At 41.4% G+C, this 60,948-nt stretch overlaps 2 protein-coding genes across 2 annotated transcripts; both read right to left on the bottom strand.

Moving 5' to 3' along the window:
- Positions 1-489: 489 nt before the first annotated feature.
- On the bottom strand, positions 490-997 carry LOC132820252 (mid1-interacting protein 1-B-like). The gene has a single exon (XM_060832259.1). The coding sequence runs from the start codon at positions 995-997 to the stop codon at positions 572-574; it is 426 nt and encodes a 141-aa protein (XP_060688242.1). The 3' UTR covers positions 490-571.
- A 24,987-nt stretch (positions 998-25,984) lies between these two features.
- Positions 25,985-39,646, bottom strand: LOC132820250 (tetraspanin-7-like). The gene is made up of 8 exons (XM_060832258.1): positions 39,512-39,646; positions 33,427-33,615; positions 32,569-32,643; positions 30,737-30,823; positions 29,337-29,492; positions 28,664-28,747; positions 27,708-27,788; positions 25,985-27,008 (listed from the first exon to the last, which is right to left on the bottom strand). Exons 1-7 carry the CDS (start codon positions 39,599-39,601, stop codon positions 27,720-27,722), a joined length of 750 nt encoding a protein of 249 aa, XP_060688241.1. The 5' UTR covers positions 39,602-39,646; the 3' UTR covers positions 25,985-27,008; positions 27,708-27,719.
- Positions 39,647-60,948: the final 21,302 nt, after the last annotated feature.

Raw genomic sequence — 60,948 nt, 5'->3', positions numbered from 1 at the left:
TGTTCAAATCAGCTTTTATAAGTTTACAAATCCAATCAAAGCTGAACAGAAATTTTCCAAGTGATAATGGGTGATCAATACAGGGAAGAGACGTGACCTTATTTAAGCTTGCTTGAACTAATCAATGGAAAAGTACCTGTACAATTGCCAGTGCAAACAGAAGTTGCAATGTGGAATGCAACTGGAGGATAATGGCTTATTAGTTTGCCAGACATTATTGCATCATATGTTGATAATACACAGAAGTTGCTTTATTGGCAATGAGTCCTACTATTACAGGATATTTAATAAATCCTTAAGCTTATCACTTAAAACAAAAATAACATCCTGTTCTATCACAGGAAACACACCTTATAGTCCAAGTTGTGCCTTTAAATCCAAGTTCAGAAAAAGTATAGTTTTGGTCTTAAATCATTTTGTAGGAAAGGTAGGTCAGAGGGTTTCTAAACTGTAAACACTGAGAGTTAATTGATTTAAATAATGAGCAGGAATCACAAAGTCAGATTAAAGACACTAAGACAGCAATTTCAATTTTCATTCCATGTTATCTATAATCAGTAAAGTATACCTTTTATCTCCCCAAGTCATAAGTTTCCAGTTCCTTTGTATACCTGTTGGTTACACGATTAGCTTGCTGTGTAAGCTTGGATAGGACATTGTAAAGTCCATCTAAATGGTGATGAAATTGTCTTTGAAGTTCTCCACAATCATCACCTTCTTCTCTGGCTTTTATGGACTCTAGATCAGATTTTACTTGTTCATCCTGAATACCCCACTCAATGTGATTTCTGATAGACTTCAGGAGCAGGTAGTTATCATACATGTCTTTCTGTTCAGAAACACTGCTTTTCATGTGATTATCTCCATCTTCCACTGGGAGATCCCGGAGTAAACTTGGGAGCATGATAGTTCCACTCATGACGGTGACAGATGTGAGAAATCTGTTTATAGCACTGACCAAAGGAAGGCGTTTGTTCTTGAAGTCTGGAACCTGCATCATTTGACACAGCTTGGAATAAATAAACTAAAAAAGAAAGAAACAAACAGGGGTCATTGAAGAAATGTGGGAAACGAATGGAAGTGGGAAATATAATTCTGAGAGAACAATACTTTAGTAGAGGATAATAAAAATAATTAGTCAGAATTTCAGGAAAAGCAGGCAGATAATGTCTAAACTTAAAAAGCAGGTATTCAATCATAAGCAATCAAACATTCTGCGATCAGAGTTTTAAGTATAAATCAAAAATATACAAACCTAATCTCCTTTAAAATGTTAAACTGATCAACAACATGTCATAAAATCCCACTCCAGCTAAACCAGGAAGAAAATATATTTAGTAACAAAGTTAGTCAACCTCAGCTCCAGACGACTGTTTCTCTCTGCAAGCTTTGCTCAGTGTGCAGTACTTTTCCAGAGCAATGGGTTCAACACACTGTGTCCTTGGTCGCTCTCTAGATTGATAAAGTATGTTTAGTCATCTCACCGATGAGTGACACCTTCACTAGTTAAGAATAGGCCAACAAGAACTGAGAATGCAGAAATGTATATTTACTTACATCAATGTATCATTTCTGATAGGAGAAGTGGGACAGTGGGCTGCTAGAAAATGACACTGGAGAGATAGTAGTGAGGAACAAGGAAATGGCTGAGGAACTGAATAATTACTTCACATCAGTCTTCACAGTGGAAGACATGAGTAATAGCCCAAAACTTCAAGAGAGTGAGGGGGCAAAGCTGAGTATGGTGGCCATTACCAATGAGAAAGTGCTTGAAAAACTGAATGGCCTGAAAGTGGGTAAATCTGGACAAAATGGACTACATGCGAGAGTTCTAAGGGATCTTAGCGGTGATCTTTCAGGAATCGCTACAATCAGGGAGGGTGCTGGCGACTGGAAAATTGCTAACATGACACCGCTGTTTAAAAAGGGAGTAAGGCAAAAGACTGAAAATTACAGAATGATTAGCCTAACTTCAGTTGTGAGTAAGATCCTGGAATCCATTGTGAGGGATGAGGTTTCTGAATGCTTGAAAGTGTATGGTAAAATAGGTCAAAGTCAGCATAGTTTCATCAAGGGAAGGTCAGGCCTAAGAAATCTTCTCTAAGCCTTTGAGATAACTTGATTGAGTGCTTTGAAGAAGTAATAAAGACGATTGATGAGGGCAGAGTATGGACTTCAGTAGGGCGTTCGTCAAAGTTCCTCATGGGAGACTGATTAGCAAGGTTAGATCTCACGGAATACACGGAGAACTATCCATTTGGATACAGAACTGGCTCAAAGGTAGAAGACAGAGGGTGGTGGTGGAGGGTTGCTTTTCATACTGGAGGTCTGTGACCAGTGGAGTGCCATAAGGATCGGTGCTGGGTTCACTACTTTTTGCTATTTATATAAATGATTTGGATCCTCCAACCCTGGCAACATCCTTGTAAATCTTTTCTGAACCCTTTCAAGTTTCACAACATCTTTCTAATAGGAAGGAGACCAGAATTGCATGCAATATTCCAACAGTGGCCTAACCAATGTCCTGTACAGCTGCAACATGACATCCCAACTCCTGTACTCAATACTCTGACCAGTAAAGGAAAGCATACCAAATGCCTTCTTCACTATCCTATCTACCTGCGACTCCACTTTCAGGGAGCTATGAACTTGTATGCCGAGGTCTCTTTGTTCAGCAACACTCCCTAGGACCTTACCATTAAGTAAAATCGATGTTTCGGGCAAAAGCCCTTCATCAGGAATACAAGCCGAGAGCCTGAAGCGTGGAGAGATAAATGAGAGGAGGGTGGGGGTGGGGAGAAAGTAGCATAGAGTACAATAGGTGAGTGGATGAGGGGATGAAGGTGATAGGTCAGGGCGGAGGGGGTAGGGTGAAGTGGATAGGTGGAAAAGAAGATAGGCAGGTAGGATAATCATGGGGACAGTGCTGAGCTGGAAGTTGGGAACTGCGGTGAGGAAGTGAGGACTGCAGATGCCTGCTTCGCTTTTCCAGCAACACATTTTTAAACTGCGGTGATGTGGGGGAAGGGGAAATGAGGAAACTGTTGAAATCCACATTGATGCCCTGGGGTTGAAGTGTTCCGGGGCGGAAGGTGAGGCGTTCTTCCTCCAGGTGTTTGGTGGTGAGGGGGTGGCGGTGAAGGAGGCCTAGGACATCCATGTCCTCGGCAGAGTGGGAGGGGGAGTTGAAATGTTGGGCCACAGGGCGGTGTGGTTGATTGGTGCGGGTGTCCCGGAGATGTTCCCTAAAGCACTCTGCTAGGAGGCGTCCAGTCTCCCCAATGTAGAGGAGACCGCATCGGGAGCAACAGATACAATAAATTATATTGATGGATGTGCAGATAAAACTTTGATGGATGTGGAAGGCTCCTTTAGAGCCTTGGATAGAGGTGAGGGAGGAGGTGTGGGCGCAGGTTTTGCAGTTCCTGCAGTGGTAGTGGAAGCTGCCAAGATGGGAGAGTGGGTTGAAGGGGGGGGGGGCGTGGACCTGACCAGGTAGTCACGGAGGGAACGGTCTTTGCAGAAGGCGGAAAGGGGTGGGGAGTGAAATATATCCCTGGTGGTGGGGTCTGTTTGGAGGTGGCGGAAATGTCGGCAGATGATTCAGTTTATGCGAAGGTTTGTAGGGTGGAAGGTGAGCACCAGGGGCGTTCTGTCCTTGTTATGGTTGGAGGGGTGGGGTCTGAGGGCAGAGGTCCGGGTTGTGGACGAGATGCATTGGAGGGCATCTTTAACCACGTGGGAAGGGAAATTGCGGTCTCTAAAGAAGGAGGCCATCTGGTGTGTTCTGTGGTGGAACTGGTCCTCCTGGGAGCAGATACGGCGGAGGCGGAGGAATTGGGAATATGGGATGGCATTTTTGCAGGAAGTGGGGTGGGAAGAGGTGTAATCCAGGTCGCTGTGGGAGTCGGTGGGTTTGTAAAAAATGTCGGTATCAAGTCGGTCGTCATTAATGGAGATGGAGAGGTCTAGGAAGGGGAGAGAGGTGTCAGAGATGGTCCAGGTAAATTTAAGGTCAGGGTGGAATGTGTTGGTGAAGTTGATGAATTGCTCAACCTCCTCGCGGGAGCACGAGGTGGCGCCAATGCAGTCATCAGTGTAGCGGAGGAAGAGGTGGGGAGTGGTGCCAGTGTAATTATGGAAGATCGACTGTTCTATGTAGCCAACAAAGAGACAGACACAGCTGGGGCCCATATGGGTGCCCATGGCTACCCCTTTGGTCTGGAGGAAAAGGAGGATTTGAAGGAGAAATTGTTAAGGGTGAGGACCAGTTCGGCCAAACGAATGAGAGTGTCAGTGGAAGGGTACAGTTGGGGACGTCGGGAGAGGAAGAAACGGAGGGCTTGGAGGCCCTGGTCATAGTGGATGGAGGTGTAGAGGGATTGGATATTCATGGTGAAGATGAGGCATTAGGGTCCAGGGAAAAGGAAATCTTTGAGGAGGTGGAGGGCGTGGGTGGTGTCTGGAATGTATGTGGGGAGTTCCTGGACTAGGGGGGGTAGGACAATGTCGAGGTAGGTAGAGATGAGTTCAGTGGGGCAGGAGCATGCTGAGACAATGGGTCAGCCAGGGTGGTCAGGCTTGTGGATCTTGGGAAGGAGGTAGAACTGGGCAGTGCGGGGTTCCCGGACTATGAGGTTGGAAGCTGTGGGTGGGAGATCTCCTGAGGTGATGAGGTTCTGTATGGTCTGGGAGATGATGATTTGGTGATGGGAGGGTGGGGTCATGGTCGAGGGGGCGGTAGGAAGAGGTGTCCACGAGTTGGCGTTTGGCTTCAGCGGTGTAGAGGTCAGTGCGCCAGACGACCACTGCGCCCCCTTTATCTGCTGGCTTGATGGTGAGGTTGGGATTGGAGCAGAGGGATTGGAGGGCTGCGTGTTGTGAGGGTGAGAGGTTAGAGTGGGGGAGGGGGGTAGACAGGTTGAGGCGGTTAATGTCCCAGCGGCAGTTGGAAATGAAGAAGTCAAGAGCAGGTAATAGACCTGCGTGGGGTGTCCAGGTGGATGCAGTGTGTTGGAGGTGGGTGAAGAGGTCCTTGGAAGGTGGACGGGAGTCCTGATTGTGAAAGTAAGCTCAGAGGCGGAGGCGACGGAAGAAGTGTTCGATGTCACGGCGTGTATTAAATTCATTGATGCGTGGACGGAGGGGGATGAAGGTGAGTCCTTTGCTGAGGACTGATCGTTCGTCCTCAGTGAGGGGGAGGTCTGGAGGGATGGTGAAAACTCGGCAGGGCTGGGAGCTGGGATCTGGTGTGGGTGTGGAGCTGGGAGTGGGGGCAGAGCCTTTAACTGGAGTGGGTGTGGTGGTGGGGGGAATGGGGGTGGAGTTATGAGCAGGGGTGGTGTTCCCCTCAGGGTTCTAGGGGGCGGGGATGGTGACAGTGGGATCTCTGGGGGTTGTGTCAGCAGAATGCAGGTGAGTGGCGTTGCAATGTGGACTTCAACAGTTTCCTCATTTCCCCTTCCCCCACCTCACCGCAGTTCCCAACTTCCAGCTCAGCACTGTCCCCATGATTATCCTACCTGCCTATCTTCTTTTTCACCTATCCAATCCACCCTCCCCCCCCCACCGACCTATCACCTTCATCCCCTCCCCCTCTCACCTATTGTACTCTATGCTACTTTCTCCCCACCCTCACCCTCCTCTCACTTATCTCTCCACGCTTCAGGCTCCCTGTCTGTATTCCTGATGAAGGGCTTTTGCCCAAATCGTCGATTTTACTGCTCCTTCGATACTGCCTGAACTGCTGTGCTCTTCCAGCACTACTAATCCAGAATCTGGTTTCCAGCATCTGCAGTCATTATTTTTACCTTACCATTAAGTGTATAAATCCTGCTAAGATTTGCTTTCCCAAACTGCAGCACCTCACATTTATCTGAATTAAACTCCATCTGCCACTTCTCAGCCCACTGGCCCATCTGGTCCAGATCCTGTTGTAATCTGAGGTAACCCTCTTCGCTGTCGACTACACCTCCAATTTTGGTGACATCTGCAAACTTACTAACTATACTTCTTATGCTCGTATCCAAATCATTTATGTAAATGACAAAAAGTAGAGGACCCAACACCGATCCTTGTGGCACTCCACTGGTCACAAACCTCCAGTCTGAAAAACAACCCTCCACCACCACCCTTTGTCTTCTAGCATTGAGCCAGTTCTATATCCAAATGGCTAGTTCTCCCTGTATTCCATGAGATCTAACTTTGCTAATCAGTCTCCTATGGGGAACCTTGTCGAACGCCTAACTGAAGTCCATTTGGATTACATCTACTGCTCTGCCCTGATCAATCCTATTTGTTACTTCCTCTAAAATCTTAATCAAGTTTATGAGACATGATTTCACACACTATCCCTAATCAGTCCTTGCCTTTCCAAATACATGAATATCCTGTCCCTTAGTATTCCCTCCAACAACTTGCCCACCACCGATGTCAGGCTCACTGGTTTATAGTTCCCTGGCTTGTCCTTACCTTCTTAAACAGTGGCACCACGTTAGCCAACCTCCAGTTTTCCAGGACTTCACCTGTGACTATCGATGATACAAGTATCTCAGCAAGAGGCCCAGCAAACACTTCTCCAGCTTCCCACAGAGTTCTAGGGTACAACTGAGGATGAGGGATCAAATGGAAACATATAGAATATTAAATGCCCTGGACAGAGTGAATGTTGGCAAGACGTTTCCATCGGTAGGAGAGACTGGTAGGATATCGTTAGGACCCAAGGGGACAGTCTGAGAGTAAAGGGAAGACCTTTTAGAATGGAGATAAGGAGAAACCTCTTCAGCCAGAGAGTGGTGAATCTATAGAATCCACCACCACAGAAGGATGTGGAGGCTAGGTCATTGAGATAGATAAGTTCTTGAGTATCAAAGGAATCAAGGATTACATGGAGTAAGCGGGAGAATGGGGTTGAGAAACATTTATCAGCAAGATTGAATGGTGGAGCAGACTTGATGGGCTGAAGAGCCTAATTTCTATTCCTATATCTTATGGTCTTATGTCTGTCTTATTAATAAAACCCATGCATTTTCAAATCTGTGCCAACTTACATTTACTGCAGTTTGACTGGCACCGAAGACCCTGTACCCTGATACATTTTGTGATGTTCTATATGTCAATCAATTTTACATATACAATAGAGCTGGGTTCTGGATGAGTCAGAAATCTTGATGTTTATGAACAACACTAGTTATATGGCTACAATAGTGCACACTTACACATGTGGTTTGGATTCTGTGCTTATTGATGTTACTGTACGATACCACAAGACTGTTACAAAGTACCTATTCCCGTCCTCTGACATTTCCATTACTATTTCTCCAGCTTCATTTTCCAGCAGTCCAATGTCCCCTCTTGCCTGTCTCTTATCTTTTGCAATCTTATTAATAAGGTGACACAATATTACTAGCTAGATAGTTAGTAGACAGCTAGAACACACACCGGATCATCAACGCCACACTCACAGGAATCCGGTTCACGAGAGAGGAAGAAAAGGACAACCAGCTCCCATTCCTGGACGTGATGGTACAAAGAACACCGAACGGAGAATTCACCACGAAGGTATACAGAAAAGCCACACACACAGACCAAGTCCTGAACTATGAAAGCAACCACCTCAACACACACAAACGAAGTTGCATCAGGACATTATTCAAAAGGGCCACAACACACTGCAGCACACCTGAACTACAAAAAGAGGAAGAAGAACACCTATACAATGTATTCACCAAAAACGGATACCCGCGCAATTTCATTACCAGATGCCTCAGGGAAAGACAACGAAATGAGGACATGCCACAATCCAAAGGATTGGCCACACTCCCATACATCAGGAGCATTTCTGAACTGACAGCCAGACTGCTGCGACCATTAGGACTCATAACAGCACACAAACCAACAGCCACTCTCAGACAACAACTCACCAGGACAAAGGACCCGATACCTAGCAGGAGCAAAACCAACGTAGTGTACAAAATCCCATGCAAGGACTGCACAAAACACTACATAGGACAAACAGGAAGACAGCTACAACCCGCATCCATGAACACCAACTAGCCACGAAACGACACGACCAACTATCCCTAGTAGCCATACAGATGACAAACAACACGAATTCAATTGGGACAACACCACTATTATAGGGCAGGCCAAACAGAGAACTGCCAGGGAATTCCTAGAGGCATGGCACTCATCCACGAATTCTATCAACAGACACATTGAACTAGACCCTATATACCGACCACTGCAGCGGACAGCAACTGACAACCGGAAGCGGCAGATTCAAACCAGTATAAATGCCGGAGGAATCAACACAGAAGCGCTTCACAGGAGGCTCTCAAGCACTGAAGATGTCACCTAGAAAGGGGACGAAACGTTTGCAACAAAAACTCCCAGCTCGGCGAACAGAACCACAACGACTATACTATCATCGATTATAACTACATTTCCATTTTCTACACTTTTTTGAATGGCTCTCTGTACCATGGTACAATTTGCTCTGGTCAATTTGCTCATCCTCCCTACAGCCTGTACTCTCATCCACACAAGGAGCACGAATCTCAAACCAGTTGGACAAGCTCAAGGGCTTGTGGATCTCTCAACTTGTTTTGCTCATAGTTACACCCTCCTGTCCCTGACTTCTGACCAAATTCAAGGTAGTTAATCTAAGGGGTGCAACTGCTTCGTAAACACAGCGTCCACTCAACTCTCCTTCTCCCTGATGTGTCACAAAGTTCAAACCTCACACTCCACAACTCTAGGCTAGTTCCTCAAACAACCAACACTTGTTACAGATGTGGTCACCAAGAACCACAATGAGGTCCACCAGCTCCCTCATTATGCATTTCCTGGCCCTGCATCTCTATTTTATTTACTTAGTTCTTAATTTTCTTTCTTAATTTTTAATTGTGTTGAGAATGCCTTCACATTTATAGTCCAGAGTATCAAAGTGGAACTCCAGAGGAATACCTTGTTCTTTGCAGGGGTTGGGTAATTTGCTCAGCATTAGAGTGGTGCTGGAAAAGCACAGCAGGTCAGGCAGCATCCGAGGAGCAGGAAAATCGATGTTTCGGGCCAAAGCCCTTCATCAGGAATTTGCTCAGCATGTCAGATATAATCACCTTGGTCTCAGGCTTATTATTTTAGTTTAATGTCATACCCTAGTATATCATTGAGTGATGTGATTGCATCAATTGTGGTCTGGTCTGCCACAGTGAATGTGGTTTAAATCACATGAATTGTTACTGTATCTAGATTTACATATATTGGCAGATCTGCCACTGTTTGACCATTGCTATCTCTCAGGTAGAAGATTTCAGGAAGCCAAAATCAACTTATGTATTGGCCCTGCAGTGAGACTGTCTCTTCAAGGTAGTAACATAGAGCATCACTTGCTGAGGTGTATATCCTTCACAATATGCGTGATTTGAGCACTTGTCCATCTGCATTAGCTCCTGTGTCAAGTTTAGTTTTTAATTGTAATGTTCTGCCTTTACTGGCCATATGATGTTAATGATTGTTAAAGATTCTGGCTGTCTCGGACCATTGATGCGTTGTGTGAGGATCACAACCTGTAAAGCTGGGTCATCTTCTGAGATTTGTCTTTGACTTGGTTACCTCCAAATCTCACTGATGTATTTGCATTTGTGCATCTTCTTGACACGTTTCTTGTTATCAGTATTGTAGTGCTGTACCATCTTATTGGTCACCCGTGCTTTGTTCTGAGGTCTGGGTTAGCTTTTGCATCCACATTTCCTGCACATGCCCAATTTCACTTGGCATCAGATATAAAGGAAACCTGGACACCTTTAGGGATAGTCTGACAAACTGCAGCTTTTACAGATTTTTGTTAGTTTGGTGCACATTGCGGCACCTACAACATGTAATTGTTGTTGCTATGGCTTCATACTTTTGTCCATCCTTAAATTTCTTGTCCAAAGGATCCTTCCTAAACATTTAATCAGTGTAGAGATGATCAACAAGCCTGTCTGTAAGTTCCTTTTCAAGCAAGTCACACTCATGCCTTTTGCTGCAGCATCCTCCAACTTAACTGGTCAATAGACTTATGGTGGTGTTGCCTATATGTCTTAAGTTGAAGACTTTAAAGCTTGAAGTTATTTCTTAGCTTCAACTAGTTTTTAAGTACATTCCAAAGTTTTCCAGAATCTTTCTGATCATCAGTGGGCGGCACGGTGGCACAGTGGTTAGCACTGCTGCCTCACAGCGCCTGTAGACCCGGGTTCAATTCCCGACTCAGGCGACTGACTGTGTGGAGTTTGCACGTTCTCCCAGTGTCTGCGTGGGTTTCCTCCGGGTGCTCCGGTTTCCTCCCACAGTCACAAAGATGTGCGGGTCAGGTGAATTGGCCATGCTAAATTGCCCGTAGTGTTAGGTAAGGTGTAAATGTAGGGGTATGGGTGGGTTGCGCTTCGGCGGGTCGGTGTGGACTTGTTGGGCCGAAGGGCCTGTTTCCACACTGTAAGTCTAATCTAATCCGTGGACAGACCAGATGTCTTACTTTCTGCTGATGACAAGCAAGATTTGCAAAGTTCTTTGCTCAGGCAATGTAGGTTTTAATCTGTATAGTTGCATACATTCTCTGAATTGTTGTAAGTCAATAATGGTGTCATTGAATGTTGGTCAATCCATAATGAGCTCTCTGCAAGCCAGATCTGTACCTTGAAACTTTTACAATGTCCATCAGAATATATATCCCTTACTTGTGTCAGAGTAAATTGAAACTGCTGTTTCCCTGGTCTTAGCCCCTTTAAAAGTGTTGTTTCCTTGGTAACACAAGCTTTGCAAATATTGTAATGATGCTGTTACTTTGTAGCAAGTGTGTTCTTGCAGTTTTCTGTAGTGTACCTATATGTATACATATAAATCAAGCTGACCAGTAGTATGCACAGGATTTCAAATGTGGTCTCACCAGTGCTCTGTATATCTGAAGCATAAGCTTCTGACTTTAGTATTCAGTTCCCCTTGTGATTAAAGGATAACATTCAATTAGTTTTCCTAGTTCCTTTCTGTGCTTGTTACTAAATTTTTGTGATTCATGCATGAGACACAGATTCCATTGCTTTTCAGAGCTTTACAATCTCTCATCACTTAGATCATCTGCTTTTTTATTCTTGCCAAAATAGACATCTTCAAATTTCCCACATTAAGCTCCATTTGCCACATCTTTGTCCACAGACATAATCCATCAAGATTTATTTCTAACTTGCTTGTGTCCTCTTCACAAGTTACTTTCCGACTTATCTTTGTGTATACAGCAAACTGCACCTGTCATCCCTTCATTTATATAAATTGTAAATGTTTGTGCTTCCACTAACAATCCCCATTGCACACCACATTACATCTTTCCAATCTAAAGACACACTTGCACCTACTTCTTGCTTCCTGTGAGCCAATCTTCTATCCAAGCCAATATACCACAACCCTCTACACCATAAGCTTTTACCTTCCACCATAATTTTAATACAATAGTCTACCAATTCCCCTTTATTCACAGCACATGTTACCTTCTCAAATAAATCCAATAGACTGGTCATACATAATTTCATTTGACAAAATCATGTTTGCTCTACCTGATTACTTTAAACTTATCAAAGTGCCCTGCTCTAACTTCTTTAATAAAGCTTCTAATATTTTGCATTCTGTAGTTTTTGTCTTCTGTCTGCCTCCTTTTTTGAATAAATGAATTGCTTTCACTATCTTCCAATCTAATAAGTCTTTCCCTGAGTCAAGAGAGTTTTGAAAAATTAAATCCGATGCATCGTTTACCTCATTAGCCACCTCTTTTAATATCCTAGAATGTAGTTCATCAGGATTTGAGCACTTGTCCATCTGCAAATCCAAGTTCCACTTTCTCCTGAATTTCTACTTCCCTTCCATTTACAGATTTATTGCTATTTCTGGGACGTTACTTGTATCCTATGAATTGAAGACTGCTGAAAAATACCTGTTCAATTCATGTGCCATTTCCTTATTTTCCATTCCTAATTATCCTGTCTGATTTTCTATAGGTCCAACAATCACTTTGTTAACTCTTCTCCTTTAGGTTTGAAATGTTAATTTTTAAAACAATTCTAGCTTGCTTTCTCCCATACCCTAACTATTAGCACTTTATTAATATGTTGGATATTCTGTGTTGATTTTATATTCCATCCATCCTTTTGACTTGCCATCTGCCCTTGTATAATTATATGCTTTTTCTTTAAGTTTGATGCTATCTTTAACATTTCTGGTTAGCCACAAGTGGGGAGTTTTTGCTTGGATTTTTTTTTTCTTACTCAATAGAATGCTTCTATTCTATATATTCTGAAATATCCTGTTATATACCTGCTACTGCATTTCTATTAACCTAATCTGCCAATTCACTTTAGCCAGCTCTGTTTTCATTTTCTTGAAATTTCAGTTATTTAAATTTTTGAATATTTTCAGACTCCCTCCTCTCTCCCTCAAACTAAATGTAAAATCCATCATAATATAATTACTGCTACCTAGGGATATCTAGGCCATCATTGCGAATTATCAATTGATCCCATCTCATTGTACAATTCTTGGTCTGGTATAGCTGACTGTGTAGCTAGTTACAACATACGGCATTCTAAGAAACTATCCTGAAAATATTCTTTGAACTCCTCATCTGGGCTACAGTTGCAGATCTGATCTTTCCTGTTGACGTGTAGATTAAAATTTCCCATGATTAATGCTGTGTCTTTCAAACAGGCTCTCATTATTTAGAGTCATAGAGAAGTACAGCATGGAAACAGACCCGTTAGTTCAACTCGTCCATGCCGACCAGATATTCAAACAACTGTAACTAGTTTGGAAATGTCTGCTAAAGGTTAATGACAGAAGCTGACAGCAAGATCTCTGTATCCACATCCAATTCTCAATGGATTGGAGTACTAGGAGTAACGAATTAAGCACTAAAGAACTAAGACAAAATTACTAAACATCAGGCCAAAAGATGTGGTTCAATAGTTTTTAAATAGGGATTGCTTGGATGGTTTTTCGACTTCAAGAGGCTAACTTGGTTGCAAAAAAAATGATAAAGCTCCTTTCATGTTTAACTTAGATAATTCTGCACATTTCCAATATTCAAGTCCTCAGTTTCATCAGCTTTAATTGCAAATAAACAAAAAGACTTGCTTTCATTTGCGAACTCAAGAGAAAATTAACCTTTGCAGGAAACACTTATTATGCCTCTATCTGAAAACACAAAGTCATACAGCAAGGAAATAGATCTTTCAGTCCCTCCAATCCATGCCAACCATGTTTCCAGTCCTACCTGTCTGTGCATGGCCCATATCCCTCCAAACCTTTCCCATTCATGAGTTTATCCAAATGTCTATTAAACATTGAAACTGCACCTGCATCCACCACTTTGTCTGGCAGTTCACAAATGTGTAAACTGAAATTGCCCCTAGTTCTCCTTAAATCTTTCTTCATTCACCTTAAAAATGTGCCCCTTAGTGTTGAACTTCCCCACCCTAGGAAAAGACCTTTGTAATTCACCTTATCTATGCCCTCAATTTTATAAACCTCTAATCCCTACACTCCAGTGAAAAGGTCCCAGTCTTTAATCTATTTTTATCCCTCAAACCCCCATTGCCTGCAACATCCTGGTAATTTTTTACTGAACCCTCTCCAGTTTAATAATATCCTTCCTACAAAGGGGGTGATTGGAACTGCATACAGTACTCTGGGAGGGGCCTCACCAACAACATCCTGTACAACCTCAACATAATAAGAAATAAAATAGAAATTTCAACTCAAATTACAGGCTAGCTACAGTGCAAGAGATCAGTTGACCAATCAAATCTGCCGGTTCCCTGAAGGAACAACTCACCTAGTGCTACTTCCTGTCCGATGGAAAGTCGTACTGAACTCAGAAATGCAGACCTTATCTTTGTTTCTCATCCCTAGATGCTGCCAGGTATGCTGAGATTTCTCTTTTTAAATTTCAAATCTATAGTATTTTGCTGAGTCCTTCCATCAATTTATCACAGACCCTTCTGAAATTCATTGTTGTGCACACAACCTTCCCAGTACAGAGCTTTTCTCTTCTAAGTCACAGATATTTAAACATCTTATTACCTTAGAGAAGCGCGGCCAAAGCTGAATTCTCCCATTCTCACCTGTGCTTCTAAGTGTAAACTACCCGAATTGCAGGGAAATGAATGTCCCAGAAAACCACCTGGGTCCCAGGCAGTTCAGGGTGAAGTTGCTTAAAAATGGTTAGTAGTTTCCTGAAATTAACATCGATTCTGCATGGATTGCATGGACTTTTCAGAAACCGAGGAATATTGTGTGTTGTGAAGGATGGTGTTAGATTGTTGGCAGTTTCAGCTGCTGTCTCACTTCCCAACGTGGCCATTGGAAAAGAGGGTGAGAAAACAATTCCAGGACTGAATATGACAGATATTGCGAATAATACAGCTTTCTTGGCTAAATTGCTGTGTTTTAAATTTGCAAAATAATGCATTTTTCTCTTTCTCGATAACTGCACACTGGCTTAGATAATTTTGTGTGAGATACCTGGTCATTCTGCAAAATGGTCTATACTGAACTTGTCTTTGGGCAAAAAGAGTCAGAGATGTACAGCATGGAAACAGACCCTTCGGTCCAACCTGTCCATGCCGACCAGATATCCCAACCCAATCTAGTCCCACCTGTCAGCAACCGGCCCATATCCCTCCAAGCCCTTCCTATTCATATGCCCATCTAAATGCCTCTTAAATGTTGCAATTGTACCAGCCTCCACAGCATCCTCTGGCAACTCATTCCATACACGTACCACCCTCTGCGTGAAAAGGTTGCCTCTTAGGTCCCCTTAATTAGATTAGATTACTTACAGTGTGGAAACAGGCCCTTCGGCCCAACAAGTCCACACCGACCCGCCAAAGCGCAACCCACCCATACCCCTAACCTAACACTACGGGCAATTTAGCATGGCCAATTCACCTGACCCACACATCTTTGGACTGTGGGAGGAAACCGGAGCACCCGGAGGAAACCCACGCAGACACGGGGAGAATGTGCAAACTCCACACAGTCAGTCGCCTGAGGCGGGAATTGAACCCAGGTCCCTGGCGCTGTGAGGCAGCAGTGCTAACCACTGTGCCACCGTGCTGCCCGTATTTTTAAAGTACATTTTCCCTCTTGAATGGCAGATGGCTCCCGTTTATATCTTTCCCTTCTCACCCTAAACCTATGCCCTCTAGTTCTGAACTCCATGACCCCAGGGAAAAGACTTTGTCTATTTATCCTATCCATGTCCCTCTTAAGTTTGTAAATCTCTATACGGTCACCCTCAGCCTTCGACGCTCCAGGGAAAATAGCCCCAGCCTGTTCAGCCTCTCCTTATAGCTCAAATCCTCCAACATCCTTGTAAATCTTTTCTGAACCCTTTCAAGTTTCACAACGTCTTTCTGATAGGAAGGAGGCCAGAATTGCACACAATATTCCAATAGTGGTCTAACCAATGTCCTGTACAGCCGAAACATGATCTCCCAACTCCTGTGCTCAATACTCTGACCAATAAAAGAAAGCATACCAAATGCCTTCTTCACTATCCTATCTACCTGCGACTCCACTTTCAAAGAACTATGAACCTGCACTCCGAGGTCTTTTTATTCAGCAACACTCCCTAGACCTTACCATTAAGTGTATATCCTGCTAAGATTTGCTTTCCCAAAATGCAGCACCTCACTTTATCTGAATTAAACTCCATCTACCACTTCTTGGCCCATTGGCGCATCTGGTCCAGATCCTGTTGTAATCTGAGGTAACCTTCTTCGTTATCCACCACACCTCTAATTTTGGTGTCATCTGCAAACTTACTAACTGTACCTCTTATGCTCACATCCAAATCATTTATATAAATGACAAAACATAGAGGACCCAGCACCGATCCTTGTGGCACACCACTGGTCACAGGCCTCCAGTCTGAAAACCATCCCTCCACCATTACCCTCTGTCTTCTACCTTTGAGCCAGTTCTGTATCCAAATGGCTAGTTCTCCCTGTATTCCATGAGATCTAACCTCACTAACCAGTCTCCCATTGGGAAACTTGTTGAACGCCTTACTGAGGTCCATATAGATCACATCTACTGCTCTGCCCTCATCAATCCTCTTTGTTACTTCTTCAAAAAACTCAGTCAAGTTTGTGAGACATGATTTCCCACACACAAAGCCATGTTGACTGTCCCTAATCAGTCCTTGCCTTTTCAAATACATATACATTCTGTCCCTCCAACAACTTGCCCACCACTGATGTCAGGCTCACTGGTCTATAACCAAAAGAGAAAATGGTGTAAAATCCCAGCAGGTCTGGCAGCATCTGTAAGGAGAGAAAAGAGCTGACGTTTCAAGTCTAACTGACCCTTTGATAGCTCTTTTCTCTCCTTACAGATGCTACCAGACCGGTAGAGATTTTCCAACATTTTCTCTTTTGGTTTCAGATTCCAGCATCCGCAGTAATTTGCTTTTATCACTGGTCCCTGGCTTGTTCTTACCACCTTTCTTAGATAGTGATACCATGTTAGCCAACCTTCAATCTTCTGGCACCTCACCTGTGACTATCAATGATGCAAATATCTCAGCAAAAGGCCCAGCAAACACTTCTCTAGCTTCCCACAAAGTCTAGGGTACACCTGATCAGGTCCTGAAGATTTATCCACCTTTATGCATTTCAAGATATACAGCACTTCCTCCTCTGTAATACGGACATTTTGCAATGCGTCACCATCTATTTTGCTACTTTTACTGTTGTTTAATCCTAAAGTTTTAAACATTTTAAATTCTTCTTGAGGTCTTCTAATTAAAAAAAAAGGTGGGCCTCACTGTTGAGATCTCCCTTAACTTTTATGGACATGATACAGTATATATTTTTAAAAAGAACCAATGTTCAATTCGTTGTCCTGAAGATTGTTTAAAGTTAAAGTAAAATTATTTATGTATATAAAATCAGAGTTTGTAGATACTTGGAAATAGACAGTTCTTTCATTTAATCTTTGATAAATTAGTCAAGTATAATGGTTACAAGTGGTTTGGTAATGACTTGTTGATGACTGGAGTTACGTAGACCACAATGGTTCAGGATAGTTGCTTTTATTCCCTAGAGGACAATAGTGAATCAATTGGGCTTCAATTGCTTTATGGTCACTGTTGATACCAACTTGCAAATTACTGTAGTCACGTAGTAAATTATGTCTTTGTACATTATCAAGGCTTCTGGATTCCTTGTGCAGTCATGTACTGAACAATTACATAAGTACAATTCTAACAAACAAATTTCCCATGTGCTGGGAAAACTCAGAAATGGAAATATTTGGAACCCAGTGTGCATTTTGATTGCAATGAAAGGTGTTTTGATTATGACCTAAAATTTCTTCTTTTTTGTTACTGTCTGCCATGTTGTCATTGTTCAGGGGCCTGTCCACCACTTCCACTAATGTCTTATTGCCATTATAATTTCTACCAAAACTGTTTCCACGTCTTGGTTCCCTGAACTAGATCATCCCTTTTGATTGTGCTAATACCATCATTAACTAAACCCTGCACCTTTGTCTCACTTTCTATTCATCTTAAAGCTTGTCAGCTTCAAGATTCATGTCCCAATCCATGTTATGCTGCAGCCATGAATCAGTAATGGCTATGAGATCGTACTTATTCACTTCTATCTACAATCTCTGTTCATCTGTTTTGTTTTGAATGCGACCTTTAGTTTTGCCTTTTTGTAATGTGCATAAAATCTAGTCTTATCGCTTGGTTGACTCTTGGATCTGCACTTTCTATCCCATCTGCTCACGTTCTCTTCATAATTTTCAATATTAATACCTTTCTCCTTGCTCTTGACTCTTCAGCTTGATTTGCCACATATTCCCAAATTTGATCCTATGCCAGTTTAAAGCGCTGTCTGCTGGCAAAAAACATTGTCTCCATCTGAAACATGCTGAGGCCAATCATCAGAACAAATCCCTCTTACTGCACTACTCGTCCTAGTGTCACACTAACTGGAGGCCACTTTTCCCCTTTAGTCTTTGATCCACATGTTCCTCTTTCTACCACTACATTACTTCATCCTCCACCCTGATCTGTGCCATGGTCGGTTGGCTCATTCCCTTGCAGCCCTCATTCTCATCCAAAAAGCTGAAAGAATCTTAACCTGCTGGTCAATTGCAAAGTTTGAGGTGCTTGTCATTTGAGCCCCTTTACCTCTCAGACTCACTGACTAAATCAGATGAACCACTACTAAAAGGTGTGACTGCCTCTTGGTGCAAAGGACCTAGATAACTTTGCTGCTCCATATGTGTCGCAGTGTTTGTAATCCAATTCAAGGTCTAAGCCAAAGCTGCTTGAAGTTCAAACACTTTCCACAGATGTTTCCCCTCTGGACCAAACTGGTGTCCATGAACTCCCCCCATGCTTCAACAGTAACACATTACATGTCCTGACATCCTTAATGTGTTCTAAGGAACAACTTTATTGTATTAAAATGAATAAAATAAATGAAATCAATTAGAATGAATGGAAGTATAATCACTTACCATTTACTAACTAATTTCCACTCTGTCGAAGAGTAAGGATCAATGTCTGGAAGCTGAAAAATTCAGGCAAAAGCAAAAGCCAACTTCTTTACCCTCCTCCCCAAATTACTTACCTTTGGCACTCACTAGGTTGCTATGTTATATATGCTCCTAACACCAAAGGGCTACCTGACTCAAAACAGAGGATCCAATTTCAGCTGGGCCCAAATTAAACTGCTCTTTCACTGAAATCCTTGAAAAGAAACAAGCTACAGAATTTAAACTATAGATTTCAGTTAAATACCACCTAAGTTAAATTTGCACAAAATAAAAATTTAAAACTTTACCATTAACACGCACTCAGTCCTGGCTCAAACTAAAGTTTGTAGCTGAATTAATACACTCCTATTACAAAAGCTTAGTTGGCCCATTTAGTGAGGATCCAGTTCCAGCTTTGCACCATTACACTGTTTTCTACCGGAACTGTCAAAGAAACTCTGACCAGGGCGGACAATTATAGAAGTTAACTGTAGACTTCAGTTTAACGCCAACTACAATTACAAAGTAAACATAGGTTTTCTTTCCAAAACTGCGCACACTGTACAGTACTGTGACAGGGCGAGATACATAACCTTGTTAGCATCTCAGCTCTTAATGAGTTGACCATTGCAGATCTGGTGGGATATCTCGCTGATAGGAGAGGGTGTTTAGTAATCACCTAACACGGGTCCCTACACATTAAGAAAAATGCCAGAGTGTGTCTGCAGAGCGTAAGATTCCACATAGTTAACAGGTCATTACAAGAGGATGAGTATGGAGTAGCGAAGCCTTGCTTTAATTGTAGAGCAGCTTGGGTTAGTCCATATCTGTCAAGGCAGACATGTATTCTTAGGAACTACAAAATACTTATGGATTGAGGGGGTAGGTGCAGAGAAAAGGGGTTTTTCACTGGGGAAATCTAGAACTGGGGGGCGCAATTAAAAACAGGGGATATCACTTAGAGAAAACGTTTTTAAGAGGGGCATGAACCTTTGAATGTCTTGACCACAAGGCTGTGGAAGCTTAATATTTGAGCATGCTTAAAAAAAAGGCAGAAATGGATAGTTCTGATTACCATCGATACACAAGGTCACGGTGTTAAAGTGGGTAAAAAGGGCAATGTTCAGTCCTAGTGAAGTATCGATACATAACATACTTGGTCCAACAGAAGATCTGAACATTTTATTTGAATAAGTCTCAAACTTCCCCAAGGTACTAAGTACATACCCCAGCTTTGAATACGTCATGAATTGTTGAGGCTGAACCTTTTCTAGGATCTTCATCTTGATATCAAGAACTGGACAAGGCATTCAAAATGAAGAATTTGTACATTATCATATTGTGAATGCCTGTGCGCACTTATCATTTGCATTTTCACTTCCAAAGAAATTACATAAACTCACCTCATTGTTCCACTGCCGTAGGTAGTGTGTATTTGTATGTTTTGTGTATTTCTTTCAACAGATTACTTCACTTATCCTGCATTGAATGATGCATGACACCTATTACAAAATTTCTTGCAGTCTTTTAAAGCTCACGGTCATTGTTCAGAATCAGTGGACTGAACCATATATTGGACAGATATGGACACTACCACCATGGAATTCACTAGTAAGAGTGTGGAGGATCGTATGCCAAAGAATTCAATCTGAAACCTGTCACAAAGCTGACCCTTTTCCCCAAAATCTGTTGCTTTTCCCAAGGATACTGTACCCTTGATTTGTTTTCAGGGTGGTCGTAAAACAGTCTGGGCTCCGAATTGGCTGTGTTGGTACAGAGATGAAAAGGGTATCGGGATGTCTTTTTGTTTATGTGCAAACAGATAAGACTTCGGCCACAGCTTTCATATTTTAGAAGTAACCTGTAAAATGAAAGGGGGAGTGGTCAGTCCTGGAAGCCAAATGCTTGAGAGAGTGGGTGCTGCAGGAGGTGCGAGAGAAAGAGGCTGCTGAACTCTCACCTTCTGCCCTTCTCATTTTGACCTGCCAACTTTTGTTTTATTTTCACTCCCCGTTTAAGGGGTTTGTTTATTGGGACTTTTCCACAAATTTTGTGAAACAACATAATTAAGTCTAGTTTGGATAGTGAGTTCTGTGGGTATCTTTTATTGCTCTTTGTGTCCCATTCTGTAATTTTGTGAATAAATTAGTCTTAAAATGTGAAGTCAACCTAGCTAACTTACACTGGGTAATTATTACTGTACACTTACTGAAACTAATAGCATAACTTTGCTCTTGGCTGCCAACTAAAGAATGTTGGGTGTGATTTGTCTTGTCCATAACAGATTAGGGGTTCTTTGTGGGATTTAAAGAGCCAAGTGCTTGTGTCTTTATTTCAGGTGTTGGTTTGGTAGACCAAGCGCAGGCTAGCAATGGCTCTTACATTCACCAAGAGTTTTCTGGAGATGGTCAGGGTAAATTTAGTAATTTTACAAAAATGACAGGTTGCTGGAATTAGCAGACCTGCTGGGGATGGAGCTGCCTCCTTCTGTGAGGCAAGGAGAGGTAATCACAGCAGCTCAGCATTTACATTTGCTGGAAACACCATCAAAATCTGCAGAGATGACAACAATTCAATTGCCAATGAAGCAGCTTGTATTAGAGGTGAGAGAGAAGGGCAGAGTTGAAACAGCTGGAGTTATGATTAAAAGCAGAGGAAAAAGAAAAGAGTTTGACCTTCAGAAATTGACACAAACAGGGAGGTCAGCTTAAAAGGCTGGAGATAAAGGTGAAGGTAAGCTTAGTGTGGAAGAGCAGAGTGTTATAATGACAACGTTAGCAGCTGAAGTGCCTGATGATTGAGCTGGTCCATAAAACACTTTCGGGAAGCCAAACTATTTCAGTCCACGAGGGTTAGAAATTGAGGCAAAGAGAAACCCTCACGTGGAAAGGGAAAGGTAGATCTCAGGGGAAGATCATAAAGGATAACTTACCACTGGGAAAAAGGAAACCCTTGAAGAGGACAAACAAGGTAAAGCACTCTGGTGTTTTCATTTTAATAAAGTGGGCCATATGAAATTAGTGTTGGTGGGCTAGGAGAAAGCCAGATGTAGGAAAACAGAACAAACCTGAAAAGTTTAGTTGGCACGGTAACAGAACAAAGGACAAAAAAAAGATTTACAGCCCAGGAACAGGCCCTTCCCCCCACTCCAAGCCTGAGCTGATCCAAATCCACTGTCTAAACCTATCAACCAATTCAAGCATCTGTATCCCTCTGCTCCCCACCTACTCATGCATTTGTATAGATACACGTTAAATGAGTTTACTGTGCCTGCCTCTACCACCTTTGCTGGTGACATGTTCCAGGCTCCTACCATCCTCTGTGTAAAGTACTTTCCACGTGTATCCCCCTTAAAAGTGTTTCACCCCTCACCTGGAGGTGTGACCTCTCGTTATTGAATCCCTCACTCCGAGAAAAGGCTTACTTTTCTCCACTTTCCTCATGAAAACAATACTAACCTACTCAATCTCTTCATAGCTAGCCCCTTCCATACCAGGCAGCATTCTCAAAGCTTCTCTGCATCCTTTCCAAAGTGTGCACATCCTTTTGGTAATGTGGTGACCAGAACTGTACACAGTATTCTGAATGCGGCGAAACCAAGTCTTGTACAATTTTAACATGACCTGCCAGCCCTTATACTCAATCTCCCTTCTGGCGAAGGGAAGCGTACCATATGCTTTCTTGACCACTATCCTGTGCAGCAACCTTCAGGGTTGAATGGACCTGAACACTCAGGTCTCTGTTCATCAACTTTCTCCCCCCCCCCCCCCCCCCCCCCAAAGACTCTAGAGCAAACTATACCGTAAACAGAATTAGCCTTCCCAAAATGCATCACCTCACATTTGCCTGGATTGAACTCCATCTGCCACCGAAGTCTCCAGTCTATCTATATTCTCCTGTATTTTGATAGTCCCCTATGCTTTCTGCTACTCCAATGTTAGTGTCATCTGCAAACTTACTGATCAGACCAACAATCTCCTCTTCCAGAGGATTTATGTATATTACAAACAATTGCCCCAGCACAGATCCCTGTGGAAACCACTGGTCACCTTTCTCGATTTGGAGAAACTCCCCTCAACTATTGTTGCCTGTTGCTCAACCAGTTTTTATCCACCCAGCTAGAACACCCTGCACACCATGTGACTTCACTTTCTCAATTAGTTTATCATGGGGAACCTTATACATGAACTCTAGTAAGGCATTTGATATGATATCAACAGCCCTTCCTTCATCTGTCAACTGTTATTTCCTCAAAAGATCTATCTAGTTGGTAAGGCATGATCTCCCCCACCCAAAACTTGTTACCCATCACTGATGGGCTCATTCCTTTCCAAAGGAAGATTTTATTCTTCAGTACCTCTGCCAGCAACTTTCTCACCACTGATGCCAGGTTCACTGGTCTGTAGTTACCCAGAATATCCCTACTACCCTTTTATGGGGGACAACATTAGCAATCCCCCAGTCCTCTGGCACGTCACCTGTATTCAAGAATACTACAAAGGATAAATCCCATCCGGTCCTGGGGATTTGTCCACCTTATTCTTTGGGCCTACCCAACACATCTTCCCTTATGTCTAAGTGATCTGGAGTAAGCAAACTTGATCTCTAATCTCAGCATTCATCAGAAAGCACACAGTGGAATTTAGAAAGCTTCAGAGCACACAAGTTGATCAAAGGTTGATCAAGGAAGTGCCAGATCTGCTTAAAAGATATACATGCAAGGGTAAAAAGTTTATTCACATAGGGCAGGAGTAGCAGGTAAAAAGATTAAAATATTAAGGCACACAGGATCCTCAGTTTGTGATGCTGAAAGAGTAGGAATACATATCTCCTCAAGGAGTATTGTCAGAAAAAGGTATTGGTAACAGGAATCCAAGGTGAGACAAAAAAACTCAATTATGTAAAAAGTGACATCCAAACTATTCAAGGTGATTATGGATAGCCTGGAAACAAAAAAACCCTCAAATCTACTGCATCCCATCCAGAATTGAAGGGAGCGCTAAAAAGATGACATCAAACACTAAAGACCATGTTGAGGACTTATCCCAGTCATCTGGATAGTCTGACTATAAGGGGGTTCTGTTTATGCTTTGATTGGAGATGCACCAAATATATTGACCAAATTCAGTCCATTTGAATTAATTTTTGGGCATGAAGAAGCCTGTTAAAAATTGAGAAATTAAATAAGTCAAAATTCACAGACCACCCATTTGGATTGTCAAATTTTAGAGAATGACTGAGTAGAGCTAGGGAGTTGATTAGACAGCATTAAAGAAAATCACACCATACAATGTAACAAGCCCACAAGAAAATCAGAAATTTATGATTTTGCCACTGGGGATAAGGTATTACTTCTAGTAACAGGTGAACCTTTAAGGTTTACTGGATCTTATCAAATAGGAAATGAAATTGAGTGAAGTGAACTATTTGATAGGGACTCCAGACAGGAAGAAAAGCAAGATAAAGGTGTTAATGATTACAGGCCAGCAGGAAGTACCAAGTTTAGAGGATTCTGAATAGGACATTCCTCAAATCAAATTGGACAATGAGCAAGTTATCAAAAATTGGGATAGTTACCTTCCACAAAGATCAAAGTGACCTGAAAGAATTATCACTTTCTGCATCTCTCCCCATGTCATAAACTGGAAAGTATAACTAATTGTGCACGTAGATATAAAAGATGCTGTTCCAATTATAAAGACATTCTTATGGGCATAATCCTGAAGTTGGCACAGGTCATAAGGAGATTGGTTATGCCATCTTGGTGTATGTGTTCTAAGTGAGTTAGTGACTGGAACTCACCCATAGTCATGGTGCCAAAGCCAGATGGTATCCAATAGTTGGGTGGACTATTGCAAGATGGAGAACTGTTGAAAAAGTGGGACAAGCAATTTACATCTATTTTGGACTTGCTCAGAGGCTTCTGGTAAGTACTTCTGTCAGAGACAAATTTTAGCTTTCATTATACAGTTTGTTTGGTATCAGTTCAAAGTCACATTTGGTATGAAAAACATTCCAGAGACTAAGGTCATGGCTGAATTACCCAACTTATTTACATCGATGACCCTGGGAGATTTTTAGTCACTCATGGAAAGCACATTTGTAGCTTCAAACTATCCTTGCTACAAAACTGAAGTTCCCATCTGCTAAAAGACCAGTATCACAGTACCAAAACATGCCATGGACTGCTACTGGGCAGTAGTCACCTCCATACATCATGGTGATTTAACATGTGAGTCGTGACCTACATCAACTCTAGCCTCAGCCTGCATCACTCCCAATGTAATTTGTCTCCCAATATAACAAGTAGACAGTGGATGCTATTTCCTGAGCCCACTCATCCCTGCAACATTTGTATGACAAGGATGCATGTCAGGCTCCTACTTTGGACTACCTTCAAACACCATAATCCCAACCAGGGTAATCACAAAACTCAGACCTCTGCAACTGGATCCACAGCTTCCTGACCCTGACTGCAGCAAAGGGATGGCATCACCTCCACAATAATTCTTACTGAGGCCCCACAAGGATGAGTTTTCAGTCCTATTGCACTCCATGACTGTAGCCAACTTCTAATAAAATGCCACAGACGCGAGAGAGAAAAAAGGTACAAGAATGACTCTTCAAGAGGCATAGGAAGCTTGGCAAATGCATAAAAGGAACCGCAGCTTTTACAGATGTGTCAATGAAGACATTAAGTGATTGCTGTACCAGGTCATCACAATCTCCAGAACAAACTACAAGAAGTTGTGCACATACCAAACCATTGTGGAAGGTAATCTCCCATCCATGGAGATTTCTTGTTGCCATGGAAAGGCTGTCAACAAAGACCCTTTCACACCAGTAATGCTCTCTTCCAACCTCATACAAGATTCAGAATGTACCTGACATGTACAAATAGTTCCAAGAACAGCTGCTTCTGAGCTGTTACTAGACTGCTGAATGAGCCTCTAATTTCAAATAGAAATCTTTGTGCACTTCCTCTGCAGCTGTATCCTTGTATAAAATGTCTGACACCCTAATGATCCAGGTCCTTGTTTACTTCTGGTCTGCTTGTAAAACAGCTTTTCACTTTACTTGGGTAAAGAATACAGTGACTCAAATTAACTTGCACTACTGGCAAATTTTATAACTATGTAGAAATTTGTACACATATCCCACCTCTATCCCCACCCAACACTACTCAACCCAGACAGTTATTATTCCTATGCAATAGGATTTCAGCTAAAGGGTCATGCAGAATATTGTTAGTATTCTGGAACACAGAACCTCTGGTTTGAAAACCTATGTAAGAACACTAAGTTGGACGTTGTGCAAAGCATCACACTTTGGGGTGGGGGTGGTGCTGCTGCTGTATGCAAACAGACCTCACTGAAAAAGTTAGTGAAAAGATTACAACCATTGGTTTGTGTAATCTGTTTATTTTTGAATTGTAGCTTACATAGAGGAAGTTGCTGCAAGATATTACATGTTTCATTACACTGAGGTTTACACCTCTACACATTGCCCAGTGTTAACAATTGGGGAAGAAAGGTAGTATAAGAGCATAAATAGGAAATCTACACTGACCATGTAAAGAAAACTAGCCCTCATCTCAGTCTATGCTCATCTCCTTCAGCATAGAGAAATGTTGATGCAACTTGCAGCATGGCTCAGATTTTTCTGTTTAATGCCAACGCTTAAAGTGTTATATTATACAGTGAACAATCCACCTCTGGACAAGCTCACAATCTTTAGTGGATTGGTTAGCATAAAAAGTGCACTTTTAGAACACTAACATTGTGAAATTAAATACATAGGAAGCAAGAACAGTGACCATACCAGATTTGACATTTTTTGCTAGTCACCTGTGTGTGCGCAAGGTACAACAACTACACAGTTTGAAGTTGTGCATTTGAGATGTAGTTTGAGAATTTGAAGTCATCCCAAGTAGGCCATACTTTGCGCACAGAGAACAGTCATTAAACAAAGTATCCAGGAATAATATTGCTCTGCTTTAGAAAATGCATTAGTGTCTGTAAAATAGTTCATACCCACTATACGTAGAAAAATATGCTTTAGTGTTCTCTTCCTTCCAACAGGACAAGTTTGTTAAAAATGTAAAAATTCCATGTATGAATTTTGCAACCAGTGATCATAAATTCAAAAGTGTAGAGAAAATCTTAAATGCAGTAAATATTAAAGATAGTAAACTCATGGCACTGAGTGCAACTACAATATAAGGCTTTGCTGATTAAAATTATGTCTACATCATTTACTAACCAGTACAGCCTTACAAACCTATACTTCAAAAAAAATAAATGTGAAGAATTTAAAAACTATTTTAGTCCATCACACCATAATAATGCAAATTTGTAAAGCTTTGTTTGGCATAACTCTGGCTTGGTTCCTGTAACTGGACTGAGGTTCTTTGAGTTGATACAAGCATCCTAGAGATTGAAAGATTAAAAAAAGATTAACAGGTGAATCAAAATCAAAAAGTGCTTACTATAGGATTTAGTAAAGTTTAAAACTAAGTGAACAGGCTACATTTGAAGCTATTGACAAATTCTGTTGACTCCAGGTTAAAAATGAACAGGTATCAGTTTTTTGATAGGGGAAACAGTTAGAATCCCTATGGCATTGAAGCAGGCCATTCAGCCCATCAACTCCATACTGACCCTCCAAATGCTGCTGCCACCCCCCCCCCCTTACATTTCCAATGGCTAACCCACCTAGCTTGTACATTCCTGGTCACTAGACAATTTAGATGGGTCAATCACTTAACTTTACAACTTTGGACAGAGGGGAAACTGGAACACCTGGAGGAAAACCACATGGCAGAATCTGCCAACTCCAGTCACTCATGGATGGAATTCAACCTAGGTCACTAGCACAGACAGCAGTGTTAACCACTGAACCATCCTGGAGGAAAACAGCATTAAATACTGAGCATCTGGATTTCACTTAATGATTCAAATGCTGTACTTTTTTTGCACAGTAATGAAAGATGAACTGATTAGAGAGGTGATAAACCCAAGGAAGGACAGAATTCAAATGCATACCAGATATTGTAAAATTGTTTTTAAACAAATACAAAATACAAGAACCTGTTGCTGAAATCCTATTTAGTTTCAAATTCATATTACCTGTTAGGTCTGTTAAACCATTTCATACTGGTTGTTTGTGATGTATCTGGACAGACAGCAGGCCAGCAAGATCCCAATCAACTGTAGAGCAGATGTTAACAGGGAGAGCAGGAAATAAAGTTACCATTCATGTGAAATTTCAAATATAGCTGCAGCATAACTCAATATTTGAATGCTTGTTCACATTATTCCCTAATGTATTAAATTTTTGCCGAGTATTTAAATCTTGCACAGGTTCATAGGGATCTGTTCACTATTTTGATACTGGTGGTTTGAATGGTGTTGTGATTTGAGAGCGGAGTCCAATCCTAGATTCATAGTTTGGGCTATGAAGTGGGCTGACAATATATTCAACGTGGTGGGTTATTGCACAAGTCATCCATACTGATAAAATTTGAGAGACTGTGCTTGAAATAAGATTGGGTATGGTCCACCACATGGGCAGGGGCCTAGCTTGGGAGTTTAGGGACTGAATTAATTGACAGTCAATATAACCACAGGCTGTGCTGAGATAAACTGACAAGTCACTCAGACACAAGCAGGCCATTCAGTCCAATTAACAAGTCAGTCAGATTAAATTTAGCTACAGAGCAAGTCAATTACCCTAGTTTAAAGTTGAGGAAGAAAGCCTCCTACCTGGAGGAGGGTCTTGCTGTGATTCAGTTTCAATTATAACTAAAACTTATTCAGTTTTGTTCAAGTGTTTCCACACATTCAAGAGTATGATAGAACAAACCCATAGCGTGATCTTCTGAAAGGACCTTCCAAGAAAGCCCCTTTCCAATCCTAAAAAAACTTAAACTGCTTCCTCAAAATTTAGAAAAAAGTGCAACAGAATCTATTCAAACTTGGGCTGTTTGCTACATGCCAGTTAGCAGTTAAGTTACTTCACTATTTTGAGCCGAAGATTTCTGTTCACAAGGGTGTCAAATTAGAGCTAGTTGCAGAGGACATACCTGGAAAAAGCCAATTCCAAAAGCAATTCCAGCAACGATTCCTACGTTTTTCTCCATGAAGTTAATGACCAGTACAACACAACCCTGCAATAAATAAAGCCATTTTTCCATATCAATCTTTACAAGCTGGGCTTCCTCATATGAGAGGGGAAAGTTACAGCCTTCGAAAGCCAAAGGAAACTGGTGAAACAATTATTCAACAGTCAGTTAACATTAAATTCAGCGGGTTCAGAACTTTACAATATTGCATGGTATTGGCACAGCCCAAGTCCAACAAGCCTGAAAAGGAATCAAGCACCTTGATAAAAAAACTCTATCAGGGAATTATCAAACTTGCTTGTGAAAAGCATCATTGAAAATGAGTACTAACTGGAAATTCTGAAGGTGCTAACACCTCAGGTGGGCAGAATATTTAGTAATTGAAAATGCTGACATGGGCAAAGAAGATTGAACAAAGTTGATCTGGTTAGTCTCCTTTACTTCATGACCAAATAAATCTCAAATTGCAAGTTTATCCAGGTTACATTATTAATATCAGATGTGAAGATTGAGAACAAGTGACTTTACAGAACCCACAGGATTCTACTTGAATGTTACACGTTTTAAAGCTAGAGTTTGGAACAGAAAGTAAGGTGGCCACAACTGTGCATCAACTTAGTATTTATGGTCAAACCTGTTTGAAGACTTTGTCTTTGGCAGTAGACATGTTTTTCAGATCTCCAGACTTGCAATCAGAGGTATTTCTACAGCAGCTAATTGGGATTCCACTTATTTTGAAGTAAGCAGTGTCATTCCAATCGGTGTAGTTTTGAGCACCACAGCAATGCAACTAGAAAACAAAAAAGGTATAAACTTCAGTGTATGGACTATTAACACTACACTGTTTTTGCAAGGCTGCCTACCATCATTTGATTTACATTAACATCTTTTTAAAAAAAAAGTATGCTAGCCAATAGATCAAACAGTAGTTTGAAAAAGTAACATCTGACAACCTAGCCGTGCAGAAAGCAAATACACTGGATGGTTATAGGAATAAAGCCTCAACCTCCATAGTTAATGGATCAAATTCTCTTGTAAAATTTTCCTAACAGTTGGTCACCTATAGACTATAGCTCTTGCCAAGGCATCTATTTTACTGCTCATAATGGAAAGATTCTGCTCATTAGCCCTCTCTCCTGAACTCCATATCCAGAAAGGTTAAGCATAGTAGCATCTTCAGTCTGATGCTCATTATCACTATATTTGCACGTGCAGCCCTACATCTCAAGTGTCACATTGTTTACTGTTCATGTGAATGCAATTTAGGTCATCTTGTTTTCACTTTAACTGAACCTACTTAGTACTTCATCAGTTCTAAGAATTATCTGCCTGCTGGAGTGATTTCTATTAATGTAACCTCCACCCCCGTTCCAAATTCCATACCTTTTTAGTTTAAAACCCAACAGTAGTATTAGCAAACTAACCTGAAAGGACTTTGCTCTTGGTTCTATTCAGGTGCATCTACCAAATGATATTCCAACCTACAGCACACGCTCCAGCAGCAAAGAGTCATCTGCACACTTCTGTTACACAATTGTGGAAACTTAGAGATTCTGCTTGATTGTTCACTCCATGCACCTGCAATTTCACATCCCTTTAAACAGTTGTTGCCTGTCTCACGTCTACAGACAGGTCAATTTTAATTCCATTATGCTTCTGAACTGTGCTTTGGCATCTTAATTACAAAGCTCCTACATAAATGCAAGCAGTTGTTTCAGTGGCCTGAATGATTGTCAAGACAGCTCATTGTTTCAGTCTAGATTTTGACTAATCATTAGTTTCACACTGCTGTAGTTCTTCCATGAAAAAGATGGTGCTGTAACCCATTTGAAACCTTAGTGGGAGTTCAGAGACTACAAATTAAGTGAGGGAGTAATTGAAAAAAGGTATTTAGGATGGAGAAGGGTAGGAAAAAAGGAAAATGTGCCCTACAACAAGGAGACACAAACAAAAGAAAACCCCAAGACTGTTCACCAGCTTACTTATTATTGAAGCTGCCACCTGACGAGAAAGGTCACTCCTGGTCTTACTTACATTGCGCTGAATGCTATCCACAGAGGAACCTGTTGTATTGTATTTCTGTACAGCATCTCGAAAGCATTTCTTTAAAGTGGTATTGATCTAGAACATGAAATAATTTGCTTTTAGCAGAAAAAGTACAGCTTAGATGATCCTAGGTTTACTCCTAAAGATAATTACACAGTTTGTTCTCAGATCAGTGAGTGACAGTATTGCAAAAGCAGAGGTAGTGCACAGTTCTAGACTTGATTGAATAGTTGTATACCAAGCCAGGACTGCAGTTTCATAACAAATATTCACATTATAGTTCTGGCACTTTGAACAATTATTTTGTTTTACTGTTCTATAAGAATGGCCAAATTTACATGAACATAAGATGCAAAGCCTTTTTGCCAAAATCAAAAGACTAAAATGCAATTTCTATAGTGACAAGACAATACTTTGTTCAAACAATGGCAAATACTGGGGACCAATAAGAACTTATCAAGTCAAATGACATCCAGAACTAGTCTGGCTGATGGCAATGTCTGAAATATTAGGGCTTTTAAAAGAGGTTAGATTAGTGTGAAAACAGGCCCTTTGGCCCAACCAATCCACACTGGCCCTCTAAAGAGTAACCCACCCAGACCCATTTCCCTCTGCTTAATGTACCTAACACTATGGGCAATTCACCTGACTTGCACATCTTTGGACTGTGGGAGGAAACCCACACAGAATGTCTGTGTGGGGTTTGCACAGTCACCCAAGGCTGGAATTAAACCTGGGACCCTGGTGCTGAGAGGCAGCAGTGCTAACCACTGAGCTACCGTGCCACCCTTTCTATTCTTCCACAATAGCTGGCTGACTACATTAAGAACAGGTTTCAGATTTCTGGTTTAGAAATAATTGCTATATAAAAAAATTGTTTCAGTTTATCTGAATTTGCATTATACAATCTAACAACTAAAATGGTAACATTTGAACCAATGAGTTACTAAATATAAGAGTTAAATGAGCCAGGAGAGGGGATAAAATCCATTTATTCTTGAAGCCAACAAATTAACCCATTTTCTCCAGTCAACTAGTACAGAAATAATGTCACAGAAAATTAACTCAATTCAATCTTTTAAGAAAAAGGTGAACACAAGACAGAACTTTGTTAATATAACTTCATAGCACTACTTATATAGGACAATATTTTGTATTGGTATTGAATACTTCAAATCTTCAAGTTTGAAATTGTGAAAGTCAAGGTGATTTTAAAGAACAGATTTAGAAGATTTGCTTCCGTGTATGGTTATCTTGACAACCAATTTAGAATGCAGTCATTTTAATTTACTATGCAGCAATCCAGATTACAAATTTTGCACACAAACCATCTCATGGCTAAGAATCACTTTTACATAAAAATTTTGCACTATTGAATAGATTCTAAAATGAACTTCAGCTGCCAACTCAATGGTGATACATCAAGCAATGGCTTACTCCAAAGCAACATTCTACAACTAATACTTGGACACATACTTCCAAGCCAGTTAGATATATGCAGACAAATTCCTAACTTCCTACACCAGAAATAGTTTTCACTACTTTGTTCAAGCTTTCAAGTTACAGAAAAGATGCTTGACACTGACATTGCTAAGCAATTGGCATTCCTCTTATGTGGCCTAGCTTCCAGTCCATCCTACACTAGCATTAACTATTTCTCAGTTGCAGGGTTTTCTACACTTTAATAGCCACACAAGGATACATAAAAGAAAGCCACTTTAGGAATAATCCTTGTTGCAGCTTAGTCAGCTAATATTGCTGAATGTTTGAAATGAAAAAGGCACAATATTTCCCACAAAACAAAAAAAGGTTGTTTCTACCTCATGTCGGAAGACAAACCCAGAGATTCCAGCTACAAGTTGTGCCAAGAAGATTAGTGACAGGATCATAGCATACTAGATGTAGGGGAAAAAAAAAGAAAGTGTTATTAACTACATCTTTGGAAAATACAGTGCAAAATATTGTTTACATAGACCAGGATTTTATTTAGAATAAAATTGGGACAGAATTTAATTTCTGTTGAGCTTAATTCTCAAACTGTACAAGTTTTAAAAATTACACAAGTAAAAAAAAACACTAGAGCATAAATGAAGACTGAGTATTGACAAAGTTAAAATAATTTTGGTGGGTTGTGAAAACCTCATTACTGTGTGCCTTGGGGGCAGACATTATGCAAGGTGTACAAGGAGTATTTCAAGAGTTTGGATTTTTACTAGTGGCATGTAGGCTTGGGCCTAATGATGGCGTTTAAGAGTTGGCATGGGAGCTAATACAATAGTGGGAATTTGCTTACAATGGGAGAATTTATGAATGACCAGAGTGAACATTGAGATGCATTGTGTCTTTCTATGTAGAAAGCAACCAAGTGAGGACTGCAGATCAGAGCTTAAAAAAAAAGTGTGTTGCTGGAAATGCACAGGCCAGGCAGCATCAAAAGGAACAGGAGAAATCGATGTTTCAGGCATTAGCCCTTCTTCAGGATCTTGTTCAGTATGATCAGTTGGGATTCTGGGGAATACAAACTTTGAATTGTTTGGTGATGTACATTGTTATTACTTCATGCTTGACATTAGTTTATTGAATGTACATGTGCTTACATAAGCTTCCTTTACACAAAGGCACTGAAGTAAACAATTAAGCAAGATAGCCTGGCATGGAGATTAAGTGGTAAAACTTACCAGTTTTAACATCCATGTGCTTCCTCGGCATGTTGCAAAGCAGCCAAAAAAACCAAATATGACAATGGCTGCACCAGTTCCAATAAGTACATAGGGAACATTTGTACTTTTCTCAGCCAAGAGAGAGAGATATTCTTCCAGACTCACTTTGCCCCATATACCCACTGCCAAAAGCACACCACCTGCAATCTGAAAAACAGTTGCATTAGAGACAAAATATAACACCTGTATGAAAGTCACTGGTCAGGACTGCTGGTATGAATTTATAATGGATGTGCCCAAAGAGTTACTACAGATAAGGAAAAAAAAGATTTGTTTAAACCGATCTCCATAGATGGAGAACAGGAGAGATTACACTTCTTCCTTCATGATGAATACATTGGTTTGCCATCCCAAATAAGCTAGGGCGAATGCTATGTAACAGAAAAGCCGGAGAACTTTGTTGCATCTGAGGTTGCAACCTAGTTACAGTAAAGCAAACTTGAAAAAAGTTTTAGTAGTCAGTTAAGAAATTTCTGATTAGCTCAACAAAGCTGTAGATTTTTTTATTTCCCATGTTAACAAAATTAACTTTAGACTCCAAGAAAACTGCAAAGTTCAAAGTCTGGCCTAAATAAAATTAACTCAAGAAGGAAAATCCACAACTCTACTCAACCTCCAAGTGCAGACACTACATTTGAAGCCATTTCAGAAGTTTCAAAGTGGTCGAGCAGTCTGTGGAGAAAAGACATCCGACTGGCACTATTTATATTGGGCAGTTTATACATGTGTTGCAACATCAGCTAGTGAGATTGATCCTTTTGCACACTGAATTTATGGTGTGGAGATCAAGTTGAACACCTGGTGTTACCAGCACCCCTAAAGACAGGGCACCAGCAGTATTCAGGTTGGGGCTGCCAATTCTGTTGGAGATTTGACCCTCTATCTACTCTAACCAATTTCAGAAAAAACTACATCCACTCACTAGTTTAGCACCTATGTAGTTCCAGCTACAAGCAACCTGGAGATACCACAATGGGAAAGACTCAATTCTACAATTAACCAGCAATAAGTAGGAAACAGATCTATAAGAAAAACAAACTTAATAGCAGAACTAAAGAACCAGAATACCACCCCTAACCTGACACTGCAGGAGGTACAGACCCCCTTTGGATTAGACATTACAGCATGTGGGGCTACTCAGAAAACATTTAAAAAAGGTATTTTTTCTTGATATCCATACTGTGTTACAGCAAGCTATTTGATTCAACACTTGAACATCATGTCACCAAAAATGTATTGAGAAATGCCGAGAGAGTCTATCACTGCATTAAGCAAGGCCTCCATACAGAGGAGTACCTCAAATGCCCACTTATATTTGTCAGATTAATTTTAAAAAGGACCAGTAGTTTCATTTGTTCATTTCAGTCACATATGGTGTAAGCAATACATAATTTAAAGTCTAATGACCAGAAAAAGAGGGCAATAGTCTCCTCTGGAATGGTTTTGGGGAGCAGCCACCAAAACATCTGGTGTCACAATGCTCTCCTGAACCCTGTGGAATTTTAATGGGAACCATGTGACTTAAACCTACACAAGTATGCAGTAACAACTTGTTAATATGCAAGACCAATGCAGTGGAGATTGCTCCATCTGCATGTCACATCTAAATACATGTCAGTGTAACTTTTTTTTAAAAAAAAGCTTTCTACAAGGTTATCTTAAAAGTTTGACCTGGAAGAATGACTGAACTTCAATGGTACAAGTTCTTGACAAGGCTGAAGTAATTATTAGTTCAATTAAACTATAAGCCAGTCTTCCCTGTCATTTAAAAAAAAAATTAGTCCCATATGATCCAACCTTCGAATTAACCTTTTGTGCAGACCCTTAATTATATCTACAGCATCCCCATTTTCCACTGCTTATTGTTTCCTTGAACTCTAGCAAATTAATCAAACATTTCCTCTTCATAAAAATCATGTGACTCCAATGGATAGCATGGTGACTTACCAAACATCCTAATATTGCTTCCTTGATAATTGATTAACTTTCTGACAACAGATGGGAAACTGGTTTAGTTTCCCACATTTTGCTTGCCTCCTTTTTGAGGAGGGGGTGTTATACTCTTTTTAAATCCACTAGAACATCTCCAAATTTGGGAATATTGTAACCAATGGATCTACTAACTCTGTCACTTCATTTAGTGTTTTCCTGTTCTAACATGAATGGCACTACTGTCTTCCACCATGAGTACTGAGGACATGTCCATTCCAACAAGAATGGTGCTAAGTCAGAAACAATATGTAGATCTTCGTACCTTTTCCTTATCAATGTTGATTGTTCTAAGCAAGCTACTAGGATTGAGTACAGGCAAGTCCCCTGAGCCTGATGGCCTACATTACTCTAGTTTCTTCCAAGGGACCAGCACTCATTATCAACTCTTCTTTTTTATATCTATAGAACCTTTTGCTATCTTTGATGTTTGTGCTAATTTTAAAATTCACTTTATTTAGCTCGTTAATTTTTTAGTATCCCTTTGTTATCTTCCATCCTGCCACTTTCCTTTGTAGCAAGTCAAAAACTAAAAAAAAAAGGTATATTATTGTCTTTTACGTCCTCATTTAACAATGAACGATTTTTATCCCATTACCATCTTTCTCTCACTAGGATATTTTTGTTGAGGAATTGAGTAGCTCTTTAAATATCTGCCACTGTTCATCAACTGTTATCATTTAGCCTTCCCACCCAATCTACACAGACTAAAATCAGTCCTCATGCTTAGATTTCCTTGAATTTCAGAACACTCACCCCCAAACTGAATTTTGATTTCTATCATGCTACAGTCACTACTCTCTACAGGATCCTTAACTATGATGTGAATTAATTTCACATTACAAATCCAGAGTAGCCTGGTCATTTTTGGAGCAGTTTGTGGAACAAAATCTCTAATATGTTAGTGAACTCTGCCTCCGGGGTAGCCTTCCAATGGATTCTTCCAATCTATCACCAGCATCCTCTATTCATGGTTTTCATTGTTCCAGATTTTCATCAGCTGCCAAGGGAAGTCACATATATGCTTCACTAAAAGTTTCTGTACTGGCTCATGAGTATAGTACACAGTAAAATAGCCTTGTCAGATTAAAAATTGACTCCCCAATCCCTCCATTTGTAACTTGGATTTACTACATCCAGCACTAAAGGATAAAATACTCCATTATAAAGAGAAGTGATTTACTGTTTTTAAACAGTTTCATGCAGTTTTGGGTAAATGGCAGTTTCAGGATTTAGATTAATCAAAAAAGCCTGCTTTTTAAAAAAAGAATGTCTTTGCAAATTGTGCAATTCAGTACTTTTCTCCTTAAAAATGGTCTAGTAAATTATTAACAAGCCTACTTGCTCAAAATTTCAAAACAGGCTAAAGAGAACAAAATAAATTGCATCAGTTGCTGTCACAGGAATGAATGCACAAGGGGGAAAAATATAGAATGCATCGGGGTCAACTCAATTAAGATCAGAGAACTGAACTGGACATGCTTAAATACTGCTCATCTCCATTTTAATGGATGCTGATTGAAGCTGGAAAAGGGCAAAAATAAAATAAATAACATATCACCAGATCAAGACATCCACCTAAACAAGTGAGTCTTGGAGGGGAAGTGATTGTGCACCACTCTCCTAGTACTAGACACTGGTGTCTAAATTTTGCTGCGCAAGCTCTAGAGAGGGACTTTAAACTTGGAACATTGTAATCTTACCCCAAGTCAACCAAAACACAGCTGATAGACATCCTACAATTCAATCTTTGATTTGATATTTAAAATTTGAAACATTCTTACTCAAATGCATTCATATCTGATTTCTGACAAATCACAAGAGTGACATCAGCTGTGCTGAAGTGCTTGTAAACAATTGATCTTGTAATTGAGAAATAAGATATCTGTACCCAAGTGCAAGTTATTAAAAGCAAAAGCATGGAAAATGATTTTATTGAACTATCAATCTATCTAGGCTCATTCATTAGAATTATTGCACTAGGTCTACCATTTAGTAGATGGAGGTGCACACTAAGCCAACTATACTGCTAAAGGAGTTCAAAATGTGTAGTGCTGGAAAAGCACAGGTCAGGCAGCATTCGAAGAGCAGAGTTGACATTTCAGGCATAAGCCTATCAGGAATGCTGAAATTGGGTTACTTCACAGAGGTTGAAGCAAAAAAGGTTTAAAATCCATAGTGATAAGACTGATATGCCAACTTTGAGCAGAAGTTTATATTAACCAATAGAAGCCAAAATGAAAGAGGAAAAGCAAGCTAAAAAGTTTCAGACAAAGCCAGGTCTGCTTAATGGAGTACTGTACCAAGCTGAAATGCAGAGATCAAACTATGGAACAGAGTTACGTACAGACCATTCAAAAATAAAAGCAGCTCAGTTGCAGAAGTGCTATTACATTTGTTGCTTCAACAAGCACAGCACCATCTGTAATTCTGGCTGAAATTGGAAAGGGTCATCTTTCAGAATGTAGACAAACATCCAGAGGAAACAATAGCATGTTGCTCTAATGTAATAAAATATCCCAGGAGATCTTGAACATGAAACAATTTTACTCATTCAAAAAGGAAGCCAAAAAAAGGTAGACAACCAAAGATGCAGATTTTAAACAACAAGGGAAGCAAAATAGAATAGCAGAGGGATTAAGGAGGCATTCTAGATATTTGAGCTAAGGCAACTGACCATACATGCAATGCTGGTACTGTTGAACTTAGGGAATATGCAGAATGAGATGAGTGCCAAAACCTCAGACAGAGCTGAGGATCAGAAAGAGGCTAGTAACAAGGTCAGTGGTTTGAAAACAAAGGACCATCTTATTGTAAGAGACTAAACTAGGAGCTAGTATTGGTGACTTGGTACAGACTACAGCATAATGACAACTTAAGTTGAGGGAGTAGAATAGAAAGTAAAAAAACATGCACTCCAATGCCCAACAGTAACAGGTTCATTCCAAGTCCACTTCACCACAGAATGATCAAATTCAAGAACACCTAGCACAAACCTGAGTATTATCTATCAAAGTAACAGGTGATTTAAACAATAAGATCAGTTTAAAATCTGCAGCCATTTTATAACTACACAGCAAATCTCTTGCCATGACAGGATTTGACAAGGTGATCCATACATTATGCAAACTGTTTAACAGTTGAAACAATTTAGTCATTAACAGAAGGAAATACTAAAGAAAGCCCTTTCCATCAAAACTTACACAGTCAGAAATGCACATAACCAGCCTTCATAGGAAAAAAATTGGAACAGGCTTATCACAGGTTAAACATCATAACTCTTCACCATTAAAGCACAATACAATGTATAGGGATTGCATTTCTATTTGGTTGTGCATTAAAACTGTGCAGAGTTTTTTTTCAAAACAAAGTTAGTACCACAGACAAGGAATTTCCTCATTCCCTCGAGCATAAGCCACCAACTTTGGGAAACCAAAGCAGGGACACCACAGTCGGAAAACAAGCCGAGTTCGAACAAAAGGAGCGTCCGAAATAAGCACTGGAGATTCCCCCCCCCCCCAAAAACCCTGACACAAACAGAGAGAAAAAAACACCCAAGTGTTGCCAAAGAGCTTAGGTACGAAATACCTTAAAATCTTTCAGCCCAGTACTTTCCAGATTTAGTCTGGTGTAAATTCAAACAAATATCGAAACAGCTTTAGTGAGCTTTTAACAACAAAGCTGGTTTTCCAGCCCAAACGCCGCTGCTCCTGGAGACCCTGCTCCGTCACCGCCTCCCCCAAAACTCAGGAGTTACTTCAATAACATTTCTGAACACCCAGCAGACTAGAGTCCGACACCAGAAAACTCCTTTGGTTACGGAAAGAGATAAGTTTTGGAAAGCGGAGAGCGAGTTGGTTTTAATATAAAGAGTATTTTAACCCCCGCGGCCGGTTTGGGGCCCGGAGCCACCACCTCTCTCTCTCTCTTTGTGTAGCCGCTAGTCGGGCCCCACTTACCCCCGGGGGGGGCTACAACAGCCCGATCCTCTCCCCACCCCGGGGGGACACCACCTTTTCTCCCCCCACCCCCACTGACTAACGTACACACTCACCCAGAAAACAAAACTGAAGACGATCAGGAAGGTTTTCAGACAGGTAATGACCGGCTTGGTCTGCAGCCGTCGAGACGAAGACGCCGCCATTTTTTCCCTCTCTCTCTCTCTCTGCACCGGCCCAGACCGACTTTAATCCCGCCCCCCCCTCAGGGCCAGCAGGTGACGCTGCTGATCCCAACTTCCGGTGTCTACCATGTCTACCTGACAGCCAATCATCCTGTCAATCACACCAACTGTCAATCAAACTGACAGCCAATCATCCTGTCAATCTCACCAACTGACAGTCAAACTGACAGCCAATCATCCTGTCAATCACACCAACTGACAATCAAACCGACAGTCAATCATCCTGTCAATCACACCAACTGTCAATCAAATAACAGCCAATCATCCTGTCAATCATATCAACTGTTAATCAAACTGACAGCCAATCATCCGTCAATCACACCAACTGACAATCAAACTGACAGCCAATCATCCTGTCAATCACACCAACTGTCAATCAAATAACAGCCAATCATCCTGTCAATCATATCAACTGTTAATCAAACTGACAGCCAATCATCCGTCAATCACACCAACTGACAATCAAACTGACAGCCAATCATCCTGTCAATCACACCAATTGACAATCAAACTGACAGTCAATCATCCTGTCAATCACACCAACAGACAATCAAACTGACAGCCAATCATCCTGTCAATCACACCAACTGTTAATCAAACTGACAGCCAATCATCCTGTCAACTTCCTAGCCTCATTCCTGATGAAGGGCTTTTGCCTGAAACCCCTGCTCCTCCGATGCTGCCTGACCTGCTGTGCTTTTCCAGCACCACTCTCTGATCTAAACTCTGGTTTCCAGCATCTGTAGTCCTCACTTTTGCCTATCCTGTCAATCAACCTGACAGCCAATCATCCTGTCAATCACACCAACTGAGTCATAGAGACGTGCAGCGTGGAAACAGACCCTTCGATCCACACCGTCCATGCCGACCTGATATCCCAACCCAATCTAGACCCAACCCTGCCAGCACCAGGCCCATATCCCTCCAAACCTTCCTATTCATATTCCCATCCAGATGTCTTTTAAATGTTGCAATTGTACCAGCCTTCACCACTTTCTCTGGCAGCTCATTCCACACACGTACCACCCTCTGTGTGAAAAAGTTGCCCCATAGGTCTCTTCTTTATCTTTCCCCCTCACCCTAAACCTGTGCCCTCTAGCTCTGGACTCCACAACCCCAGGGAAAAGACTTTGCCTATTTACCATATCCATGCCCCTCATAATTTTGTAAACATCTATTAAGGTCACCCCTCAGCCTCCGACGTTTCAGGGATAACAGCCCCAGCCTGTTCAGCCTCTCCCTATAGCTCAAATCCTTCAACCCTGGCATTATCCTTGTAAGTCTTTTCTGAACCCTTTCAAGTTTCACAACATCTTTCTGATAGGAAGGAGACCAAAATTGCACGCAGTATTCCAACAGTGGCCTAACCAATGTCCTGTACAGCTGCAACATGACCTCCCAACCCCTGTACTCAATACTCTGACCAATAAAGGAAAGCATACCAAATGCATTCTTCACTATCCTATCTACCTGCAACTCCACTTTCAAGGAGCTATGACAATCATCCTGATTGCCAGCTCTCCAACTGTTAATCAACCCAACTGTCATTCACCTTGATAGTCTACCATTCCAATTGTCAACTATTCCAACTGTCAATAATCCTAACTGTTACTCATTCAAACTATCAATCAAACCAACTGTCAATCATGCCAACTCTCAATCACCATAGCTATCAATCACCCTGATTGTCAACCACTTTTGCCAATCACTTTGACTGTCAATAATCTTGACTGACGATCATCTCAATTGTGAATCATGCCAACTGTCGATCATCCTGCTAGTCAATCAATCCACTGACTAGTGTCATGTCTGTCAATCATCCTTATTGATAATCAAACTAACCCTCAATCACCATGACTGTTAATGTACTGACGGCCAATCACTCTAGTTGTCAATTCTTCTGATTGCCAATCATCAGATATTTTCCCTGGGGTCTGGGAGTCCAGAACTAGAGGGCATAGGTTTAGGGTGAGAGGGGAAAGATATAAAAGGGACCTAAGGGGCAATGTTTTCACACCAAGAGTGGTGCATGTATGGAATGAGCTGTCAGAGGAAGTGGTGGAGGCTGGTACAATTGCAGCATTAAAGGCATCTGGATGGGCATACGCATTGGAAGGGTTTAGAGTGATATGGGCCAAGTGCTGGCAAATGGGTTTAGATTTGGTTAGGTTATCTGGTTGGCATGGATGAGTTGGATTTAAGGGTCAGTTTCTGTGCTGTACATCTCTTTGACTCTATGACTATCATGGACAGTGGCAGGCCTCTTCCTTGGGCACATTAAAGCTACACTAATAAACTCATCTTCAAACATCCCAGGAAATCAGGACATCACTTCAGGTGCCGTGAGCCTGATCAGAACTCTGATCAGAATGTTAGGGTTTTGGGAAGGAAAAAAATATGGGGCCAATAGCTGTAACTATGTTTCTATATCTTTTTTTTAAATTCAAAATGACCACAGAGCAATAATGTCTCACATTTGCCAAAATTCCCATGCAAAATTATCCTCAGCACAGCTGCCTCTTAGCATAACTTTACTAAGACTAATTTTCTCACTAATTTATACGTTTACACAAGTGTTTTAATTCTTTCAATTCACAAGAACGTTTTTGAATGTTTAAAGTACTCCAAATGCAGCTTGAGCATTTCACAAAATGCAACTTATTTGATCGAGATTGGCAAGTGCAACACGGCAAAATATGTTGACTTCAGATAGAACAAAAATAGATTAATTAGCTGTTCTCTTCTCAACTGTTTACTGAAGGAGACATCCAATCAGAACTTTGGCTTCTAACTGAAGCACCGTTTATTGCATGAAGCACTGTAATTTCCTGTCTAGCCACCAAACAAAGTCATCCAAACCAGGAATAATTTCAGACTTGAAAACAGACTTAGACAGTGCATTTTAAAGGATATGATGACATCCTAGAGCAAAGTATTTGCAGAGGCTTTTTAGTATTTAATGGATAAGATTTCAGTCCCACATCAGAGATATATCAAAAAAAAAGTTAAAATATATAGCCTTAAATTTGACCTTGTTCTTATAACATATTTATGACAATACACTAACATCTTATGGTCCACATCTGGCGGGATTGCAGGTGGTGGGTCTGTAAATTTCTCTGGTGGCCATTCACTCACTCTTTCACAAACTCTTGAATTGTGTGCAATGTTACAGAGGGCAAAAGTCAACACCACCGACAACTGAGGTCCATAAATGGCGGTGGAGGAGGTCTGCCTGGCTAATCTGCCTCAGACATTAATGGGGTATCTTTCTTAATTACCATCTTTTCACATTGGTATCTTTTCATTAAGATCTCAAGTCTTCAGGTGGCGAAGCAAAAAACTTTAAAACTTCTTCCTGGAAAATCCTCTTCAGTAACTCTAAGTTCCTCTGACAGAACCTTCCAAACTTACAACCTCTACCAGCTAGAAAGATAACAGGCTCAGCTACATGGGAACACCACCCCCTGCGAATTCCCTAACAAATCACATACCATCCTGACTTGGAACTTTATCTCTCTTCCTCCATTATTGTTGGGAACTCCCTTCCTAACAGCACACACCCAAAGGACAGCAAGGGTTCAAGAAGGCAGCTCACCACCATCTACTCTCTGGAAATTTGGGATAAACAATAAATAAACTGGGTGCACCAGTGGCATCCACATTCAATGAATGTGACTGTACTTCTTATGAAAATATTTTTAAAATCGACATAATGAGAGAAACAACAATTGTTTTATTCATGGGTTATTGTTTGTTATGTCCATTATGTGTATTAGGTGCTAGACTAGTTTAGTTCATATTGGCTTGTTGGTCTAGGGGTATGATTCTCGCTGAGGGTGCGAGAGGTCCTGGGTTCACATCGCAAACGAGTCCTGTTTTCGGCTCAGACTTGGAGGGCCAAAGTGCCTGTTCCTGGGCTTTAAATTTTCTTTGTTCTTTGTTTGTTCTCTCTTGAATCTGTGAACTGAATCCCCATTACAGGATGAGGAAATAATCTGTGATGTCAAGTTGGTGCAGTACTGATACAATGCTTTCTCTTGGTACCATCCTCCATGGAATACCACTAAGCTGATTAATTAGTCATTCCTTGACTGATATTTTTGAGACTTTGCTGTGTTCAGATGTTTTCTCACTTTTTATAGAGTCATAGAGATGTACAGCATGGAAACAGACCCTTCGGTCCAACCTGTCAATGCCGACCAGATATTCCAACCCAATCCAATCCCACCTGCCAGCACCCGGCCCATATCCCTGCAAACCCTTCCTATTCATATACCCATCCAAATGCCTCTTAACTGTTGCAATTGTACCAGCCTCCACCACACCCTCTGGCAGCTCATTCCATACACCTACCACCCTCTGCGTGAAGAAGCAGACCCTTAGGTCTCTTTTATATTTTTCCCTTCTCACCCTAAACCTATGCCCTCATTCTGGACTCCCCAACTCCAGGGTAATCCTCTTCATTGTCCACTACACCTCCAATTTTGGTGTCATCTGCAAACTTACTAACTGTACCTCTTATGCTCACATCCAAATGATTTATGTAAATGACAAAATGTAGAGGGCCCAGCACTGATCCTTGTGGCACTCCACTGGTCACAGGCCTCCAGTCTGAAAAGCAACCCTGCAGCACCACCTTTGAGCCAGTTCTGTATGCAAATGGCTAGTTCTCCTTGTATTCCATAAGATCTAACCTTGCTTATCAATCTCCCATGGGGACCTTGTCGAACGCCTTACTGAAGTCTATATAGATCACATCTACTGCTCTGCCTTCATCAATCCTCTTTGTTACTTCTTCAAAAAACTCAATCAAGTTTGTGAGACATGATTTCCCACGCACAAACCCATCCCTAATCAGTCCTTGCCTTTATAAATACATGTACATCCTGTCCCTCAGGATTCCCTCCAACAACTTGCCCACCACCGACATCTGGCTCACTGGTCTATAATTCCCTGGCTTGTCTTTACCACCCTTTTTAAACAGTGGCACCACTTTACCCAACCTCCAGTCTTCCGGCATCTCACCTGTGACTATCGATGATACAAATATCTCAGCAAGAGGCCCAGCAATCACTTGTCTAGCTTCCCACAGAGTTCTAAGGTACACCCGATCAGGTCCTGAGGATTTATTCATCTTTATGCATTTCAAGAAATCCAGCACTTCCTCCTCTGTAATATGGACATTTCGCAAGGTGTTACCATCTATTTCCCGACAGTCTATATCTTCCATATCTTTTTCCACAGTAAATATTGATGCATAATACTCATTTAGTATCTCCCCCATTTTCTGCGGCTCCACACAAAGGCTACCTTGCTGATCATTGAGGGACCCTATTCTCTCCCTAGCTACCCTTCTGTCCTTCATGTATTTGTAAAACTCTTTGAATTCACCTTAATTCTATTTGCTAAAACTATCTCATGCCCCCTTTTGCCCTCCTGATTTCTGTCTTAAGTATACTCCTACTGCCTTTATACTCTTCTAAAGGTTCACTCGATCTATCCTGTCTATACCTTACATATTCTTCCTTCTTTTTCTTAGCCAAACCCTCAATTTCTTCAGTCATCCAGCATTCCCTATACCTACCAGCTTTTCCTTTCACCCTGACAGGAATATACTTTCTCTGGATTCTCGTTATCTCATTTCTGAAGGCTTCCCATTTTCCAGCCGTCCCTTTACCTGTGAACATCTGTCCCCAATCAGCTTTTGAAAGTTCTTGCCTAATACTGTCAAAATTGACATTTCTCCAATTTAGAACTTCAAATTTTAGATCTGATCTATCCTTTTCCATCACTATTTTAAATCTAAAAGAATTATGGTCGCTGGCCCCAAAGTGCTCCCCCACTGACACCTCAGTCACCTGCCCTGTCTTATTTCCCAAGAGTAGGTCAAGTTTGGCACCATCTCTGGTAGGTACATCCACATACTGAATCAGAAAATTTTCTTAGAACATAGGACGTAGAACATAGAAAAATACAGCGCAGTACAGGCCCTTTGGCCCTCGATGTTGCGCCGATCCAAGCCCACCTAACCTACACTAGCCCACTATCCTCCATATGCCTATCCAATGCCCGTTTAAATGCCCATTAAAGAGGGAGAGCCCACCACCGATAAACGGCGGGGCATTCCATGAACTCACGACTCGCTGAGTAAAGAATCTACCCCTAACATCTATCCTATACCTACCTCCCCTTAATTTAAAGCTATGCCCCCTCGTAATAGCTGACTCCATACATGGAAAAAGGTTCTTATTGTCAACTCGATCTAAACCCCTAATCATCTTGTACACCTCTATCAAGTCACCCCTAAACCTTCTTTTCTCCAAAGAAAACAGCCCCAAGTGCCTCAGCTTTTCCTCATACGATCTTCCTACCATACCAGACAATATCCTGGTAAACCTCCTCTGCATTCGTTCCAGTGCCTCCACATCCTTCCTATAGTATGGCGACCAAAACTGCACACAATACTCCAGATGCGGCTGCACCAGAGTCTTATACAACTGCAACATGACCTCAGGAATCCGGAACTCAATTCCTCTACCAATAAAAGCCAGTACGCCATATGCCTTCTTCACAGCACTATTTACCTGAATGGCAACTTTCAGAGATCTGTGTACATAGACACCACGATCTCTCTGCTTATCTACACTACCAAGTATCTGACCATTAGCCCAGTATCCCATCTTCTTGTTACTCTTACCAAAGTGAATCACTTCACACTTACCTACATTGAACTCCATTTGCCACCTTTTTGCCCAGCTTATCTATTTCCCGCTGTAACCTGCCACATCCTTCCTCACTATCAACAACTCCATCGACTTTCGTATCATCCGCAAACTTGCTCACCCAACCTTCTAGCCCCTCCTCCAGGTCATTTATAAAAATGACAAACAGCAATGGTCCCAAAACAGATCCTTGCGGAACACCGCTAGTGACTGCACTCTAAGATGAACCTTTACCATCAACTACTCACCTCTGTCTTCTTCCAGCCAGCCAATTCCTAATCCAAACCTCTAATGCACCCTCAATGCCATACCTCTGTATTTTTTGCAGTAGCCTACCGTGGGGAACCTTATCAAATGCCTTACTAAAATCCATATACACCACATCTACCGCTTTACCCTCGTCCACCTCCTTAGTCACCTTCTCAAAGAATTCAATAAGGTTTGTGAGGCACGACCTGCCCTTCACAAAACCATGCTGACTATCCTTGATCACATTATTCCTATCCAGATGTTCATAAATCCTATTCCTTACAATTCTCTCTAAGACTTTGCCCACAACAGAAGTGAGACTCACCGGCCTATAGTTACTAGGGTTATCCCTACTCCCCTTCTTGAACAAGGGAACCACATTTGCTTTCCTCCAGTCTTCTGGCACTATTCCTGTAGACAACGAGGACATAAAAATCAAGGCCAATCTCCTCCCTTGCTTCCCAGAGAATCCTAGGATAAATGCCATCAGGCCCAGGGGACTTATCTATTTTCACCCTTTCCAGAATTTCCAACACCTCTTCCTTACATACTCAAAGCCAACCATTCTAATTAATTGTGACTCAATATTCACATCGGCAACAATGTCCTGTTCCTGAGTGAATGCTGATGAAAAGTATTCATTCAGTGTCTCCCCAATCTCTTCAGCCTCCATGCACAACTTTCCACTACTATCCTTGACTGGACCTATTCCTACCCTAGTCATTCTTTTATTCCTGACATACCTATAGAAAGCCTTTGGGTTTTCCCTAATCCTACCAACCAAGGACTTTTCATGTCCCCTCCTTGCTGCTCTTAGCTCTCTCTTTAGATCCTTCCTAGCTACCTTATAACTCTCAATCGCCCCAATTGAACCTTCACGCCTCATTTTAACATAGGCCGCCCTCTTCCTTTGAACAAGGGATTCCAATTCCTTATTAAACCACGGCTCCCTCACACGACCTTTTCCTCCATGCCTGACAGGTACATACTTATTAATTCCTTTTTTAGGGAAAAACATTCTAACTCAAACTTGTACAAAGTAACTAAGTAATTAACTAACTGAGCAGAGATGGCTGGGCAGGTGATGTGCTGTAGCTGTATGATGTTGGGACCTGGCTGATCCCAGTGTGAACGGCAGTGACCACATCTGCAGCAAGTGTTGGTTGCTGGAAGAACTCCGGATCAGAGTTGATGATCTGGAATCTGAGCTTCAAACACTGCGGCACATCCGGGAGGGGGAGAGTTACCTGGACGCTTTGTTTCAGGAGGCAGTCACACCTGGGAGATTAAGTAATTCACATTCAGCTTGTGATCAGGTACATCAGAGTGTGACTGTAAGTGAGGCAGGTAGGGGGAACCTGAGTTCAGGAGTGGAGGAGCCTCAGCCTTTGACCTTGTCCAACAGGTACGAGATTCTTGCTCACTGTTCGGATGAGGAAAAGGGCTCTGGACAGGATGAGCCAACTGACTAAGGCACCATGGTGCAGAAGGCCATTCAAGAGGGGGGAGCTAATAGACAAGTAGTTGTTATAGGGGATTCTATAATTAGGGGGACAGATAGTATCCTTTGCAAGCCGGATCGTGAGTCTCGCATGGTGTGTTGCCTGCCCGGTGCCAGGGTGCGGGACATCTCCGACCGGCTTGAAAGGATATCGGAGCGGGAGGGGGAGGATCCAGTTGTTTTGGTCCACGTTGGTATTAACAACATAGGCAAGACTAGGGTGGAGGACCTGTTTGGGGATTATGAAGCATTAGGCAGGAAATTGAAGCACAGGTCCTCAAGGGTCATAATCTCTGGATTACTGCCCAAGCCACGTGCCAATTGGCATAGGGACAAGAAAATTAGGCAAGTAAACACGTGGCTAAGGGATTGGTGTGGGAAAGAGGGATTCCACTTCATGGGGCACTGGCATCAGTTTTGGAACGGGGGGATCTGTACCGTTGGGACGGTCTCCACCTGAACCGATCAGGTACCAATGTTCTAGTGAAGAGGATAAATAGGGTGGTCAGTAGGACTTTAAACTTCTGAGTTGGGGGGAAGGGAAAGTGAAAGCGACAGGGAGTATGGCGTTCAATGGAAAGATAAGCAGCAGGATAGCATGTGTCCAGGCGGATTTAAAATTGAGGCAGACTGAGAATGCAGAAAAAAGCAAGGATAACTTAGGACATCATATGACTTCCAATATCTCTAATGATCAGAAAGTTAGCATTAAGGCACTTTACCTGAATGCTCGTAGCATTCATGACAAAGCAGATGAACTAATGGCAGAGATAATAGTGAATGATTATGATGTGGTAGGCATCACAGAGACTTGGTTACAGGGGGGTCAGGACTGGCAGTTAAACTTCCATGGTTTCTCAACTTATTGAAAAGACAGGGAGGTGGGCAGAGGGGGTGGGGTTGCCTTGTTAGCTAAGAACAAAATTAAATCTATGGCATTGAATGAAATAGCGTCGGATGATGTGGAGTCTGTGTGGGTGAAATTGAGGAACCACAAAAGCAAAAAAACATAATTGGAGTTGTGTATAGACCTCCTAATAGTGGTCAGGACCAGGGGCGCAACATGTACCAGGAAATAGAGAAGGCATGTCAGAAAGGCAAGGTCACATTGATCATGGGACACTTCAATATTCAGGTGGACTGGGTAAATAATGTTGCTAATGGATCCAAACAAAGGGAATTCATGGAATGCTTACAGGATGGCTTTTTGGAACAGCTTGTCATGGAGCCCACAAGGGAGCAGGCTATTCTGGACCTAGTGCTTTGCAATGAACCAGACTCTCTAAAAGATCTTAAAGTAAGAGAACCCTTAGGAAGTAGCGATCATAATATGGTAGAGTTCAGTCTGGAGTTTGAAAGAGAGAAGGCAAAATCGGATGTAATGGTGTTACAGTTAAATAAAGGTAATTATGAGGGCATGAGAGAGGAACTGACAAAAATAGACTGGAAGCAGAGGCTAACCGGGAAGACAGTAGAGCAAAAATGGCAGGAGTTTGTGGGTATAATTGAGGACACTATACAGAGATTCATCCCCAAGAAAAGAAAGATTATCCGGGAAGGGATTAGACAACCATGGCTGACAAAAGAAGTCAGGAAATGTGTTAAAGAAAAAGAGAGATCCTATAAAGTGGCTAAGAACAATGGGAAATCAGAAGATTGGGATGGATACAAAAACAAACAGAGGATAACAAAGAGTGTAATAAGAAATGAGAGGATCAAATATGAAGGTAGGCTAGCCAGTAATATTAGAAATGATAGTAAAAGTTTCTTTCAGTCCATAAGAAACAAATGACAGGCAAAAGTAGATATTGGACCACTTCAAACTGATGCAGGAAGCCTAGTGATGGGAGATAAGGAAATAGCAGGAGAACTTAACAAGTACTTTTCATCAGTTTTCACAGTGGAAGACATGAGTAATATCCCATCAATTAAAGGGAGCCACGGGGCTGAGTTGAGTATGGTTGCCGTTACGAAAGGGATAGTGCTAGAAAAGTTAAAAAGTCTTAAAATTGATAAATCTCCTGGCCCTGATGGGATACATCCTAGCGTTCTGAGAGAGGTGGCTGAGGAAATAGAGGAGGCATTGGTTGAGATCTTTCAGGAGACACTGGAGTCTGGAAAGGTCCCGGATGATTGGAAGATGGCTGTTGTAACCCCCTTGTTCAAGAAAGGATCAAGACAAAAGATGGAAAATTATAGGCCAATTAGCTTAACCTCGGTTGTTGGTAAAATTCTAGAATCCATCATTAAGGATGAGGTTTCTAAATTCTTGGAAGAGCAGAGTCTGATTAGAACAAGTCAACATGGATTTAGGAAGGGGAGGTCATGCCTGACAAACTTGTTGGAATTCTTTGAAGAGGTGACAAGTAGGTTAGACCAGGGAAACCCAGTAGATGTGGTCTATCTAGACTTTCAAAAGGCCTTTGATAAGGTGCCACACGGGAGGCTGCTGAGAAAGGTGAGGGCCCATGGTGTTCAAGGTGAGCTGCTGGGATGGATTGAGGATTGGCTGTCTAACAGAAGGCAGAGAGTTGGGATAAAAGGTTCTTTTTCAGAATGGCAGCCGGTGATGAGCGGTGTCCCGCAGGGTTCAGTGTTGGGGCCACAGCTATTCGCATTATATATTAATGATCTTGATGAGGGGACTGGGGGCATTCTAGCGAAGTTTGCAGATGTTACGAAGTTAGGTGGACAGGCAGGTAGTACTGAGGAAGTGGGGAGGCTACAGAAGGATCTAGACAGTTTGGGAGAGTGGTCCAGGAAATGGCTGATGGAATTTAACGTGAGCAAGTGTGAGGTCTTGCACTTTAGCAAAAAGAACAAAAGCATAGACTACTTTCTAAATGGTGAGAAAATTAGTAAAGCCAAAGTACAAAGGGATCTGGGAGTGCTAGTCAAGGATTCTCTAAAGGTAAACATGCAGGTTGAGTCCATGATTAAGAAAACGAATGCAATGTTGTCTCTTATCTCAAGAGGGTTGGAATATAAAAGCAGAGATGTGCTACTGAGTCTTTATAAAGCTCTGGTTAGGCCCCATTTGGAGTACTGTGTCCAGTTTTGGTCCCCACACTCAGGAAGGACATACTGGCACTGGAGCGTGTCCAGTGGAGATTCACACGGATGATCCCTGGAATGGTAGGTCTAACATATGAGGAACGGCTGAGGATCCTGGGATTGTACTCATTGGAGTTTAGAAGATTAAGGGGAGACTTAATAGAGACGTACAAGATAATACATGGTTTGGAAAGGGTGGACACTAGGAAATTGTTTCCGTTAGGCGAGGAGACTAGGACCCGTGGACACAGCCTTAGAATTAGAGGGGGTCAATTCAGAACAGAAATGCGGAGACATTTCTTCAGCCAGAGGGTGGTGGGCCTGTGGAATTCATTGCCACGGAGTGCAGTGGAGGCCAGGACGCTAAATGTCTTCAAGGAAAAAATCTTAGATTCTTGTTGTCTCGAGGAATTAAGGAGAACGCTGGTAAGTGGAGTTGAAATGCCCATCAGCCATGATTGAATGGCGGAGTGTACTCGATGGGCCGAATGGCCTTACTTCCACTCCTATGTATTATGGTCTTATGGTCTTATGATACTCAATAGCTGCTCCTTGAACAAGCTCCACATATCGATTGTGCCCTTCCCTTGAAACCTACTTTTCCAAGCCACACATCCTAAGTCATTCCTCACCGCATCATAATTTCCCTGCCCCCAGCTATAACTCTTGCCCTGTAGTGCACACTTATCCGTCTCCTTCACTAGAGTAAAAGTCACCAAATTGTGGTCACTGTCCCCAAAGTGCTCACCTACCTCCAATTCTAACACCTGGCCTGGTTCGTTACCCAGAACCAAATCCAGTATGGCCTCACCTCTTGTTGGCCTGTCTACATATTGTGTCAGGAAACCCTCCTGCACACATTGGACAAACACCGACCCATCTAACGTACTCAAGCTATAGCTTTCCCAGTCAATATCTGGAAAGTTAAAGTCCCCCATAACAACCACCCTACTACTTTCTCTCTTCTCCTGAATCATCCTCGCAATCCTTTCTTCCACGTCTCTAAATCTATTAGGAGGCCTGTATGAAACTCCTAACAGGGTGACCTCTCCTTTCCTATTTCTAACCTCAGCCCAAATTACCCCAGATGGCGAGTCTTCATCCATTGTCCTTTCCACCACTGTAATACTATCCTTGACAAGCAATGCCACACCGCCCCCTCTTTTACCCCCACCTCTGACCCTACTAAAACATTTAAACCCTGGAACCTGCAACAGCCATTCCTGTCCCTGCTCTACCCATGTCTCCGTAATAGCCACAACATCGAACTCCCAGGTACCAACCCTCGCTGCAAGTTCACCTACCTTATTTCATATACTTCTCGCGTTGAAGTATACACACTTCAAGCCACCTTCCTGTGTACAGGCACCCTCCTTCGAGATTGATGCCATGTTCCTAACCTCCCTACATTCAAGGTCCTGCACCCTAAATTCCTGATGAAGGGCTTATGCCCGAAACGTCGAATTTCCTATTCCTTGGATGCTGCCTAACCTGCTGTGCTTTAACCAGCAACACATTTTCAGCTGTTATCTCCAGCATCTGCAGACCTCATTTTTTACCTGCACCCTAAAGCTACAGTCCAGGTTCCCAGGCCCCTGCAGAGTTAGTTTAAACCCCCCAAAGAGCAGTAGCAAACCTCCCCCCAAGGATACTGGTGTCCCTCAGGTTCAGGTGTAGACCATCCTGTTTATAGAGGTCCCATCTTCCCCAGAAAGAACCCCAGTTATCCAGATACCGGAATCCCTCCCTCCTGCACCATCCCTGTAGCCACGTATTTAACTGCTCTCTCTCCCTATTCCTCGACTCTATATCACGTGGCACGGGCAACAAACCAGAGACAACAACTCTGTTTGTTCTAACTCTGAGCTTCCAACCTTGCTCCCTGAAAGCCTGCCTAACATCCTCACCCCTCTTCCTACCTATGTCGTTGGTGCCAATGTGGACCACAACTTCGGGCTGCTCCCCCTCCCCCTTAAGGACCCGGAAAACACGATCAGAGACGTCACGTACCCTTGCACCTGGGAGGCAACATACCAATCATGAGTCTATCTCGCCCCCACAAAACCACCTATCTGTGCCCCGAACTATCGAGTCCCCAATAACTATTGCTCTGCTCTTCTCCACCATTCCCTTCTGAGCAACAGGGACAAGCTCCGTGCCAGAAGCCTGAACCCCATTGCTTACCCTTGATAAGTCCCCCCCCCCCCCCACAAGTATCCAAAACAGTATACTTGTTCTTGAGGGAAACGACCGCATGGGGTCCCTGCACTGATTGCTTCCTTCCAGTCCCCCTCACTGTCACCCATCTGTCTGCAATCTTTGGAGTTACTACTTCCTAAAAGCTTCAATCTATGACCCCCCTCTGCCTCCCGAATGATCCTAAGTTCATCCAACTCCAGCTCCAGTTCCCTAACACGGTCTTGGAGGAGCTGGAGATGGGTGCACTTCCTGCAAGTGTAATCAGCAGGGACGAATAGGGCATCCCTCACCTCAAACATGTTGCAAGAGGAACATTGCACTGCCTTCACTGCCATTCCTCTAAAAGTAACCTTTAAAAAAACTAGGTCTAAAGAATAGAACAAGCAAAATGCAGCACTTACCTGCTTACCACAACAGGTCTTATTATTAGGTTAGAGGAGGAGTAGTGCCTCGGGTTCCTCTCCTGTGCGCCTTTATAGGAAAAACCTACCCAGGTAAGCTTGCGCTACACCAGCTTCTGGGTTCGCCTCGCGCTTTTTAAAAAAAACTTTTAAATTTAAACCATTAAAAAAACGTAACTGCGTCTACAAAGAGACACCGCCAAACAGCCCTTACCTGCTCCACTGAGAGAGTGTGGCCTAGTTCTTGGAGCTGCACACCTTTATAGGAAAAACCTACCCAGGTAAGCTTGCGCTACACCAGCTTCCGGGTCCACTCCGTGCTTTTTTTAAAAAAACTTTTATATTTAAACCGTTAAAAAAACGTAACCGCGTCTACAAAGAGACATGGCCAAACAGCCCTTACCTGCTCCGCCGAGAGAGTGAGCCACTTGGACACACTTAACAAGTTCCTCTCTATCTAAACCTTTAACACTATGGCAGTCCTAGTCTATGTTTGGAAAGTTAAAATCCCCTACCATAACCACCCTAATATTCTTACAGATAGCTGAGATCTCCTTCCAAGTTTGTTTCTCAATTTCCCTCTGACTATTAGGAGGTCTATAATACAATCCCAATAAGGTGATCATCTCTTTCTTGTTTCTCAGTTCCACCCAAAAAACTTCCCTGGATGTATTTCCAGGAATATCCTCCCTTATCAAAAATGCCACCCATCCCCCTCCTCTCTTGCCTCCCATTCTATCCTTCCTGTAGCATTTAAATCCTGGAACATAAAATTGCCAGCCCTACCCATCCCTGAGCCATATTTCTGTAATTGCTATGATATCTCAGTCCAATGTTCCTAACCATGTCCTGAGTTCATCTGCCTTCCTTGTTAGGCCCCTTGCATTGAAATAAATGCAGTTTAATTTATTAGTCCTACTTTGTCCCTTCCTGTCCTGACTGTTTGACTCACTTCTATTCTCAACTGTACCAGTCTTACCTACCTAACATCGATTACATTTCAAAAAGGAACATTTCAAATGTTGTGTAAAACATTTGTGTTACTTATATGCAAGTTCTTTCTTTTAAATCATTTCATGTTTGGTAATATATGTGAATGGCAAGTAATTATATTGTATGTCCAGTTGAATTTCATTTTAGGCAATATGCCTTTGGTTGGCTACTGTTCTCTTTCAGAATTTTGACTCTTATTGTTTAATTGCAGATGGACTTTTCAGTACCCATTGCAACACTGGAAAAATAGCACAAATATTTATTTGCAAGAATAACTTTGGGTGAAATTTCCTATGTTCTGAGTGACGTGGGTTAAGATGAAAGGAGTAGCAGAATCGGGCGACAAGTGTTGCAAAGTCCATCTTGATGTTGAGATCATCTTGCTCCAATGTTTATGCTTTTCACAAGCAAACTTGTGAGGTCCTTGCTAGACACCTGTATGATACTCTTTGACAGGAGAAAGTGAGGACTGCAGATGCTGGAGATCAGAGCTGAAAATGTGTTGCTGAAAAAGCGCAGCAGGTCAGGCAGCATCCAAGGAGCAGGAGAATCGACGCATCGGGCATGAGCCCTTCTTCAGGAATTTTCTTCAGGAATGCCCGAAACATCGATTCTCCTGCTCCTTGGATGCTGCCTGACCTGCTGCACATTTCCAGCAACACATTTTCAGCTCTGATACTCTTTAACAGTCATTATTGCTTGTTAAATGCATTGTCAATTGCTCATTGAACAAGCTAAACATTGGGAAAATTTGACAAGGAAACCAAAGAGTGTACCTGGCAGACTCAATCTGCTGCTGCTCTGAACCACTTCCCACTCCAGACTTGCCGCTATGGACCCAATGGACTGACTGTGGCACATTCCCTGGATTGCAGAAGCAAAGGTTCCCTGACAAAGAACAGCACACTCCATCCCCAATTTGCCCTGCTAATGACCAGAACAGACACCTGACAGTGGCCAATTCCCTTCACTAGTGTGGGACACTGCCCTTGACTTACTGTGCCTCTACAAAATGAAAAGAGGAAACATTTGTTGGAAAGGAACATGTCAACAATGATCTGGAACTAAAACAGAAATTGCTGGAGAAGCTCAATAGATCTGGCAGCACCTGTAGAGAGAAAGCAGAGTTAATGTTTTGAGTCCAGTGACCCTTCTTCAGAACACTTGCATCATATCCTGGAGAAGCATATCATGTGAACTTTCGGTCAATTTTGAAGCTGTTAAGATGTTTGCAGGGAATCATGTTATTTTTTGGCATTTGGAGGTTAGACAATATGAAATCTTTGGTGAACATTTAACTAAATTGGTATGTAGCTGAAGGTACCTCACAGCCAACTGCAAAGATTCACCTATCACTTTGTTTAAAGATTAGCCAATAGCTAATGACTATGGAGCTTCCAGTTTCTTCATGGACAGAAGCAGACTGCACAGTTGGAAAGTTTAAAATGCAGTGACCACTAACAACTTCCTATCGTAATGACTTCCCCCAAACAAACTAAGACTGGGCAGCTCCCAGAAGTGTAAACTCAGTGTTCATGTAATTGACATTGGACTTGGAGGCTGTATCCTTATTACTCCACGACTCACCAGAATGATCCAAATCATCAGTCTTCAGGTAATCTCAGAACTAGATGTTGAAACTAACTGCAAGCAAGTTGTCATGCACCCAAGGTATGTAAGCTGTTCCAGTTTCAAAGTCCATTAGAGAGTCAATGTCCTAGATGTTCAACTACAAGAACTTGCACAACCTGCTATAAACCTTTCACTTTACAAGACCCCCACTTCAACTTCAATTATCAAATCCATTCAAGAACCTATAGACCTGCCACGTGGAACAGTGCAGATCATCAGTCAGTGACTGAATTAAATATAATCTGTAAAAGGGCAGTATTTTGATCTGTATCAATTCTTTATGTGTGTATGGGATTGGATATGTGCTGTTGCATTATTGGGTAAGTCAATAATCCTTTTTAAAATTCACACATCCTGCTATTGACTTATTTTGTTAAAATATACAGTCCTGATGTAAGAGGAAACAGAAGTCTTTCCGTACAAAACATATTGATTATGAGCAGCAAGGGAGCACATTCTATCCATGACATTCATTTGTACTGTGTGATAGTTGAGGTTTAGCAATACTTATTACTTAAGCCTCTCTCGAACAGGTCATTGGTTAAAGCTGCAATAAAACCACATTTATCAATAATTACATCACTCAGCAAATATTTGCCACAGCATTTCATTTCTGTTTACAATTGTTGAAGTTAAAAAGAGTCCAGTAAATCTTCTGCATCCGCAAAATCACGAATCGGGAATTCTCCTATCCACGCCAACAAATAAATATCAACACAAATCAACATCTGTATTTATCTGTGTATTTTAACCCAATTTTTAAATAAGCTCCACACTCGTGAATTTCATCATTTGTCAGGATTCTCAGGAATGGAACCCTCACTGATATGGAGGAATGACTGTATGTTATATATCAAACCAATTGATCCATTGAAACCAAGTCCTTCTCTACTGTAGTGTAACTGTTCCGAAACCTGCTTGGAAAATACAGGTTTTTAGTAAATGCAGCAAAACAATATAAGTCAGTAGCTGAAATGAATACTGTAAAGTGGCTAGGTGAACAAAACTAAGGCTGTAAGTTATGTATTTAACAGATCTGCCATTATAAATGGCTAACATTGATAGTTGCGATCAGTAGTAATTTGTTACATACAAAAATATGAACAATGAGAAGGAGTAGGCCAGTTGGACTCTTGAGGCTCCTCTACCATTCAATAAAATCATAGTTGATCTGATTGTAACCTCAAATATACATTCCCATCTATTCTGATAACTTTTCACCCCTTGCTTCACAAGTATTTATCCACCTCTGCTTGTAAATAGTAAAGGCCTTTGCTTCCACCATGCTTTCAGGATGAGAATTCCAAAGACTCTCAATTGTCAGAGGAAGAATTTCACCTCATCATTTGCCTAAATGCTTGACAATGGATTTTAAAACGTTGATCCCAGTTCTTGATTCCCTGAGAAGAGAAAGCACCCTTTTCACATTGCTTGGGATCTTGTATGTTTCAATCATCGCTCCTTACTCTGCTACAGATATAAGCCAAGGCTACCCAATTTTTTCTAAAATGAGGACCCATCCATTCCAGTCTTAGTTTGGTAAATCTTCTCTGAATTGTTTCCAATTCATTTAACATTCTTCCATAAATAAGGCAACCAGTCCAATATAGTCTTACCAGTGTCCTGTATAACTGAAACATAATTTCCTTTCTTTTGTGTTCAACTCTCGTCACAATAAAGGATAACCTTTTTTTTAGTTGTTCCTAATTATTTGCTGCATCTGCATACTAAACTTTTGTAATTCATGCACGAGGATACCTAGATCCCTCAGAATCTTAGAGATCTACATTAGCTCACCATTTAGATGATGTTTATTTTTTATTCTTCTTGCCAAAATTTATATCACTTTTACAACATTATTTACCAGATCTTTGACTAGTCACTTAACCAATCTATAACTTTTTGCAACAAAAACAGAAAATGTTTGATAGTGTCATATCAAAGGTTATGCAGAAAACAAAACATCATGAGGTAGGAGTTAATGCACTGTTTAAGAGAGAAGGTTGGTTGACTATGAGGATGCAAAGAGTATGCACAAATGGGACTTTTCAGGTTGGCAAGATGTAAGGAGTCATGTGTCACAATAGTCAGTGCTGGAACCTCAACTATTTACAATTTGTACAAAAGATTTGGAAAACAGGACAGAAGGCAAATTTGATAACACAAAGGTATTTAGGAAAGCAGATCGTAGATTACAAAAAGATGTAATAAAAACAAAAATAAACAGCAGATGCTGGAAATCTGAAACAAATCAGGAAGTGTTGGAAACTCAGCAGGCTGTCCGCAAATGTATAGAGAAAACAGAGTTACCATTTTGAGTCCAGTGATCCTTTGTCAGAACTGATCAAAACATGAGTAAACTCTTCTAATTAGCCACAGATGGTAGGTCAGTGCCTTTGAATTGTTTCTATTCTTTAGCATGTAGTTAGAATGTTCATATTCTGAAAACATCCCTTCAATGTTTCCCATTGCCTCATTATTGATCTATTCTTTAACCTGATTTGCTAATTCACTTCAGCCAACTCTACTTCCTGTCCTCATAATTGCCCCTTTTTAGATTAATAATATAACTCACTCCTCTGACCCTCAATCACAATGTAAAATTCAATCATTATAGTCATCACTAACTTGACAGCTATGACATAATTAATTAAACCTATCTTTTTGCACAATGCAGATCTCATATTGCCTAGTTGCCTCCAGGACATGCTGTTCTATGAAATTATCCCAAAATTATTCTATTCACTGTTCATCTAAGCTACCTTTGACCACATGACCTTTCTAGTCTATATGTAGATAAAAATCTCTCCTGATTACTACTGTGCCTTCCTGACAATCTCTCATTATTTCTTCTTTTATCCTGCAAAATACTATGTAGTTAATGTCAGGGGTCCTGTATGTCACTCCCACAAGTGATTTCATGCCTTTACCATTTTTCACCTCCACCCAAACTATTTCCAAACCCTGGTCCTGATCTTTAGTCTCCCCTCTCTGTTGTGTCAATATTATGAGGAACTAACAGAACTACCATCCCACCTTTTCCTTCCCAGTCCTCCTGTACTTTTCAAGAGTCAGGTCCCAATACATGTCATCTTGCAGCCATGTCTTTGTAATGGATACCAGTTCACATTTATCTATGTCTATTTACAACCCCACCAACTATTTTGTTTCAAATGCATTCAGATGCAGGTCTTTAGTAGTTAACATTTTTGACACTTCTAGTTTTATGTTTTAGTTCACTCTTAAATTTAAACTGTCTATTCCCTCTTACCATGGCCTGTTTATTATTTTCAGTATTAATACCTTACGTTTTGGTCTTGGACTATTCTTTAATTTACTGTATATGCTCAAATTTGATCCCTTGCCTCATTTTTAAATTTAAAATCCTCTCTCCTTGCCTATCATGTTGCTGTAAGAACACTGCCCCCAGCATGTGGCACAAATAAGTACATAACTACGTATCACCTTATTTGGTAGCATTTATAACTGTTTATATAACTATAAAATCAGAAATATTTGAAATGTTAGGGGAGGAAAATATAAGTATATAAATTAATCATGTCTAGATTTTCTTGATATTTTTAAGGATCATTCTGTATGTGCATTAGAAGTATGAAAGTGAAGTAAACTCTTCAAATTAAAATGACACAAAGCACTAATATCTGTTATCTGAAGAAGGGGCACTGGACTCGAAACACTGATTCTGCTTTCTCTCCGCAGGTGCTGCATTTCTCTAGCAATTTCTGTTTTTGTAAACTCTTCAAATGTGTCATCCATGTTAATGACTGTATGAGACAATGAGCTTCTATCAATTTTGGATTTATTAATGCATTTCTGTTGGACCTCCAATTAGATTCTCTTTGTCTTAGTTAAATACAGTTTCTCTTTCATAGCACCATAGAAAGTTACGGCACAGAAAGAGATCATATATCTCTGCAGGCTCTTTTGTAGAGTTACCTATTTAACCTGGGTCTGTACTGAATGTAGTTTAGAAGGATGAGGGAGGAATCTCTTTGAAACTTAATGATTATTAAAAGGCCAGAGAAGTATGGATATGAAGAAGATGTTTCCACTTGTAGGAGAGATTATGACCTGAGGGCAAAACCTCAAAGCAAAGGGATGACTCTTTAGAACTGAGATAAGAGGCAATTTCTTCAACCAGTGGGTGGTGAACCTGTGGAACTCACTGTTGCTGAAGACTGGGGAGGCCAAGCCATTGAGTATCTTTTAGACAGTGATGGATTAGTAAGGGGGTCAAGAGGATAGATGAGTGCAAGGGGAAGGTAGGAGAATGGGATTGAGAAACATTATCAGCCATGATTGAATGGAGGAGCAGAATTGATTCGCCAAATGACTAAATTCTGTTCCGATATCTTATGGTCTGAAGTCATTTACACTTTCCTCATAGCCCTGTAAATCTATTGCCTTCAAATATCTATTCAATTCTCTTCTGAATGCTCCATTTACATCTGCTTTCACTCCCCTTTTCAGACAGTTCATTTTATGTCACAAGGTCTGATCATATAAAAGAGTCTCCTCATGCTGTCTCTGGTT

The sequence above is a fragment of the Hemiscyllium ocellatum genome, chromosome 11, assembly GCF_020745735.1.
Source record: "Hemiscyllium ocellatum isolate sHemOce1 chromosome 11, sHemOce1.pat.X.cur, whole genome shotgun sequence".
NCBI lineage: Eukaryota > Metazoa > Chordata > Chondrichthyes > Orectolobiformes > Hemiscylliidae > Hemiscyllium > Hemiscyllium ocellatum.
The sequence above is the reverse complement of the archived record's forward strand: the minus strand, read 5'-3'. Positions and strand labels throughout refer to the sequence as shown.

What these genes read in the sequence shown, in the direction of transcription:
- LOC132820250 (XM_060832258.1), bottom strand. Translation starts at nt 39,601, where the DNA reads ATGGCGGCGTCTTCGTCTCGACGGCTGCAGACCAAGCCGGTCATTACC. An exon ending in AAGACAAAGTCTTCAAACAG is followed by an intron (nt 28,748 to 29,336) that starts GTTTGACCATAA and finishes TATTTATTGCAG; the next exon opens with GGTTGTGTTGTACTGGTCAT. An exon ending in TTGGAATTGGCTTTTTCCAG is followed by an intron (nt 27,789 to 28,663) that starts GTATGTCCTCTG and finishes TCTGCTCTACAG; the next exon opens with TTGATTGGGATCTTGCTGGC.
- LOC132820252 (XM_060832259.1), bottom strand. Translation starts at nt 997, where the DNA reads ATGCAGGTTCCAGACTTCAAGAACAAACGCCTTCCTTTGGTCAGTGCT.